Here is a 72,089-nt window from a genome sequence, read left to right as displayed (position 1 = left end):
TACATCCTGTAATTTTGTTGAAGTTAACTGTTTTAACTAGTTTTTTTTTCATTGTTGATTCTCTAGGGTTCTCCAAGTATACCATTATATCATCTGCAAACAGTGACAGTTTTGCTCCCTTGTTGCCTATTCTTATTTCTTCAATTTATTTTTCTTCTATTATTACTATAATTAGAATTTCTAGCACATTAATGATGACAATGGACATCCTTGACTCACTCCTCACTGCACTAGAAAGGCTTCTAGGTTATTCCGATTACAGGTAATACTTGCTTTTAGTTTTAGGTAGATGTTGTTCAGTTGTGTCTTAGTCTTTGTGACCCATGGACTTATCCATGGGGTTTTCTTGGCAAAGATACTGGAGTGGTTTGCCATTTCCTTCTACAGTAATGTCCTGATTTTACAGATAAGGAACTGAGCCAAATAGGAGTTAAGCAATTTGCCCAGGGTCACACAGCTAGTAAGTGTCTGAGGTCCCATTTGTATTCAGGAAGATGGGTCTTCCTGATTCAAGTCTAGCGCTCTATCCACTGCATGTGGTAGATACCACCTATAATTTTAAGAAAAGCTACACTTATTCTTATGCTTTCTGGTGTTTTTTTTTTAATAGAAATGGGTATTGTACTTGTCAAAAGCTTTTTCTGAATCTATTAATACAATCATATTGTTGTTTTTGTTACTGATATGGTCAATTATGCTGATGGTTTTCCTAATACTGAAACAGCCCTGAGTTCCCGGTACAAACCCGACGTGGTCACAGGGTACAATCTCTGTGATACACTGTAGTCTCCTAGCTAGTATTCTATTAAAAAAAAAGTTTTCATGAAAATTAAGGAAATTAGCCCATAGTTTTCTTTCTGCAGAGTTTTTGCTTTTTCTGGTTTAGGTTAGTAAAACCATTTTTGAGTCCATAAGGAATTTGGCAGCACTCTTTTCCATATGTTTTCATATAGTTCATATACAATGCTTTATAAACGTGGATGACAAAGACGACGACGACCCCAACGAGGAGGAAAAAGGGTACCCCCAGCTAGAGGGTGATCACGGCCCTCTTCTTTCCCCTGCCTGGCCCAGCCCCTCCGGCCTCCGCCACCTTCTCTCTGTAGGGCTGTCATACCCCTCCCCCATCCCACTGGTCACACTCGCCCTTCCTTAATCCCCTTAGTCTCACGGGTCGGCCCTGCCCCTCCAGGAGGTTATCACATAGGCCTGCGGCGGCTCCGCAGGAACCCACAGCTACTTACTTGCTCCGGACCTCTTCGGTTTTTGAAGACGTAGGCATTGCGCGCAACCTCACTCCTTTCCTCACACCCCTCTCCCCACTCCCGCCCCACGTTTCCCAGAATTCTCAGGGTGCCTCTTCAACCCGACCTTCTGCCTTTGTTTCTTACAGGTTCCGGAGGATGTGGCTTCCTCCAAAGTTCCTGATTGGTCAGGGCTCTGGTCTTCCAGACGGCGCACAACCGATGGGCCCAAACTCGGTTCTAGAACCAAGCCACCGAGGAGAGAGGGATCTCAGTGAGATGTCACCAAGGCCAATCAGAGGGCGCGCCATCCTCCCGCCAATCAGAGGGCACACTACCTCGCCAATCAGAGGGCGCGCTACTCTCCCACCAATCAGAGCGCACGCTTCCCTACACCAATCAACATCCTCTCTTCTCCCTCCATTTCCCCCTCTTCTGTTTCCGGTGTTGGTCTCAATGGAAGCCTCCTAAGTGTTTTCTCTCTCCCAGCGCCCAGATCTTTGACCTTGTCACTCCGAGCCTAGTCACTGAAACACACCCTGAACTTCGTTCTCCTCATCAGAAAAATGGGGAGATAAGACATCTGTCGTCGTTCAGTAGTTCAATCATGTCCGACTCGTCATGACGGTCCGTGGGGTTTTCCTGGCAAAGATACTGGAGTGGTTTGCCATTTCCTTCTCCCCTATGTCCCCAATTTTACGGATGAGGGACTTGAGGCAACTAGGGGTTAAGTGAGTTGACCAGGGTCACACAGCTAGTAAGTGTCTGAGCCTGGGTTTGAACTCAGATCTTCCTGACTCCAGGCCCAGTGCTCTATCACTGTGCCACCTTGCGGCTTCTTTATTAAATAATAAGCCATCTCATTAGTGATAATAGCTAACGTGTATGTGGCCGTTAGGGGGCGCCATGGTGCACAGAGCGCTGGGCTGGGGGTCAGGAAGGCTCAGGGGTTCAAACCTGGCCTCTACTCCGGCACTGATGCTGCTCCGGTTCTGGCGGGTGGGGTAGGGGGAGCATTGACGCCCCTCCACTGCTTGGTGTAGCGTGGAGGGGCCAGAGCCACACGGAGCTCTGGGAGTGGACGAGGACATCTGCAGGACACGACAACTGTCTGCTTCTGCACAGGATCTGAGCTCAAATTAGAAGCCAGCATGTCCCGCAACAAAGTAGGGGAGGGGCCCCAAAAGCGACAATGATATTTTTTTCAACTTATACCCCCTCCCCCCAAAAAGGAACGACAATGAAAACCCCAAGGGCCCATGAGAATATAGATTACAAGTACAAGACACAGGGAGAGGTGTGGGGCACGGAGGGGCATAGCCATTTGGGAAAAACGAAAAAGCTGGACTTTTAGTGGATTGTAATCTCAGTAGAACAGCAGCCAAAAACCAAACAAGCAACTGACTGGACCTTGGGCTGCCTGAAGAAGGGCATGGGGAAGTGATGGTCTCACTGTACTCTGCCCTTATTGGTCTCTTCTGGAGTACTGCATTGATTTCTAGCCACCAAAGTTGAAAGGTCATTTATAAGCATGGTGAAGACACTACAATCCATGTCATGTGAGGGCTGGCTGATGGGACTAGGGTTGTTTAGGCTGCAGAAAAGGAGACTTAGGGAGGAGGGAAGAGCTGTATTCAAGTATTTGAAAGGCTTGTCTCTCTGATGGAAGCAGGGAGGACAGAACCAGGAGCAGTAGTTGTAAGTTCTAAGGGGATAATTTTAAGCATTACTCCTTGAGACCAGTGCTTAATAAATGCTTACTGACTGAAGGGCTGACTGATAGCAGGAAGAGAGCATAAGGTAGCCACCCTCCTCCAGACCCCTGCTCCAACTTGCACCCCCCCCCCTTTGCTCTCTCTGGCTCCAGGGTGTGTTCTCCTCTACTACTGTAGCTCATATCCTCCCTTTGGCCCCCACCAATGTGCTCCCATTAACAAACATCCAGGAGGTTCCAGGAGATATTTATTGCAAAGACATTTATTGAGGTTCTGTTGTAAGGAAGGTCACTATAAAACATTCTGGTAGAAACTTGTGTTACACTGTCCTACAAATACATGCCCCCTGGAAGGGCCAGCTGAGTGGAGCAGTGGATGCAGTGCTGAGTCTGAGGAAGATCCGAGGTCAACTCCAACAGCAGGCACCAGCTAGCTGTGTCACTTATCCTCTATTTGTCTCAATTTCCTCAACTGTCGCAACAGCAGCTATCTAACAGGTTTGTGGTGAGGATGAAATGAGACAGTGTTTGTCAAATGCTGTAATGTAATGGCCCACTAATAGGCCTATCTCAGACCTGCTTTGAGCTCAGACACATATGATGGAGCATGAGTCACATGGAGCCCATGGTGGGAGGAGCTGGTTGAATGCTGTGGAGCAGGAAGAGAGAGAGCAAGGCAGAGCTGGGGCAGAGCAACTTGTGTGAGTGAGGGAGGAATTTTGCCTAGGGGAGGTTGTTTTTGTGGGGGCCTAACCAAGGGAAGGCTGTACTCCCTGGACTGGTGATGTGTATAAACTTCTTTGTTACCATGGTGGATTTGGCTTTCTGCTATATGAATAAATATCTTGGTTTCATCTTTGAAGAAGACAGTTTATTATATTTTGCAACTCAACCCTGGAAATACATCTGCATATTCATAGCAGCTGCTGTGGGTATCACATGGGCAATGTAAGTGCTTAGAACAGTTCCTGGTACACAAAAGTCATAAAAATGCTTATTTACGGCAATGCCATTTTACAACTTCTGGTACTGCTTGGCCTAGAAGTTCATTCTCTTTTGTTTTTAATTTAATTTAATTTTAGACTCAAGGGCTAGAACATGAATACAGAATAGAGAAAAGGAACAAAACATATCATAAACTTAAATATGAAGAAAGAAAAAAAAGCATGTCATGTGCCTAGCAGAACGAGAGGATTCAAAATATATAACAATGGATTTTCATTTCAAGAAAGCCTATATGATAAATAATACATGTTGTGTTGAGAATTATCCATCTTTCTTTGCTTCCTTGTGAGTTTTCTTTTGTTCTCTGCTGTGCACTTTTTAACTTTGTTCTTTTTTCCCCTCCCCCACCCTACCCCTAAAGGCTACAATAAAGTTTAGATATGTTTCTCTATAGCTATAGATATATACGTACATATACATATATACATACATATATGGACATATGGGACTTTCCCAAACATACTCTACTCCTGATCTTTGTTTTTATATTTGTGCATATCTCATTTCCTATCCCTCCTGATTCCTCTACTTTACTTCTACCCACTACCTTGCCCTCCTATTACTTGCCTACTCCATTCCAAGGATCCCTCCCCTATCCTCCCATTCCCATAAATCTAAACACCCTTCTATAGCCTCCTTTTACCTATTCCCTCATTCTCCCCTCTAAAAATCCCTCCCTTATCCTCTCCCCCCCCTCTATACCCTTCCCATTTTATTTTTTCTAAATTTAGAAGACTTTTATACTCTTCTAAATATATATTGTTCCCTCTTAAACCCATTCCTCATGAAAGTAGGTTACCAGAACCACCAGCCCTCCTCCCCCATCTAATTCCTCTGTATCCTTTCTTCCTCTTGCACCTCTTTTGTATAAAATAGTTACTCTTTGTAGCTGTTTCTAAATGGTTTTACTTTTTAAATTCATATCATAGTCAGGTTTACCCCACTCTTTCTTATGAGCTTGCCAATTATTAGTAAGAATCTTAGACATACATTTTACATTTTATGGTATGCAAATGGTAAACAGTCTGTTCTTATGAATCCCTTATAGTCAGTTTTTAGTGTGTACCTTATGCTTCTCTTGGTTCTTGTATGTCAAATCTCCTATTAAGTTCAGGATTTTTTTTGAACGAAGTCTTGAAAGTCTGAGAGTTTATCAAATGTCCAATTTTTTTCATTCAAGATACAACTTAAATTTGCAGGGTATGATATTTCAGGCCAGGACCCCAGGTCTTTTGCTCTTTGATATATCTGTGGTCCTTTAAGGTCTCTGCTGCTAGGTCTTGTGTAATTCTAATTGTGGCACCATCACATTTAAATTGTTTTAATCTTAATGCTTTTAATATTTTATCCTTGAGCTAGGGGGTTTTGGAATTTGACTATGATATTCCTATGAGTTTTCCTCATAGGATCTATTTTAAGTGGTGTTAGATGGATTTTTTCTATTTCTACTTCTCTGCCTTGTTCTAATGCTTCAGGACAATTTTCTTTAATTATTTCTTGTATTATTGTATCAAGATTCTTTTTTTGTGATCATAACTTTCAGTTAGTCTGATTGTTTTTATATTTTCTCTTCTTGATACTTCTCCAAATCTGTTGTTTCCTTATGTTTCACCTTTTCTTCTATTTTTTGATAATTCATGTTTTGTTTAATTATTTCTTGATCTCTTATAATTTCACTGGCTTCACTTTGCCCAATTCTAATTTTCAAGGTGTCATTTTCCATCATGAGATTCTGGATCTCTTTTTCTAATTGGTTGACTTTCCTTTCATAACCTTCTTGTTTTTCTTGGATTATTTTTATTTTTTTTAGTTTTTCCTCCATCTCTGTCATTTGATTTTTAAAGTCTTTTTTAATATCTTCCAAAAATTCTTTTTGGGCAGGTGACCATTTGATTTTACTCTTTGGTGGTTTCTTTACTTCAATATCCTCCTCTGAAGATGAACCCCAGTCATCTCTATCCCCATAATAGGTTTCTATGGTTGGATTCTTTCTCCTTTGCCTGTGCATTTTTTTGTGGTAATAGCTTGATTTTTGTAATCACCTCTAGCCATGGGGTATGGGATATGGTGCCTCTTGCCCCAGATCTTGCCCCAGATCTCCCCTCTAGTCTGGAACCAAAGCCAAACCTCCAACCTCCTGTAAGTGCCCTTACAGCCAGGGGTTTTCTGCCCCATTGCTTCTGCACTTACCAGGCATGTGCTGGCTCCTTCTTGCCCCCACCACTCTTTGCAGCACAGCTGGGTCTGGCAATCCTTATCAGCAGAAGTTCCCTCAATCTTCCTGGGCTCAAACACCCAAGTCCCCTCACTGTCCCTGAGTGAATGGCTGGGGCCTATGCAGCCTCTCAAACCAACTAACCCCAGGGCTTGCCACTGGTTGTTTAAGCAGCTTGCTCCTTAAAATGGAACCTAGCCTGGAGGTGTTTACTTCTGAGAGGGACCAAACCTCATCCTAGGATTTTTCTTTGATCTTCTCAAATTGTCCCAGGAAGATCCTGGTTGTGCTCCTATTCTTCTTTGTTTACCCGAAGGTGCTATTTTAACTCTTTTTGTGGGGGAAAATCTTGAGAGCTTGGAATTTTCTGCCCTACTCTGCCATCTTCCCCAGTCCATTCTATTTTCATAGGGAAAGGTGGTATAACAACAATGGGACTAGCAGCTGCTGTGGAGGCATAAGACCAATAACACCAGCACACAGGAGGGCAGCTAGCACAGATTTTTTGATCTGCTTTTCTAAGGAAAGCAATTTTAAGGAGTTTACAATCTCACTTTAATTAAACATACATACATCATTCACTCAGTTCAGGGGGAAAAGTCAGCACCTTGAACTTCAGAGAAAACACGAACAGAAATTACAAGCAGAAATTATATAAACAGAGCAAAATAATACAAACCAGGAGACAGGCTTCTAGCCATCTGATCAAGACATTATATACATAGTTACCAGACAGAGAAGCACCAACATCTGGGTTTTTCAAAGTCGGGGGGTGGGGGAAGGCGAAAGAGGCTCCAATGGCTACCCAGAGTCTCACCTGGCCAAATCACCAATACTCTTCCAATGAGTGTGCCCCCAAAGCAAAATGCCAACCTGATGGCATATATATACCCTGTTTAGGGCCCTGGGGCTTAGCATCTACTTAGCAAAAAGGTTTTGGGAAAGATCTTTAATCACTAGCACCACATCATATATACTGTTTCAATGACTCTTGATTCAAACAAAGGCAAGACTCATCAAAGGCACTTAATCGCCTTAGTGCTGAGAAGCACTCCAAAACAAAAGAGAACAAAAACTCCCACTTCACTTGTTTGATTCAAAGGCAAAACTGAAAAGCACTTGATTGCCTTAAGTGCTGAGAAGCACTCCCAAACAAAAGACAACAAAATTTCCACTTTACTTGCCATTACAGGAGGTTATTTGGGGATCCCAGAATCTACCCCCCTTCACACCCAGATTCTGGATTTTCAGGGACCACATTCCTTGAGGCTGCTTCCTTCCTCTGGTGACTATGTCTGTATCTGTGTCTCTCTGAAGCACATACCTCTGTTTCTCACTGAAGAAAAGAACTCCTTAATAAGTAAAATTGGCCAAATGGAAAAGGAAATACAAAAACTCACTGAAGAAAATAATTCCTAAAAAATTAGAATTGGGCAAGTGGAGGCTAATGACTTTATGAGACATCAAGAAACAATAAAACAAAACAAAAAATGCAAAAAGACAATGTGAAATATCTCACTGGAAAAACAACACTCCTGGAAAATAGATCCAGGATAGATAATTTAAAAATTATTGAACTACCTGAAAGCCATGATTTTAAAAAAGAGCTTGGACATCATCTTTCAAGAAATTATCAAGGAAAACTGCCTTGATATTCTGGAACCAGGGGGTAAAACAGAAATTGAAAGAATCCACTGCTCACCTCCTCAAAGAGATCCCTAGGAAGATTTTAGCCAAATTTCAGAGCTCCCAGGTCAAGGAGAAAATATTTCAAGCTGCCAAAAAGAAACATTTCAAATATCTTGGAGGCACAGTCAAGATAACACAAGATTTTGCAGCTTCCACATTAAAGAACTGGCAGGCTTGGAATCTGATATTCTGGGGGGCAAAGGAGCTAGGATAACAATCAAGAATCACCTGCCCAGCAAAACTGTGTATAATCCATCAGGGGGAAAATAAAGATTCACTGAAATGGAGGACTTTCAAGCATTCTTGATGAAAAGACCAGAGCTGAATAGAAAATTTGACTTTCAAATATAAGACTCAAGAGAAATATAAAAATGTAAACAGGAAAGGGAACTCATAAGGTACTTAATAAGGACAAACTGTTTACATTCCTACATGGGAAGATGATATTTGTAACTTGTAAGAACTTTTTCATTATTAGGGCAGTTAGGAAGAGTATATATAGACAGAAAGCATGAATGTGAGTTGATCATGATAGGATAATTATCTAAAAAATAAAATTAAGGTGTGAGAAAGAGGAGTGCATTGGGAGAAAGGGAGAGGTAGAATGGGATAAATGACCTCATATAAAAGAAGCAAGAAAAAGCTTTTACAGTGGAGAGGAAGATGAGAGAGATGGCAGGGAATACTTGAACATTACTCTCATCAAAATTAGGTCAAAGAGGGAATACACACTCAATTGGGTATAGAAATCTATCTTACCCTACAGGGAAGTAGTAGGGGAAGGGGTTAAGAGAAGGCGGGGATGGTGATAGAAGGGAGGGAAGATTGGGGAAGAGGACAGTCAGAAATAAATACTTTTGAGGAGGCACAGGGTGAAAGGAAACAGAAAAATAGAATAAATGGGGAAATAGGACAGAAGGAAATATGGTTAGCAATCATAACGGTGAAAAAATTTTTGAAGCAAGTTTCTCTGACAAAGACCTCAAATATATAGAGGACTGAGTCAAATTTATAAAAATAAGCACCATTCCACAATTGATAAATTATCAAAAGATATGAACAGTCAGCTTTCAGATGAAGTAATCAAAGCACCATATAGCCATATGAAAAAAAATGTTCTACATTGTTACTGATTGGAGAAATGCAAATTAAAATAATTCTCAGGTACTATCTCACACCTGTTGGATTGGCTAATAGGGCAGAAAAAGAAAATTATAAATGTTGGAGGGGATATGGGAAAATTGAGACATTAATGCACTGTTGGTGGAGTTGTGAAATGATTCAACCATTACGTATAGCAATTTGGAACTATGCCCAAAGGGCTACAAAACCATATATTCCCTGTGACCCAGAAATACCGCTACTAGGTCTCTAACCCAAAAGAGACAAAAAATAAAAATAAAAAGGTATATGATATAATATGATAAAAAGGTATATGGTATATGATTGTGACAGAATACTATTGTGCTATAAGAAATGATGAGCAGGCTGCTCTCAGAAAAACTTGGAAAGACTTATGTGAACTGATGCAAAGTGAAATTAATAGAACCAGGAGAACACTGTATACAGTAACAGCAATATCATAAAATGATTAGCTGTGAATGACATAGCTATTCTCAGCAACACAATGATCCAAGACAACTCTGAAAGATTTATGATGAAAAATACTATCCATCACCAGAGAAAGATCTGATGGAGTCTGACTACAAATTGAAGCATACTTTTTTTTACTTTATTTTTCTTGGGGTTTTTCAGTCTATGTTTTATTTTACATCATGACTAATAGAAATAATGTTTTGCATGACTACACATGTATAACCTATATCAATTTTCTTGCCTTCTCAAAGGAGAGGAGGTAAGGGAGGAAGAGGATTTGGAACTCAAATTACATGTAACTGGGGAAAAATAAAATATTAAATAAAAAAATGTTTCCCATGTGATATCATTTGCCTTCACCCAGGGGTCAAGGTCCGGTAAATTTAATTAAGAAATTGTTTAACTTTTATCTTAATCTTGTGATTACAATCTAGGGCTTTGGTGTCTACATCAGTTAACGTTGTGGGTGGTGGTGTCCAGAATTACATTCCTCCCCACCTTTTATTAAGTATCAGAGTTGTCTAAAAGTGGAATGGGCTTTCTGCAGAGGTAGTTGATTTGACCTTGATGGAGATTTTTTGAGAAGTGGCTGGATGGCCACTTGTCTATTATTCAGGTAATAGAGGGGATTCCTTTCATGTCTAGGTAGGATTAGTGGATATGTTTCTGTCTTTTTTTTTTTTTAAGCTCAAAGATTTTTTTCTCATTTTTTAGTTCCTATTTTAGTTCCTTGCCATCCCTCCTCACTCCCTCATTAAGAAGGCAAGGAAAACAAAACCCATTATAAATATGTATAGTCATGCAAAACAAATTCCACATTAGCCATGTCTCCCCCCACAAAAAAAATTACAAGAAAAAGAAAATATGCCATATGGAGGCAGATATCAGGTTTTACCATAAGTCCTTTGGAATTGCAGAGGGTCATTGGGCTGATCAGTCCAAGTTTTTCAAACTTTATTATGATTACAATATTACTGTTACTGTGCAGTGTTCTGGTCCTTCTAAATTTACTTTGCATCAGTTCATGTAGGTCTTCCCAGGTTTTTTTAAACCATCACCTTCATAGTTTCTTACAGCACAATAATATTCCATGACATTCATATATCATAACTTGTTCAGTCATTAAATCTTTGCCACCAAATATTTTTGTCCTTTCTTTCTTTGAGCCCTTTGGGATAATAACGGTCTTGCTGGGTCAAAGGGGATGAACAGTTTTAATAACTTTTGGGGCATAGTTCCAAATTTCTTTCCAGAATGCTTGGCTTAGTTTACAACTCCACCAACAGTGCATGTTGTACTGTTTTCCCACATTGCCTCCAGCACGTGTCATTTTCCTTTTTATCTCACCTGAGCCAATCCAATAGGTGTGAGGTGGTGCCTCAAAGTTGTCTTGATTTGCATTTCTCTTATTAGTCATTTAGATCAGTTTTAGATGATTATTGATAGCTTGGATTGCTTCCTCTAAAAATTGCCTATTCATACCCTCTGACCATTTATCAGCTGGAGAATGGCTATTATTAGAAATCTGACTCATTTGCCTATATATTTAGAATGAGAGAAACTTGCTAATATCTTCCCCTCCCCATTTTCTGCTTTTTTATTCTAATTTTAGATGTATTTGGTTTTGTTGTGCAAAAACAATTTTTCTGTAATCAAAATTATCCATTTTACCTTCTATGAACGTCTCTATTTCTTGTTCGGTCATAAACTCTTCACCTACCAAAAGATCTGACAAGCAATTTCTTCCCTACTCCCTAATGATACTTTTTTATTAGTGACATACTCTTTATGTCTAAATCATGCACCCATTTTGAGCTTATCTTGGTATATGGTGTGAGATGTTGGTCTAGTCTTAATTTCTGCTACTTTCTAGTTTTCCCAACAGTTTTTTGTCAAATAGTGAGTTCTTGCCCCAATAGCCAAGATCTTTAGGGTTAATTAAATACTAAGTTACTGTGCTCATTGCTTCTGTACAGAGGCTGGTGACCTTGCACAGCCCTCACTCACTCGAACCCAAGTCAACTGCAAGTCATGTCATCATTTCCCTGATGTCATGGTCCTCTTCGAGAATGTAGGACAAACACAACCTGTGAGTAGCCTCTCTCTCCTCTCCATGCTTCATTTTGATGGCTCAAGGCTGCTTCCTTAACTTCAGGTTTACTGGCTAGATTTCTTTCTCAAAAACCAAGTCGTAAACCCAATTCACTCTGGAGTTCATAGATTGGACAACAGGTCCCTGCCCTTCTAGCACAGAGTGAATGTAAATGCCAAATAGTAACTGTTCCTCTTTTGGCCAGGAACACTGAAGGTCTTCCCCTCCCAGTTTGATTTTTCTTTTTTTCAGTTTTGATTAAAGGGGTCATCCCTTGACTAACTTCTTAAAGAGGCCTATTCACTGAATGGATGCTACCTCACTCAAAGTGAGAACCTGAAAAGACCTTAGCCTGAAAGGGCCAATGCATCCTGGGCCATCTCCAGTCATCCTGGTGAATATCAGGATATGAATTAGAAATTGATGGTATACCTATCAATTAGGAATGGCTGAATAAGTTGTAGTATTTGATTGTGATGCAATATTACTGTATTGTAAGAAATTATGAGCAGATTGGATTCAGAAAACATGAAAAGACATATTAATGCAGGGTGAAATGAACAGAACAAAGAATATTGTATACAGTAATGACAATTATAAGAGAAACTGAATAATTAAGCTACTCTGAGCAATATGATCATTCAAATCAACCATGAAGGACTTATAAAGAAAAATACCATCTGGATCCAGAAAAAGAATATATGGAAATATGCATTGCATTGTTCCATACATACACACATACATACACATGTGTATGTATATACACATACATACATACGTAACTATATATGTATATAATCAAATGTCAGCATTCTCTAATGTGGTGTTAGAATGGAATGAGGGGGATAATTCAGAATTTGCAATGTGGCATAAAAATAAATTTTACAAAATGAAAAGGCCAAGGCAGCACAGAAAGTGAAACTCAGAGACTGTAGTCAAGAGAAATATAAAAAGGAAATAAAACTCTAAACTCACTGACTACAGGAGGAGGAACTTCTTATATTTTAATATGGGAAGATGATACATGTATCCCCTCTGAACACCATCATTAAGGATGATGAGAATAATTATACAAAAGTTCTTCAAAGTTGGTGAAAGTGACAAAAAAGAAACCATTAATATTTGATTATTTTTAATTTTGAAATTCACAAACATGAAATAGAATAAGCATTTTACATATCCCATAAAACAGAAAAAGAGGATGACACCGAACAAGTTCCAACATGAAGAGTTGGATTTTTGTTTTGAGAAATTAAAAAATTCAACATGGCACTTTCAAAACTATTCTCAATGCTTCTGGACTTCCTACTGTTATACTGCATATATTTTTAAAAATCCATGAATTTCCTTTCCTATTTTTTTGGAAATGGAGGAAGGGCAATCCTATTCCCAATCCTCACTGCCATCCTCTCCTACCCCAAATATCCATGACCCCAAAAAAGTATTTTATTCTACATCCTGTATCTATCACCTCTCATTCTGGTGGCAGGTGTGCTGCAGATATTGATAAATCCTCTGCAAAAGTGGTTGCTCATTATAATAGAGTTGTGACATCTTTCAAAATTATTGGCCTTTACAACATTATTTTTGTTATCAATTAGTCTCAATTCTACTAAATGCATGCTGCATTAGTTTCATATATTTCTTAACAGATTTTTACTGAAATTGTCTGTTTCTTGGCATATTTGTGTTCCATTCTGTTCATTCATCAGCCATTGCCTATTGTAGGACATCATACCTTAGTTTCTAGTTCTTTCTCATAACAGAGAGATGTTATATATTTCTGTACAGTTGAGTCCTTCACTTCTTTCTTTATGGGAAAATGTCTTCTAGTGGCATCACTGATTCAAAGGGTACGCAGTTCAATGATTTTTTTTCACCTTCACAGCTTCACCAATGGTAAATTTAGGCATGTGCCTATAATCCTAGTCTTTCCAATGATGGTTATTTTCTTATCATTTTTTTGTCAAATGCGTGGGTATGAGGTAGAATGTGAAGGTTGATATGATTGCATTTATCTTATTATTTATGATTTAGAGCTTTTTTCTTGTTCAATTTAAATTTTATTTTTAAACTAAATATTTTCTGTCCCTTGGACCTTCCCCCCAATAGGTGAAAAAGCAAAAAAATTACAATATTCTTATACCAAATACCCAATCAAGAAAAATAAATTCCCCCAGTATTTCTTATTTTCTTATCACCTTTAACAATCTAATAATTTTTCTAATTACTAGTGATTTGCATTAATGATTACAGCTGTGGAACTTACTGGTCACAGACCTGCTTATACTTTATATTTTTTTCCTCTGAAAACTGCCCATTCATATTTTTTTTACCTTATTCTATATCCATTCTTTATATACCTGAGTATAATCTATATCTGTTCTTTATATACCTTGGATGTGAAGCCTTTATCAGAGAAAATTTCTGCAAAGATTTTCCCCAGTTAATTGCCATATTTACATTTCAGATGCATTGGAGTATTTTTAATGTGATGAAGATGGCCCATTTTATTTTGTGATCCCCTATCCAAAATGGAAAAACATATCTGCTTCATGATTCCTCCAATATGTTTGAAGAGACTTATGTTTAAATTATGTATACTTTGGAGCTAACCTTGGTATAGTATGTTTGTCTATATATAGTTTCTGACAGACTACTTTCCATTTTTTCTAGCATTTTGTAGTGATTAGAAAATCCTGACCCTATAGTTGGGGTCTTTGGATTTATGGAATACATGGACATTATACATACATGTGTATATATGTATATTATGTACCTGATCTATACAAGTTCTAGAGCTAATTTTTAAGTAGTTGCTCCTTTCTCCAAAATACAGAGGTAGAGAACATTTGAGGCAGGATTTGAATCCATCTTTTTGATTCAAAACCTAGTGCCCTATCTGCTACAATTATTAAACTCCCCTACACCAGGCCTGCACAATATTTGGCCCATGGGCTGCTTACAGCCACGGCGGCTTATGGCCCGTGAAAGGATTTTGGATGGCCTGTGAAAAATGTAGAGGATGTAAAACAGGCCTGTACAACATACTGCCTGCTTGCCACTTTGATGGGCTGCAAATGGCCCACAGACTGTATGTTGTGTAGGCCTGCGCTACACTGATCTGAATATCGGTTTGAATTAAAAGAAAAATGACTAAACTGTCCATGTATTTTAGCCCCTAAGTCTACCATGAGACCTATAGCTCATGAAATAAATAATGATAGCTAGCTCTTCCATTGCGATTTAATATTTGCAAAGCTCTCTACTATTATTGCCTCATTTGTTCCTCATATCAATCCTAGGAGGTATTTGCTGTTAATATCCCAGTTCTACAGATAGGAAAATCAGGGAAAAAGAGGTTATGTGACTTGCCCAGGGTCACATAGTAAGTGTCATACAGGAAATTTGAATTCAGGTCTTGTGATTCCAGGCAGAGCACACTATCTCCTATGCAACCAGCTCTTTAAAGAAATCATTACAGAAATAAATGTCCAACAGATAGCAAAATATTTATACCAGGACACTTAGTATCACCAAAGAACAGGAATCAAAGTGAATTCTAAATCAATTATAGAATGACTGAACATATTTTGGTACATGAATGCTATAAAATATTACTGTGGAGTAATGACAAACATTGGGATTTTAATAGAAAAATCCATTATATTTATAGGGCTTTATGAACAAATGCCATTTGATATGTTTAGTGTAAGAGGCCTTACCTAATTATTTAAATCCATAAGTTTTATTTGCAGCATGATTTCTCCAATGGATAATCAAGTATGAGCTGTCAGTAAAGGCCTTGACACTGACAAAAGGCATTGCTTTGATAAGCCTTCTTTCCAGTATGAATATTCTCATGTCTAGTGATCTCCTTGTTCCAGAGAAAATCATGACTCCATTGAGCAAATTCATAAGGCTTCTCTTTACTATGAATCCTCTGATATAAAATAAGAGATGATCTTTGGTTGAAGGTCTTCTCCCTCCCCCCACCATTGTATCTATTTAGGGTGTTTAACCAAAATGAATTTTCAAATGTTGAACAAACTCTGTACTCATTTGAATGTCTTTCCTCATTCATTCATTACAGAGACAAAATTAATGTTTAATAGCAATTCTGTGGTGGGAAATAAGGAATAACTGTTACTTGAAGGCTTTAGTACATTAATCATATCCATAAGGTTTCTTTCAAGTGTGTATTTTTTGATTTACCAAGACAGGAGCTGGATCTGAAAGCCTATCTACATTGATTACATTCATAAGGTTTCTCTCCAGTGTGTTTCTCTTCAATGTGAATTCTCTTATGTTCAGTAAGACTCAATCTATTTTTGAAAGACTTTCCACAATGATTACAATCAAAAACTTTCCTTCCAGTGTGAATTCTTCGATGTACATAAAGATTGGATCTCATTCTGAAAGTCTTCCCACATTGATTACATTCATATGGTTTCTCTCTAGTGTTGATCATCTGTTGTCAAGGAAGAATGCTGTTTTGTGTGAAAGCCTTTCCACACTGATTACATTTGTAAGGTTTCTCTCCAGTGTGGATTCTCTTATGTGTCAAAAGTTTGGTGGTCTAAGTAAAAGCCTTTCCACACTGATAAAATTTATAAGTTTTCTCTCTGCTGTGGAATCTCTGATGTATAGCAAGACAGGACCTTTGTTTTTTTTTGTTTTGTTTTGTTTTTGGAGGGGGGAAGGCAAAGCAGTTGGGGTTAAGTGACTTGCCCAAGGTCACACTACTAGTGTCAAGTGTCTGAGGCTGGATTTGAACTCAGGCCCTCCTGACTCTAGGGCTGGTGCTCTATTCACGGTACCACCTAGCTGCCCCCAAGACAGGACCTTTTTGTGAAAGTCATTCCACAATGATTACATTCATAAGGTTTCTATATAGTGTGGATTTTCTGATGTGTAGAGAGACTGAAGCTCTGTCTGAAAATCTTTCCACAATGATTACGTTCAATAGGCTTCTCCTGTTTTTTGTTTGCTCATCTATTTATTTATTTATCTAGCAATCTATTTATTTATTTTTTATTTATTGTTTTTAGTTTTCAGCATTGATTTCCACAAGATTTTGAATTACAAATTTTTTCCCCATTTCTACCCTCTCCCCACTCCGAGACGTCATATATTCTGATTGCCCCGTTCCCCAGGCAGCCCTCCCTTCTGTCACCCCACTCACCCCCATCCCCTTTTCCTTTACTTTCTCTTAGGGCAGGATAGATTTCTATGCCCCAGTGCCTGTATATCTTATTTCCCAGTTGCATGCAAAAGCAACTTTTTTTTTTAACATCTGCTTCTAAAACTTTGAGTTCAAAATTCTCTTCCTTCTTCCCTCTCCACCCACCCTCCCTATGAAGGCAAGCAAATCAACAGAGGCCACACATGTATCATTATGTAAAACCCTTCCACAATACTCATATTGTGAAAGACTAACTATATTTTGCTCCCTCCTATCCAGTCCCCCTTTATTCAATTTTTTCCCTTGACCCTGTCTCTTTTCAAAAGTGTTTGCTTTTGATTGCCTCCTCCTCCTATCTGCCCTCCCTTGTATCATTCCCCCTTTTTTATCCCCTTCCTCCTTATTTCCTGTGGGGTAAGATACCCAATTGAGTGTGTATATTATTCCCTCCTCAAGTCAAATCCAAAGAGAACAAGTTTCACTCATTCCCCCTCACCTGCCCTGCTTCCATTCCAACAGAACCGCTTTTTCTTTTATGTGAGATAATTTACCCCATTCTATCTCTCCCTTTCTCCCTCCCTCAATATATTCCTCTCTTATCCCTTGATTTTATTTTATTTTTTTGGATATCATCCCTTCATTTTCAACTCACCCTGTGCCCTCTGTCTATATATATGTATATGTGTATACACACACACACACACACATACATATATATGTATGTGTGTGTGTGTGTGTGTGCATTCCCTTCAGCTACCCTAATACTGAGAAAGGTCTCATGAATTACACACATCATCTTTCCATGTAGGAATGTATACAAAACAGTTTGACTTTAGAAAGTCCCTTATGATTTCTCTTTCTTGTTTACCTTTTCATGCTTCTCTTGATTCTTGTGTCTGAAAGTCAAATTTTCTATGCAGCTCTGTTCTTTTCATTGAGAAAGCTTGAAAGTCCTCTATTTTACTGAAAATCCATAATTCGCCTTGGAGCATGATACTCAGTGTCGCTGGTTAGGTGATTCTTGGTTTTAATCCTAGCTCCTTTGACTTCCAGAATAGCATATTCCAAGCCCTTTGATCCCTTATTGTAGAATCTGCTAGATCTTGTGTTATTCTGATTGTGTTTCCACAATACTCAAATTGTTTCTTTCTGGCTGTTTGCAGTATTTCTCCTTGATCTGGGAGCTCTGGAATTTGGCAATAATGTTCCTAGGAGTTTTCTTTTTGGGATTTTTTTCAGGAGGTGATTGGTGGATTCTTTCAATTTCTATTTTACCCTCTGGCTCTAGCATATCAGGGCAGTTTTCCTTGATAATTTCTTGAAAGATGATATCTAGGCTCTCTTTTTGATCATGGCTTTCAGGTAGTCCAATAATTTTTAAATTATCTCTCCTGGATCTATTTTCCAGGTCAATGGTTTTTCCAATGAGATATTTCACACTGTCTTCCATTTTTCATTCCTTTGGTTCTGTTTTATAATATCTTGCTTTCTCATAAAATCACTAGCCCCCTTGCTCCAATCTAATTTTTAAGGTAGTATTTTCTTCAGTGGTCTTTTGGACCTCCTTTTCCATTTGGCTAATTCTGCCTTTCAAGGCATTCTTCTCCTCATTGGCTTTTTGGAGCTCTTTTGCCATTTGAGTTAGTCTATTTTTTAAGGTGTTATTTTCTTTGGTTTTTTTGGGGTCTCCTTTAGCAAGTCATTGACTTGTTTTTCATGGTTTTCTTGCATCACTCTCATTTCTCTTCCCAATTTTTCCCCTACTGCTCTTACTTGCTTTTCCAAATCCTTTTTGAACTCTTCCATGGCCTGAGACCAATTCATATTTTTCTTGGAGGCTTTTGATGTAGGCTCTTTGACTTTGCTGACTTCTTCTGACTATATGTTTTGGTCTTCTTTGTCACCAAAAAAAAGATTCCAAAGTCTGAGTCTGAATCTGAGAGTGTTTTCACTGCCTGTTCATGTTCCCAGCCAACGACTTGACCCTTGAGCTTTTTGTCAGGGTATGACTGCTTGTAGAGTAGAGTACTTTGTCCCAAGCTTGAGGGGCTGCGCTGCTATTTTTAGAGCTACTTCTACACAGCAAGATCTGCCACACCAGCGCTCCTCCTCCCCCAAGAACTGCCAACCAGGACTGAGAGTCAGATCCAAGCAGGCTCTGCAATCCCGCTCTGACCCACCACTTAATTCCTCCCACCAAGTGAGCCTGGGGCTGGAGGCAACTGCAGCTGTAGCTCTGGAAGCAGCCTCAGAGCTGCACCACCTCTGCCACCCCCAGGGCAGTGGCTGACTGGGAACCCCTTTCACTCTGTCCCAGCAGCTTTTCCCACTAACCTTCAATGTTGTCATTCGTGTTTGTTGGTTGAGAAGTCTGGTAACTGCCACAGCTCACTGATTCAGGGTGCTATGCCTGTTCTGCCTGGCTCTTGGTCTGGTTGGTTCTGGAGCAGCCCACACTGGGCTCTGCTCCACTCCACTCCCAGCTCCATGTGATAGACCCTTCCCAGCGACCATCCAGGCTGACCTGGGCTGGAGCCCTGCTTCCCTTTGCTATTTTATGGGTTCTGCAGCTCTAGAATATGTTCAGAGCCATTTTTATGGGTGTTTAGAGGGACCGGGCAGGAAGCTTAAGCAAGTCCCTGCTTTCCAGCTACCATCTTGGCTCTGCCCTCCAAGGCTTCTCTTATGTGTGGATTCTCAGATGGTTATCAAGTTTAGTCCTTTCTGAGAAAGTCTCTCCACAATGATTACAATCATAAATTTTCTTTCCAGCGTGGATTATGATGTATAGCAAGAGTGGACCTTTTTGTGAAAGGCTTTCCATATCAATTACATTAATGAAGTTTCTCAACAGTATAAATTTTATGAGGGTCAATGAGCTTTGAGTTCTGGCTGAAGCCCTTCCCACCTTCATTCCGTATATATAAACCATTTCTCTAGTATAACTTTTCTAATGTCCATTGGTGTCCGAACTCAAGCTCATGTCCATTTCCCATTGAATACCTTGATACATTTGCACTCAAGGAGGCTTCTCATAAGACTGAATAAACCCAATCTTTTCATTAATACACTCCCTATCTTCACTATACTAAAAAGTCATTCTCTAAGGTAATTTTCTTAAATAGAATTAGAAAAGTATATTGTCTGAAACACTTTATCAAGTTCACAGTGACTATTTTGTCTATCTTGATATCTGAGTCACAGCTCTCTTGAATGAAGTCAAAGGGACCATCACTCTTGAATCTTTGCTAGCAAGATTTTTCCACAGAAATGCTCAGCTTCAAAGGACTCTCATTGACTGTACACCTTGTCTCTGTATCTGAAGGAATATCTCTCTCTCCATATACACACACACACACACACACACATACACACACACACATATGTATAGTATGTACATATATATGTATATGTATACACAAATATAGTTTTTAAAAAATCCTTCCTTCCAGTAAAAGTAGGATGACACATTTCTATTCCCCAGGCTAACAGAATTTTCAAACTGGACAGAATCAATTGAAAATGCCAATAACTCACATCTATAGGATGATTTAATTTATGAAGAACTTCACAAAGAGTAATATTAGATGCTCACAACAAACCTGTGACACAGGTAGGATTCTCATTACACTTTAAAACTGAAGCACTGAGCTCAGAATAGCCAAGTGACACAACCAACATCCCTGCAGAAGACACTAGAACTCAAACCCTGGGACTGAATGTTTTTCTTTCCCTGGCACTAGATGGCCTTTCTCCATTTAACTTTCAATCCTTCATTCAACTGACTTTTGTTGATTATTCTTTGTAATTTGTTGCTCTCAAGAAAGCCTTCTGCTTTTCTATTTTGACCAGTTTTGACGTACTATCATTTGGTCACCCTCTGTAAATTTCATGTGCTAAGCAGAGAAACAGGTTTACATTTCTCACTTGTCATGTATTAGTTTTCAGTGTTATATTCAAATTTTTTATATTCTATTCAGATCCATTGATATTATGCCATTTGCTGCACATATGCTAAAAACTGATATTGTTTCATCATCTACCATAGTTCTGACAATTATGTAATTTTCCTTTTGATCCTTTTTAGTCTTATTTTTTTCAGTTGCCAGATCTGAGATCACACCTTAATTGATAAACCTTTTTTTTAATAATTCATCAGAGACCTAAGGTTCTGTTACAGCCCATGACTTTTTTCAAAAAGATAGTTATTATTCATTTATTTTAAAAAAATTTTCCCTAAATGCCCATGTTACCTAAATAAATTTTGAAAAAAGAAAAAAACAGCTTGTAATAAGCACAATACAAAAGTCCATGCATTTCCCACTTTCAGAAATACTGTCTCCTTCTGTATCTTCAGACCATCTTCCTTTTTTCAGGAAGTAGACAGCACACACTTCTCATTTAGTGGTTCATGAACATAATGTTGCTTCATGACTATGGTCTAAGGGATACGAGCTAAAAAAAATTTAGTGGCACATAAAGTAGTAAATAAATTCCCAATTTTGTTACAAATATATTTTCCCTCTGGGAAAATAAGCATTTGCATGTTTGAATAATAGGTTTCTTTCTGCAGCGATTCCAAAGTCATGATCAGGCATACAATGATTTTGGTATTCATGTAGTGATAAAATAAATCTCTAACACTTTTAAATATAATCTGTTTCTCAACCCATTATCAATTTTTTTTCCTAAACGGCCAGGAAGGTTGGACATTCAAGTGGAAGTCAGTTTCCAGTGGGCATACAAAGGTATGCACATACCCTCATTTGCTTTATGTAGTATACTGCACCAAAGTAGTTCCCTCTTTCCAGGGTTACCTTATAATTGCATCTCATCAGTGTTGTAATCATCAGATCAAAATGGTACAAATGTTTGTATCCTTACAGTGCAGATGGCAGCTCTCTGAAAAATACACTCACTAGGTATGGGCATTACAAGACATCTTGAAACCATCAGGGAACATTGCAACTTTTCTAAGAAAAAACACCTTATATTGCCACTGAATGCAGTGTTAAGGCTATTTTCTTTATTTGAACTTATCTTCTGCTTATGTTATTATTCTTCTATCAGACAGATTTTCAGAAGGTCTGGTTGTTAATACAGGTCAGCCATTCTTCAGAGTTTCTGTGAGAGTGTAGACAGTGTGCCAGTGGTAGAAAGAAGAAACATATATCTGCAGATTTCTTTTCTTAAAAATGTTGTTTTATATAAAAACACTTAAAAAAAGCAAAACAACATATGCATTTATCACTTAATACACTATTTGTCATTAGGAGACAGTAAAACAAATCTATATATTAACTAGTGATTTATTTTGATGACTGGTTTGTGGGCTTAAAAGAAAGAAAAAGAATTTTTATCCCTCAGCAAGAGAAGTTGTAAGATTCTCCTACATTTCCTACCCCATCCATGTGTGAGTAAGCATTTTCACTGTATTCTGGTTATAAATCAAAAAACAATGGAGATAGAGAGCTGGATCTAGAAGTCAAGAAGATGTGAGTTCAAATCCCACCTCAGACTCTTATTAACACTGTGACCCTGAGCAAGTCACCTTACCTTTTCTTGACTCAGTTTCCTCAGTTGTAAAATAGGAATAATAACAGCATTTACCTCATAGCATTGTGAGGATCAAATGAGATAATGCCTGTAAAGCACTTAGCTCAGCATCTAGCACATTGCAGGCACTACATAAATGCTATTTATTATCATTTTTGTTGTTTTTCTTCTCATTAAATCAATTGGATGCAGAACCACATTGAAGATTGAGTTTGGTAGCTCTTGAACCAAATACTTTGAACCTTCATTTAAGGGGAAAAAAATTAACTTTTAAATGAAATTCATATGTTACAATGTGTTTAACACCTTCCAAGTAATAATTTTTTGGTGAAAAATGCTATTCATATTCATAAAAATCTATAAATAAATTTAAATTGAAGTCTTACAGATAATGAGAAAGAAGTCCTAATTTTTATTTTTACTCAATATTTTATTTTTCCCCAGTTACCTTTAAAAACAATTTTCAACATCCATTTTTAAAATTCTGAGTTCCAAATTTTCCCCCTTTCCCCCACCCCCAACCCATCATTGAGAAGGCAAACAATTCAATATAGGTTATACATGTGTAGTCATGAGAAACATTTCTATCACAGTCATGTTGTGGAAAAAAAAAACATAAACCAAAAAAAAAAAACCAATAACCCTCTAGAAAAATAAGAAAAGTAAAAAAAAAACAACCATATGCTTCATTCTGCATTCAGACACCATTGGTTTTTTCCTCTGGGGATGGATGGCATTTTTCATCAGAAGTCTTTCAGAGTTGTCTCAGATAGTTGTATTGCTGAGAATAGCTAAGTCACTCACAGCTGATAATCTTACAATATTGCTGCTACTTTCTACACAGCACATTTCACTTTGTATCAGCAAATATAAGTCTTTCCAGGTTTTTTTGAGAGCATTCTGCTCATCATTTCTTATAGCACAGCAGTATTCCATCACGATCATGTACCACAATTTGTTCAGCCATTCCCCAATTGATGGGTATCCCTTCAACTTCCAATCCTTTACCATTAGAAAAGAGCCGCTATAAATATTTTTGTACATATAGTTCCTTTTCCTTTTTTTTTTTTTTAAAATCTCTTAGTCTAGTATTGCTAGGTCAAAAGGTATGCAGTTTTATAGCCCTTTGGGCATAGTTCCAAACTGCTCTACAGAATGGTTGAATCAGTTCACAAGTTTACCAACAGTACATTAATGTCTCGTTTTTCTCACATTCCCTCCAACATTTGTCATTTTCCTTTTCTGTCCTATTAGCTACTCCAGTAAGTATGAGAGTACCTCAGAATTATTTTAATTTGCATTTCTCCAATCAACAGTGATGTAGAGCATTTCTTCATATGGCTATAGATAGCTTTGATTACTTCATCTTATCATTTGATCACTTATCAATTGGAGAATGGCTCTTATTTTTATAAATTTGACTCAGTCCTCTATGTTTGAGAAGTGACGCCTTGATCAGAAAAACTTGCTTCAAAATTGTTTTCACAGTTATTACTGCTAACTGTACTTCTCTCCATCCTATTTTCCCCCATTTGGTCTATTCTTTTTACTTTCACCCTGTCCCTCCTCCCTTTTGCTTCTGACTATCTCAGCCCTCAATTTGCCCTTCCTTGTATCACTCCCCATTCTCTTATCCCCTTCCCCTCCAACTTTCCTGTGGGGTAAGATAGATCTCTGTACCCAGTAGAATGTGTGTTATTCCCTCTGAGCTGAATTCTGATGAGAGTAGGGTTAACTCACTCCCTTCACTTCCCCCTTCTTCCTTTCCATTGTAAAAGCTTTTTCTGGGCTCTTTTATTTGAGATAATTTGCCCCATTCTACTTATCCCTTTCCCTTTCTCTAAGTACATTCCTCTCTCATCCCTTAATTTTATTTTTTTAGATATCATCCCTTAATATTCAACTCACACCTGTGCCCTCTGTCTATATAGACTTCTTCTAACTGTCCTATTGATGAAAAAGTTCTTATGAGTTACAAATATTATCTTCTCATGTAGAAATTTAAACAGTTTAACCTTATTAAATCCCTTACAATTTTCCTTTCCTGTTTACCTTTTTATACTTCTTTTGAGTCTTGTATTTGAAAGTCAAATTTTCTATTCATCTCTGGTCTTTTCATCAAGAATGCTTGAAAGTCTTCTATTTCACTGAATATCCATTCTCCCTCCTCCCCGAAGGATTGTACTCAGTTTTGCTAGGTAGGTGATTCTAACCCCTCTGCCCTCCCGAATTTTCCATATTCTATGCCCTCTGATTAAATGTGGAAGCTGCTAAATCTTGTGTTATCCTGACTATGGCTTTGGAAACTTGAATTGTTTCTTTCTGGACACTTGCAACATTTTCTCCTATGCGATTTGGCTATAAGATTCTTGGGAGTTTTAAATTTTAGGACCTCTTTCAGGAGGTGATTGGTGGATTCTTTTAATTTCTATTTTACCCTCTGGTTCTAGAATATCAGGCCTTGATAATTTCTTGACAGATGATGTCTAGGCTCTTTTTCTGCTCATGACTTTCAGGTAGTCTAATAATTTTTAAATTCTCCTGGATCTATTTTCCAGATCAGTTGTTTTTCAAATGAGGTATTTCACACTACCTTCTATTTTTTTCATTCTTTTGGTTTTATTTTATTGTTTTTTAATTTCTTATAAAGTCATTAGCTTCCATTTGCTCAATTATAATTTTTAAGGAATTATTTTCTTCAGGGACCTTTTGTACCTCCTTTTTCATTTGGCCAATTCTGATTTTTAAGGTATATTTCTCCTCATTGGTTTTTTTGTACCTTTTTCACCATTTGATCTAGTCTGTTTTTTAAGGTGTTATTTTCTTCAGTATTTTTGTGCGTGTCTTCTTTACCAAATTGTTGACTTGTGTTTCATGATTTTATTGCATAACTCTCATTTTTCTTCCCAATTTTTCCTCTATCTCTCTTACTTGATTTCCAAAGTCTTTTTTAAGCTCTTCTTTGGCGTAAGACCAATTCATATTTTTCTTGGAGGTTTTGGATGTAGGAGCTTTGACTTTATTATCTTCTGAGTGTGTGTTTTGATCTTCCTTGTCATCATATTATCTTTCTATGGTCAGAATTTTTTTTTTTGTTGTTTGCTCATTTCCTCAGCCTATTACTTGACTTTTAGCTCTCTGTTAAAGTAGGACCCTGCTTCCAGGGTAGAGGTGCACTGTCCCAAACTTCAGGGGTTTTCTGCAGCTGTTTCCAGAGATACTTCTAGGGGCCTGTAAGTTTTCAGTTCTTCCAAGGTGATATGATCTAAGGGAAAGGTGTTTAATACCTTCCTGGCCTGTGCTCTGGTCTGTGAGTGACCACAAGCACTCTTTTTTGCCTTGGAACAATGAGGAAAGTGTATAAGCTCTGGTGTACTAACACTCGTCCTCGGCCTGGGAATGCCATGCAGGACTGGGACATAGATCCAAGTATGTATAAAGCCACAAAGTCCTGCCTCAGTGCTAGCAGAGACTTCTGTAATCTCCTTCTGACCACTTGTTTGACCCCCTTACAATCTGTGGGCTGAGAATCCTGGAAGCAGTTGCTGCCACTACTAATTCAGTGGCTCCAGCTCCTGATTTGTTGGGGCTGGCACTGTGCTAGCACAGCCTGTGCTCCACTCTCCCCCGGTACAACACACTTTTCCTGCTGACCTTCTAAGTTGTCTTTGGTGTCTGTGTGCTGAAAAGTCTAGAAACCGCCACTGCTGCCACTGATTCAGTCACCCTGAGGCCTGCTCCTAGTTTGCTGGGGCCTGGTCTGCAGCCACTGCTAAATATCTAGAGATGGCCACCTACAATTGATGTCTCCAATTCCTTTCATTTCACTCTCTTTGAAACTCTTTGCAGTTTGGCTTCCAACTTCCTTGTTCAACTAGAACAGTTCTCTGTGAAGTTATGACTCCTCTCCAAATGGCCAAATCCAATGGCCTTTTCTCAGTCCTCATCTTTCTTGACCTCTCTGCTACCTTTGATTGATTAATCACCCCCCTTTTCCTGGATGCTCTCTTCTCTAGGTTTTAGGGACACTAGTCTCTCCTGTCCAAAATGAAATTCCTTACCTTCTGACCCACCCTCCCATCTTCTTCTTTGACTACTGCTATCCAGTGCACCACACTGCCAATCATCCAGGCTCATAACCTAGGTAATCACCCACTCCTCATGCATACCCACACACTCACAACCCACAATTTAATTTTTTGGAAAGTCCTTTCGACACTACTTTTGTAGTGTCTCCTATACGCTCCATCTCTCCCAACACTGCCACTTTCCTGGTTCAGGCCTGTCTAACTAATACCTGTGGTACTGCAAGAGCTTTCTGCTTGGTCTCACTGTCTCAATTCTCTCTCCAGTCCACTCACTCCTCCACAGAGCTATCAAATCCATATTCCTAAATGAACCACACTTCTTACCATGGTACTACTTCCTCAATAAGCTCCAGGGACTCCCTATCATCAGGATCAAACACAAAATGCTCTGGCTGCTAACATCCTTCATCATCTTCCCCTCCTCTTCCTTGCCAGTCTTCTTTCACCTTACACCTTCTCCACATGTGATAATCCAGTGCTACAGGCCTTCCTTCTTTTCCTTAAACAAGATCCTCCATCTCTTGACTCCAAATGTTTTTCTTGGCTGCTCCTCATGACTGGAATGCTTCCTGGACTTCCCTGAAGTCTCACCTAAAACCCCATCTTCGGCAATGAGCGTTTTACAGTATTTCTTGACCTTTGTGACTTTCCTCTCTTGATTAATTCTAATTGATCCTGGATATGGCAGGTCTCCACATAATGATTTGCCTGTTGTCTTCTTTACTAGTTTGTGAATTCTCTGAGAACATATGTTGTCCCTTTCCTCTCTTTGTATCTATGGCGCTTAGCTCAACGTCTGACACATAGTAGGTGCTTAATACCTGCTTGTTGACTTGAAGAACATCTAGGAAAGAGCTCTTACAGGACAGTCTCAGTCCTTTTTGGATGCTTTGAGGAGATTTCCATGCACCAAATTTCTAAACAATGACTTCTTAAAGGATCACAGATATATCAGTAGAAGGGAAATAAAAGGCCATGGAAATAAAAGTCCAAACTCCTTGGGCCTATTTGACACAGGATACATAATGCTTCCCTTTCCTCAAAATGGAAGATCAAATCTTTCCTGAGAACTAGAATTCTTTAGCATGGGGAATAAGGAAGAAATGATGATGGAGAACAAATTCTACTTTACTCCACTTTATGGAAAGGGGACATGCAAGTGTTTCAAAGATCAGCTAGCAGCTACTGTGGCTGTGTAAAACCAACAACAACCAGCACACAGAACACTGCAAGCCCGGGTTCTTTCGATCTGCTTTACTAAGGAAAGCAATGTTAAGGGGTTAACAATCTTACTTTAATCCAACATACAAATATCATTCACTTAGTTCAGGGGAAATAGCCAGCACCCTCAACTTCAGAGCAAATACAAACAAATTACAAACACACATTTATGAACAGACCAAATACAATTCACAGTTACCAAAGAACCATCAACATCTTAGTTCAGCCAGGAGCTCGACAAGGCTGGCTTGGAGTCACATGCCACTCCTGCTGTGGCTCAGAGCTCCAAAAGAGAAAGCCAACCTCTGCGATTATATATCCTATTCAGGGCTAAAGATGAGTCACACATGAGAGTCACCCACGTGACCTAAAATCGTCACAAAAATGCAACTTATACCCATGTGGTTCAAAAGCCTCTGATGTCACAAACATGTCACTCAAACTCATGTAAACTAGGCTTTCTCTTGAGGCAAAGAGGTCATCAAGGAAATAAAGGCCAAACTCTTCAAAGGCACGTGGTTGAATAAGTGCTAAGAGCCCATCTTGATTCCCAATACAGCAAGCAAGGACCACAGGATGGTTCCCAGGACTCCTTCAGAATAGTTGAAATGGTATTTATTGTTTTGAGCTTGGGTGTGGGTAGATCATGCAGCCAATTTAGAACTAGAAAATTCTGTCTTTGTTTCCTTCCTAGAAAGATGGTCACATTCCATGGCTTCCATTATCTAGTTCAGTACTGAGATCCCTGCGTCTGGAGTCATGAAGAATTGAGTTCAAATCAGCCTTAGACAGTTACTAGTTGTGTCATTTAACCCATTTGCCTTAGTTTTCTCAATTGTCAGATGCAGAAAATAATAGCACCAAACTCACAGGGCCTTATCAAAACAGATGAGTTAATACTACAACAGTACTTAGCACAGTGCCTGGGACATAGTAGGCCTATATAAATGCTTATTCCTTTCCCACCATCTCTGCTGGAATTTGGGGGAAGAATGAAAGAAGAATAAAGACATACTTGCTATGCAAGGCAAGATTAAGATTAATGAGCTACAACTTTACAACCCACAGAGGAAGAATGTGTCTTGTTGGATAGGGGTTTCCCTTCACTGTCCATCTTCAAGGTAAATCTGTATGAACAGTTTTCAGAAATTTTGCAGACAAAATTTGTGTCTAGACAGGGGCTAGGCTAGATAATCTCTGAGATTAGTTCAAAGTCTGAAATTCTATAAGCCTTGTTAGTTTTGCAACCTGAAGCTACCTAAAATAGGAAAAAAAAATGGTTTCAGGAGCTGTCACAAAATGCAAAGACCTATTATCAGGGAAAACAGGGAACAGAAAGACCCTATTGAGAGAGCACCACTTTTGCAGATTCACAGTTACCCAGGAAGTTGTGCTGTCCTACGGAATGCAGGTTCTGGGAATTTTCTCACATGACAACCTTGTATAGTTCTTTCTGAGAATAGTCGAAGAGGCACTATTCCTCCTGGATAAAGTCCACAGCTACGTCCTTGAACATCAGTGACTCCTAACCATCAAAAATTCCTAAGACTTAGAGCTGAGACTTCAGAATTCATCTAGCAGAACCCTCATAAAAGTATAAGAGGAAACTGAAGCACAGAGAAGGGATTTCCTAAAGGTTATCTCATTTATGAAGTGTTGGATCCAACATTTAAAACTGTTATTATTTAATAGTTTTTAAGTTATTAAAACCAAATGAAATGAGAAAAGCATTTTATATTTTCAGTTGGAATAAGGTTGAATAATATCTTATCATGAAAGTATATGCTCTAGAAGGTATGTATTCTATCAATGAGGTATGAGAATCTATAGAGTGTAGTAGCAGTTTAGATTTGAAGATCTTTCCCCCCCCATTAGTAGACCATGTGACCTTGCTTATGTCACAGGAAGCCTAAGTCACATGTAGTGGGAGGAGCTTCCTGACAGGAAAAGGAAGTTACGTCACAGGAAATGCTGAGAGAGAGAGGGGAGAGAGCGCCAGCACAAGAGCTGTTATGGCTATTAATGACCATTGTGACTGTTAGAGCTGAGGTAATGAAAGTCAGCCTCTGATAGCTGAACAGACTGTAACACCTCTACTGTGAGTTTGTCTTTGGGAAGATCCCCAACAGGGGGTCTGAGAGGTTTTGAGATGGTGAGGCTCCATGTTGTGATACTATGTATCAGATACTTCACTGTTGTGATAGATTGAGTAGATGGCTTGTGGGATATGGTTCTCTGGTGTCTGGTTTTCTCTGGTTTACTTTTTCTACCTTCTACGTGGAGAGTCTCATATACTTTTGCGATACAGAACCACGTAGGCATTTTGACAATTATCATGTACATTGTTATTATTGCCTTACTGATACAAGGAGAAAGAGAGGTGATATGAAACTTTTTCCTCATCAGAACTCTCCTAGTGATACGTTAAGAAAATTCTATGAAGAGTTTGTAAAAAAACTGTCAGGTTTTGTGTATTCTAGGGGTAAAGACATTATCTGTGATCATGAAAAGAGAACAAAGAAAATGAAATAATCTAGTTAAATCTCCTAAAAGTCTAAGATAAAGTCTTATCTACAAGAAAACATAAAGAGATTCATAAGAGATAGTAATAAGAATCTGGACTGTACTTAGTAGTATGGGATTTTAATGAGTCAAGTGAAGAGTTAATTCTGGTTATATTGAGGGCTTGAGGTAACCATGGATAAGACTTATCAGAGGCAAAATATCTCACATCTCTGCTTTATGATTGCTTTCACTTGTTAATGGCATATATTAGTTAATTTTCACATTTCACAACCTGGAAAGACTTACATGAACTGATGCAAAGTGAAGTGAGCAGACCAGGAAAACATTGTACACAGTAACAGCAACATTGTGCAATGATCGACTATGAATAACTTAGCTCTTCTCAGCAATACAGTGATCCAAGATAATTCCAAAGGATTCACAGTGGAAAAAGCTATCCATATCCTGAGAAAGAACAGGTATAGTCTGAATGCAGACTGAAGCACACAATTTTTACTTTCTTTTTTGTGTGATGTTTTTCCTTTTGATCTGTTTCTTCTTTTACAACAAGACTAACATGGAAATATGTTTTATGTGATTACACATATACAACTTATACCAAGTTCCTTACCCTTTTAGGGAGGGGGAAGGGAAGGCAAAAGAGGGCGAAAATTCGGAACTCGAAAATTTTTTTAAAAATCAATGCTAAAAATTGTCTTTCTATGTAATTGGCAAAAATAAAATAATATTTAAAATAAACTATTAATAAAAATCTATTTTTAAAAATTTTCATAATCTAGAAATAAGAGTAACTATGATGAGGAAAGGAGGGTTCCTTGATTCATTAAAAATGTAATATTTCATTACCTGGGGTTGGAGACTGACATTGCCAGTTTATAAGAAGTTATCTAAAAATATCCCTAAAACTCTAGGACACTGGAGAGCAAAAGTCAGGATAATGAGTTATAAGGTAGATTGAGTGATGAACTACAAGAGATTAGACAGATGTGGAAATGCCTTGATACTTGAGAAGGGTGAACTATTTTTCCAAACCTCCTACATGAAGAACATGTGTTTGGCCAATGCCTTCTTATTTGATGTTCTCGCATTTCATTATCTGTCATTTCCATAGTGTTATAATTTACTTTTTCAGATCTTCTATTACTTAGGAACAACTCTCAGTCATGTGAATAATATTGTCTTTTCACTTTCATTCTGATTTCTACTTTAACACACCTGATTTTTTGAAATCTATATTTCTCCTTTAACTTCCTTTTATTTCTTAATTATTTAACTTCTGAGCAATTAAGGCATTTATTAATCTTTTCCCACTTTTGAGATTCCCAGGAATTTACAAACCTTTCCTTTTCACTAGGATCTCTTGACTCACAATTCTTCATTGCATGGCATCTATTCATAGTATGAGTCTTACTAGAGGAAGGTAGTACCTTTGTTGATTGATAATTCTTGTCCAATTGATTCTTTAACTCACAAAAGAAGCTATTGCAAATCTCTTCTTTCTCAAACCTCTCACCTGCATCCATCACTTCCATGAACTCCAAACTCTATTTAAAGAGAAAGTTTAGCTCACATACCTTAATTCTCATTTGATTCCATTACCTTTGGACTTCTTTGAATGCCATCTGCATTACTCCCCAGGAAACTTATTGTTGGGACATCTTCCTGGAACATCTTATCACCTTTAGTACTCTACCTCATCTCTACCTTCTGCCTCTCTGATTAGAGGGTAGGGCATGAACTCCAAATGTACATTTAAGGAGAAGGGTGAATTCTGACATTTTATTTCTCACTTGGTTGCACTACTTTGGGACTTCTAACTTCTCTACTGTAGCCCTGTGTTCTCCCATTTTCCCAGTGAGCTTCTTTTTGCATGTTGTCTTCCCCCTTGAAATTCTAAGTTCCATTAGGTCAGAGACTGTCTTTTTTGGTATTTGAATCTTCAGCTCTCAGCATACTGTAAACAACTTTTATTGACTATTAACCAACAGTCTCATCTGAATATCTTGCCTCTTATTTTAATTTAAAAACTGAGGCCATTCAACATGAGTCACCTCGGATCACAGTTATCTTTCAGACACCTCAGAATGGATGTTCTGTAGATATCTTAAATTCAACATGCCCATAATAGAACTCATCACTTTGCCCCTAAAGTTTCCCTCACCCTCCTGCCTTCCCTATTACTGTTACAGGCAAGAACGACCTTCAAGTCCCTGGAGTTCAAAACTTCAGTGTCGCTCTCGACTCCTATTTCTTATCCTCTTTATCCAGTCTTTTGCCAGTATCTCATTTTCTTTTTGCAACATTTCTCAAATAAAGTACTTTCTCTGATGCAGCAATGATCTTGATGTAGAACCAAATCTCTGGACACTACCAATAGCTTCCTGGTGGATTGGCCTTCCTCAAGATCGATCCCCCCCCCCCCCCATCCAATGCAGCCTCTTTTAAGCCAACAAAGCGATTTTCCTACACCAAAGGTCCAACCACATCATTTCCCTACTCAATAAACTGTAGTGTAGGTGGGAGAGGAAGGATCTAGCAGTTTCAGGGACCAGGAAAAGCTCTTTTAGAAGGTGAGATTTGAGCTGAGACTCAAAGGAAGCCAGGAGGTGGAGGTGAAGGGGAAAACATTCCAAGCATGAGAGATGGCCATTGAAAAGGCACAGACTTAGGGCATGGAAGGTCTTAACCGAGTATCAGTAATGTCAGTAGATCAGAGTGGTAGTGGGGGAGGGGGGGGTAAGTTGTAAACAGAATACAAATTTAGTTGGAACTAGTTACGTGGCACCTTCTGTATTACAAGTGCATTATAAGTAATATCTGTTACAAGAATTTTCAGGATGCTTGCTAGCCACAGTCAGATAAGTCAGCACAGGTACACTACTATAGCTTTTTATGGACACAGTTGCTTACGTGGTATCTCCTACATTAGACTACAAACTCCTTAAAGGCAGGGACTGATTTTGCCTTCCTTTTATCCACACACCACGGTGCCCAGCACAAAGTAGCCACTTTCTAAATGCTTTCTGACTTGAACTAAGAAATGGCAAATGAGAGGGATTCAGAAACACCTAGGTAGCCTTGTGTGAAGTAAGGTAGAGTAAATGGACCAGGGGGACAATTTTTGCTGACTACAATATTGGAAAGGAAAACAGCTGGGGAAAACTTCAGAGCTTGGCTCAAGTCTTGTCCAGACAGGAGGCATGTATGAAGTGCTTTTCCTTCACTTTCAGTTGTTATAAGGGAGAGCTTTCAAAAAAAGAAACAGAAGAAGGGGGAAGAAGGGGTGTGTGCATGCAAGCAATGCAAAAAGATAGCAAAGAAATGACCTCTCTGTTAATAGAGACTATTGACTGAAGTCAGTTTAATGAGGGAGGACTTAAAAATCAAAAACAGAAGGGCAGCAAATTGGAGTGAAGTTATTGCTAGAGATGAAAAAGAGCTAATCAAACAGAAGAGGACAGGGCACTGTTAACTCTGTTTCTTTTTTTTCCTCCCTTTTTAAAGAAACAATAGGTAAGAGGGATTGGCAGCTTCATAGACAATCTTCTGTATCTATGGAAACAACCATGTTTGCTGATGGAAATTTGCATATGGAAATCTGTTTTGTGTGAGTGCACATATAAAATCTATATCAAGTTGCTTACCCTTTTAGGGAGGGGGAAGGTGAAGGAAGGAGGGAGAAAATTTGGAACTCATTTTTTTTAAATCAATATTAAAATTATCTTCCTATGTAATTGGGGAAAATAAAATATTAAAAATTTAAAAATAAACTCAAAAATCTATTTTTAAAAAGTTTCATATTTTATTATAAGAGTATTTATTTATATTTATTCATATTTATTATAAGAGTAACTATGATGGGGAAAGGAGGGTTCCTTCATTTATTAAAAATGCTGGAAAAGTCAACCTTCGCCGACGCTGGTCAAGCCCGAGGCTACACTGCACTCACCTGCTAGAGGGGTCTCTGGGGTCCAGGGGACATTCCCTCGGGCTCCCTGCTCGGGCCAGGTCTTGGTCCTCTTCAGGCTGAGCAGGGGACGGGAGCCGTCTTTCCCCTCACTCCCGGGGCAGGGGGCTGGCCTACAAGGATTCAGAGGGTGAGACCCCTGGGGGGGTCACAGAGCCCCTGGCACTGCCTTGGGGGAGGAGTACAGCGGGGTGGACACGGCGACCACTTCCCACCCTCTTACTCCTTGTCTTTCGTCCTATCCCGTCCCGCACCGGCCCACGAACCCCCAAGAGGCAGGAAGGGGCTTCCCACGGCAGGCGGCTCCGGATCCCGGGCTCTTCCTGCCCGGGAGGTTCCGGGCCGGGTCTGGGGGTCGGGCTATGGGACCCCCCCCGGGAGCCGGGCCTGGGAAATAAGCGCGCTCCTAGTGGGACACTCACCGACAGCTCTGAGGCCCAGACAGGGGAAGCCAGGGTCAGGGAGGGTCCGCTCTGGGCGGCTCCTCCCAGCCCCAGGGCCCGGCTCCGCCCCGCCCCTCAGGTCCCGGAGCCTTGCAAGCCTCCAATAGCGCTCAGGGTCACAACCCGAGGACCCTGTCCGCCTCCTGGCCAGAAACCCCGCCCTCCATCCCTGGCCTTAGCAGACACCCAAGCTCCACCCCCTCTGGAGATTCCCGGGAGAGCAGAGGAAAATAAGCCCTCTGATTGGTGGAGGATAGCGTGCCCTCTGATTGGCAGTAACTATCACATTCTCTGATTGGTGGGAGGGTAACATGTTCTCTTATTGACGGGAAGGTATCGCGCCTTCTGATTGGCAATGATGAGGTCGCTATGAGCTTCTGCTCTGCCCTTCCTGGCCAAGTGCTAGAAAAGAGTTAAGCCGTTCTCGGTGCAGACAGCCTTTGCCCCTCCTTGTAGCCTTCTTATGTCCAATCAAGAACTCTGGGGGAGCCCACGTTTGCCCTAACTTGTGATTAAATGAGGGCATAAAGTGAAGGAGTGGGGCGAGTTTCAAGAAGCTTCATGAGAATTCTGGGAAATGTATGTCTGGGCGCATGCGTCGTCGCTTGGCCTGGGGGCGGAGTGGAGCTCCCCGGTCTTCAGAGCTGGAAGAGGTTTCTGAGCCGCTGAGTTCGTGCGTGTTCGTGAGGTACCGCCCACACCCCGTGTGATCAGGTCGGGGGGAGCAGCCCCTGCCAGCGTAGGAGGGTAGATGGGGGGGAACAGGTGTGCGAGGTAGAATGGGGGTGGTGACAGCGCCCCGGGGAGCGTGGATCTCCTTGGTAGTTTAACTGAAGGATGGGAAGGGGGTTAAAGCAGGAGGGGCGGAGGGGATGCTGCGGTCTTTGGGGAAGGGCGTGAGCCCTGTCAAAGAGGTGTTGGGAAGCAGCCTTTTAAAAAAATATATACTTCATTAAATACTTACAATTACATGTAAAAATTTTTTAACAATTTAAAAAAAATTTTTTTAAGTTCCAAATTCTCTCCTTCCCTCCCACTCCTTTCTTCTTAAGAAAGCAAGCAATTTGACATGGGTTATAAAAATGAAATCATGCAAAACGTATGTCCCTATTAGACACATTGCAAAAGAAAACAAAATAAAACAATAAAAAGGAAGTTTGTTTTGTTTTTTTTTTAAAGAAAAAGTATGCTTCAAGTCGCATTCTAGTTCCCAAGTTCTCTCTGGACGGGGATAACATTTTTCATCTTGAGTCCTTGGGAATTGTCTTGGATCATTGCCTTGATCAGAGCAGCTAAGTCTTTCACAATCACCCTTACAATATTGCTTTTACTGTGTACAGTGTTCTCCTGGTTTTGCTCATGCATGATTTCATATGTCTTCCCAGATTTTTCTCAAATCATCCTGCTTGTCATTTCTTATACCACGAGAGTATATCATTGCAATCATATATCACCACTTATTCAGCCATTCCCCAATTAATGAGCATCCCCTGAATTTCCAGTTCTTTGCCACAAGAAAAAGAGTTTCCATAAATATTTTTGAATAAATAGGTCTGTCACTTCTGCTCCCTTCCCCCCCCTTTTTTTATTTCTTTGGGTTAAAGACATAGTAGTAGTATTGCTGGGTCAAAGCATATACACAGGTTTATAGGCTTTGGGGCATAGTTTCAAATGATTCTTCAGAATGGTTGGATTAGTTCACACTTCATCAACAGTGTTTTACAGTTCCAATTTTTCCACATCCCCTCCAGCATTTACCATTTTCCTTTTCTATCATATTAGCCAGGTAGCCAGGTGGTATCTCAGAGCTATATTCATTTGCTTTTCTCTAATCAGTAGTGATTTAGGGCAGTTTTTCATATGACTGTTGATAGCTTTGAATTGTTCTTCTGAAAACTACCTGTTCACATCCTTTGCTCATTTATCAATTGAGGGCTGTTATTTTTATAAATTTGGATCAGTTGTATATATAATTGAGAAATGAGGCCTTTATCAGAAAAACTTATCGTAAAATTCCCCCTTCCTCAATTTCCTGTTTTCCTTCTAATTTTGGCTGCATTGGTTTTGTTTCTGTGAAAGCCTTTTAATTGCATGTATTCAAAATCCATTTTACTTCCTCTAATCCTCTCTATCTCTAGTTTAGTCATAAACTCTTCCCTTATCCATAAATCTGAGAGGTACATTTTCCATGTTCCCCTAATTTACTTATGACATCACCTTTATCCATTTTGACTGTATCTTGGTGTATGGTGTAAGATGTTGGTCTATGTCTAGTTTCTGCCAAACTGCTTACAATTTTCTCAGCAATTTTTGTCAAATGTTGAGTTTTTACTTGAAAAGCTTGGTTTTTGATTTATCAAACACTAGATGACTATAGTTATTTACTACTGTGTATTGTTTTCCTAATCTATTCCACTTATCCACTACTTTATTTCTTAGCCAGTACCAGATTGTTCTGATGATTATTGCTTTGTAATATAGTTTGAAATCTGAAAATCCTAGGCTGCTATTCTTCATATTTTTTTCCTTATTCTCTTGATATTTTTGTTTCTCCAGATAAATTTTGTTACTATTTTTTCTAACTTTATAGAATAATTTTTTGCTAATTTGATTGTTATGGCACTGAATAAGTAAATTCACTTAGGTAGAAATGTCATTATTATTATATTGGCTTGGCCTACCCATGAGCAATTAATATTTCTCCAATTGTTTAGATCTGTCTTCATTTTTGTCAAAAGTATTTTGTAGTTGTGTTCATATGATCCCTGGTTTATCTTGGCGGAAAGATTCCCAAGTAATTTATATTGTCTACAATTATTTTTAGTGAAATTTCTCTTTCTATCTCTTGCTGCTGGATTTTGTTGGTAGAAATGCCAGTGATCTGTATGGGTTTATTTTATATCCTACAACTTTGCTAAAGTTGTTAATTGTTTCACGTAGTTTTTTTTTTTTTTAATTCTTTAGGGTTCTCTAAGTATACCACCATATCATCTGCAAAGAGTAATAGTTTTGATTCCTCCTTGCCCATTTTTCTTCCTTCAGTTTCTTTTTCTTGTCTTATTGCTATAGCTAGCATTTCTAATACAACATTGAATAATAGTGGTGATAATGGACACCCTTGCTTCAGTTCCAATCTTATTGGGAAGGCTTCACATTTATCGCCATTACAGTTAATGCTCTAGGTTTTAAATAAACAGTACGTATCATTTAAGAAAGGTTCCATTGATTCTTATGCTTTTTAGTGTTTTTGATAGGAATGCGTGGTGTATGTTGTCAGAGCCTTTTTTTGCATCTAATGATATAATTATATGATTTTTATTATTGATATGGTAAATTAGGCTAATAGCTTTCCTAATATTGAGGTAGTCCTGCATTCCTGTTATAAATCCCACCTGGTCATATTGTTCCAAGTGCAATTTAACAAAGGGCAGAGTAAAGCAATTCTCTGAACAAGATATCCTTTATTAACAGCAGAATGCAGCCTGGTAACAAAGGGGTCTTACTGCCAGGCTCCATTTGTGCCAAAGACTTGGAGGGGGGGCCCATATCACCTTTTAAACGTACGTGTATCTTCCTTCTGATTGGCTTGACAGCATATGATTTGGATATCTTCCCCCAGCAAACATAAGGCAAACCTGATTGATGAACATTTTAATAAGGCAGTGAGTTAATTATTCTCAACTCCTCCCTATTACTTTATTGTTAGGGGGCAGGACTAATCCTCAGGATTAGTCTATAGCTAGGGAAAGTGGGCTGGTTTTCAGATGTGGTTGATAGTGCCCCTAAAACTCAAGGAATGCTAGTTGCCCCATGGACCCAGTTGCCTCTAATATTCTTAGCTTGCTTTCACTGAGGATAAACACAGCGTCAAGGTCAGCTACCACACTGATGGTAAATTCTTCAATTTGAAAAGATTACAAACCAAGACCAAGTAGAGGGAGTATTGGTACATGATTTTCTGTTTGCCGATGGTTGTGCCCTCAATGCAGCCTCTGAAGCTGAGATGCAACAAAGTATGATCTGCTGCTTGTGCTAATATTGGCCTAACAATTAAGACCAAGAAAATACAGGTGCTCCATCGGCCACCACCACACCGTCCATACGTGGAAACATCAGTTACAGTAAATGGAGAAGTTTTGAATGCTGTGGATAAGTTCACTTACCTTGGTGTAGTGTACTTTCCAGGGATGTACACATTGATAATGAGGTTGACCCATGCATTGCCAGATCTAGCTCAGTGTTTGGGAGGCTCTGAAGGAAAGTATGGGAGAGAAGAGGTATTAGACTGACTACCAAACTGAAGGTCTACAGAGCTGTGGTGTTGACCTCGTTGTTGTATGCCTGTGAAACCTAGACAGTCTACCAGCGCCATGCCAGGAAACTGAATTGCTTCTATTTGAATTGTCTTAGGAAGATTCTGAAGATCACCTGGCAGGATAAGGTGCCAGACACTGAGATCCTTACTCGAACTAAACTGCCAAGCATTTAAACTCTGCTTCAGAGAGTGCAGCTCTGATGCGTTGGCCCTGTTGTTTAAGTGCAAAATGGATGCTTGCCAAAAAGACTATTTTATGATGAACTCACACAGGGCGGGCATTCACATGGTGGTCAGAAGAAGCAATACAAAGACATTATCAAGTTTTCTCTCAAGAGCTTTGGAACTGATTGTGTGACATGGGAGACGTTGGCACAGGACCGCTCTGCATGGTGTGCCCACATCAGAGAAGGTGCTATGCTCTATGAACAAAGCAGAATTGAAACAGCTCAGAGGAAATGCAGGCTGCGCAAGTTTGGAGTATCCACCCTAAATGTTCACACAGACTACTTGTGTCTGACCTGTGGTAGAGCATTCTGAGTTCATTGGCTTGATCAAGCACAATTGGACACACTGAATCTTGACTCAAGCCTAGTGATGCCATTTGGTCTTTTTTGAGAATGAAGAACAACAACCACCATTACCATTAGTAATCTTGGCTAGAAAAAACATAAGCCATCTCAATCAGGTTTTCACTAGCTTAGTCTCTCTATTGGAGACCAAGTCACTCTAAACATTGATTAGAAGACACTAGAATCATCCCCTGGAGGTGGGCCTTAGCTCAAACTGGCTTCTGTGTGTGGGGTTAACAGATGCAAGAGTCCTTGCCCAGGTAGTAATTACCTTGTTCAGTTAAGCCCTTCAGAAACTGCCTGACCTTCATAAGTTGGGTCTGAGGAAATGGATAGATTCACAGATGGTTGTTAAATAATATTATCCCATATTAATTTTCCTTTGTAGTGAATGATTTTTGTGCTATATTACAGCAATCTCCTTACTAGTATTTTATTTAAAATTTTTGCATTGATAGTTATTAAGTTTTCTTTCTCCATTTTTGCTCTCCCCGGATTAGGTATCTAAATTTTATTTGCATAATGAAAGGAATCTGGTAGAACCCTTCTTTACCTATTTTTTCCAAATTGTTTATATAGGTATTGGTATTAATTGTTCCTTAAATATTTGGTGGAGCTCTGAGCTCCGGTTTGACCTACAGCAACCACAGGAGAAGATGGCGGTGCCCAGTGTGTCTGGGATGCTCCAGCAGGTATGCCACTTCACCATTTCAGTGGGCAGACCATTTGCTAAACTCGTCAGGCCTCCAATTCAAGTGTATGGTCTAAAAGGTTGGTATGCCACTGCTCTTTATTCTGCTGCGTCTAAGCAGAATAAACTGGACATGGTAGACAAGGAGTTTCTCAGAGTAACAAAACTTTTGAAGGATCCCAAAATGATTGACTCTATTATGAATCCCCATATAAAGCATTCTATTAAAATAAAAACCTTAAGTGACATCATAGCAAAAGAGAAGTTTTTCCTTATCGCAACCAACCTCATGAAATTTTTTGCTGAAAATGGTTGCTTAAACAATACCCCAGGAGTCATTTCAGCATTTTCTACCACGATGAGTGTGTATCGTGGAGAAGTACAGTGCTCAGTTACTACTGCATCTACTTTAGATGATGCAACTCTTTCAGAATCAAAAACAGTCCTGAACAGCTTCCTAAGGAAAGGCCAAGTCCTGAAACTGGAGGTTAAGACTGGCCTTTCAATCATGGGAGAAATGATTGTATAGGAGAGAAATATGTTGATATGTCCGCAAGAACCAAGATCCAGAAGCTAAGCAGGATTATGAAGGCAGCTGTTTGAAAGAAACATTTTTCCACAGCTCATCAATGGAACTTGCAAAAATTGTGGAAAAAATGAAGTACTTGGAAAATTAAAAAAAAAAAAACATTTGGTGGAAATTACTTGTGAATCTATCTGGTCCTGGGTTTTTTTTATTTTTTTTGTTTTTTTTTTTTGTTTTTTTTAGGGAGCTCATTGATGGCTTGTTTTATTTCCTTTTCTAAGATAAGGTTATTTAAATATTCTATTTCCTCTTCTGTTAATATGACTAGTTTATATTTTTGTATATTTTTGTCCATTTCACTTAGATTGTCAGTTTTACTGGTATATAATTGGGCAAAATAACTCCTAATAATTGCTATAATTTCATCTTCATTGGTGGCGCATTCACCCTTTTCATTTTTCATTCTAGTAATTTGGTTTTCTTTTTTTTATTTAAAATTTTCATTTATTGACAAATTCTGTGCAGTAGGGTTTCAGGACAGAAAATGCTTTACAGTTCTGGAGCATGCTTATTATAGCATGAATGAATGGCAACAGCTGATCTAAGCCTCATTGTGGATGACCTGCCTGCTGAAAGTCTTGTGTGTTATTTGAAGTAAATTCAGAATTTTGTTGCCATGATTTGGAAATTTGTTATAGAGGCACCAAAGGAACTAATAAAGTTCAGCTACCCATAATATGTCTATTGCTGTGTATTGTTTCCCCTAGCAACAAAGATTTTCTTCTTTTTTAAAACCAAATTAACCAATGGTTTATCTATTTTATTGTGGTTTTTTTGTGACTTTGTTTATTAGTTCAGTGGATTTTTTTTTTTTTACTATTAGTTTTATTACTCTCTCCTTTGATTTTAAGGATTTCCATTTTGGGTGTTTAATTTGTTCTTTTCTAGTTCTTTTTAGTTGCATGCTGAATTCTTTGATCTGTTCTTTCTCTCTTTTATTGATGTAGGCATGTAGGGATATAAATTTTCCCCTAAGCATTGCTTTGGTTTCATCCTGCAAATTTTGGAGTGTTGTCTCATTGTTATTATTCTCTTTAGTGAAATTATAGATTGATAGAAATATCATTTGTTCTTCAATCCACTCATTTTTACGATTAAATTATTTAGTTTCCAATGAGCACATTTTCATAGCCCTTTGAGCATAGTTCCAAATTGTTCTCCAGAATGGATGGATCAGTTCACAACTCCACCAACAATGTAACAATAGTCCAATTTTCCCACATTCTCTCCAGCATTTATCATTTTCCTGTTTTGTCATGTTAGCCAATCTGACAGGAGAGATATGGTACCTAAGAGTTGTTTTGATTCCCATTTCTCCAATCAGTAGTGATTTAGAACATTTTTTCATATGTCTGTAGATATTTTTAATTTCTTCCTCTGAAAACTGCCTGTTCGTATCCTTTGACCATTTCTCAATTGGGGAGTGACTTGTGCTCCTATAAATTTGGCTCAGTTCCCTGTGTATTTTAGATATGAGGCCCTAAAGTAACATTTTTATGAAGACCTGGAGACCCTAATCATCCATGTGTCAAAAGAGGACAAGCTTATAATTCTGGGTGACTTTAATGCTAGAGTAGGCTCAGACTATCAGACATGGCAGGGAGTTCATGGGAGGAATGGAGCTAGAAACAGCAACAACAGTGGTCACTTACTACGGAGGACTTGTGCATCTCATGACCTTCTCATCACCAATACTCTTTTCTATTTACCTAAATGCAAAAAAAAACTTCACGGATGTACCCTTGCAGCAAATATTGGCCTTTAATAGACAATGTAGTTATAAGGCAAAGAGATGGGCAAGATGTGAGAGTGATGAAGTCAGTGTTTGGTGCAGAGTGCTGGACTGATCATAGACTTATCCTTTTCAAGCTAAATATTTGCATTCAAAAAAAGCGGTGGCCCCCAAGGCAAAATGATTACCAGAAGAATTAATGTCAACAAATTAGAGAGCTTCTCTGAGCAGTAACAGGTTGTTGCTAACTTGAGGGAAAGGGGAGCCGACACACAGTTGGCAACAATAGGGGAGAAAAGGAGTGGGCAGCTTTAAGAGATTTGGTGTACAGCACTGCATTTGTTCATCTGGATCAAAACACTTGGAAACATCAAGACTGGTTTGACAGAAATGATGGGGAAATTCAGATTCTGCTAAATGAAAAATGAGAACTCCACAGGGTTTACCAGCAGGATGGGTCATCCCCCTCTAAGAAGACAACATTTATTCCCATCAAAAGTAAAGTACAAGCAAGCTTAGAGAAATGTAGGATTCTTGGCTGAATAAGAAAGCAGATGAAATTCAGTTTTGTGCTGATAGTAATAATCCAAAGTGCTTTTATGATGCCCTGAAGGCTATTTATGGGCCAAAAACTTGTGGTATATCTCAACTATTCAGTGCTGATGGAGCTGGAGAAATGGGCTGAACACTTCCATCGTGTTCTCAACAGACCATCACCAATCGATGCTGAAGCAATTGACTGTTTACGTCAGGTTGAAATCAATGCCCTCTCTAGACAGATTTCCAACTGAAGAAGAGGTATTGAATGCCATTAAGCTTCTTTTGTGTGTCAAAGCACCTGGTGCTGATTCTGTTCCAGCTGAGATTTACAAGGTGGGGGGCCCATTGCTCATACAAAAACTGACTGAAATTTTCTGGGTTATATGGCAAGAGGAGGTTATCCCTCGGGGAGTTCAAGGACACCTCTGTTGTCCAACTCTATAAAGAAAAAAAGAAATACATTGTCCTGTGACAGACTACATGGGATTGGGATGCGGGGGTGGGGGGTTGTCACTGTTTTAGTCATTACCAGCATGAGTCTTGCCAAAGTCCTCCTTAATAGACTGATCCTTCACCTGGAATATGGTCGTCTGCCTGAGATGACTTCCATTTAGATGGCTGAAGGCTGCCTCCTTTACTTTGGGTTTGCTGGCTAGATTTCTTTCTCAAAAACCAAGCCTTAAACCCACCTCAGTCTGGAGCTCATAGATTGAACAATAGGTCCCCTGCCCTCCTAGCACAGAGTGAATGTGAATACTAAATTGTAACTATTTCTCTTTTGGCCAGGAACCCTAAGTCTTCCCCTCCCAGTTTGATTTTTTTTTTGAGTTTTTGATTAAAGAGGCCATCCCTTGATTAACTTCTTAAAGAGGCCTATTCACTGAATGAGTATTACCTCACTCAAAGTGAGAATCTGAAAAGACTTAGCTTGAAAGGGCCAGGGTCTCCCAGTGCATCCTGGGCCATCTCCAGTCATCCTGGTGAATATCAGGCCATTTGACCCAGATTGCTCTGGAGGAGAAAGTGAGGCTGGTGACCTTGCACGGCCCTCCCTCACTCAAATCAAAGTCAACTGCAAGTCATGTCATCATTTCCCTGATATCATGGTCCTCTTCAAGAACATAGGACAAACACACAACAACAACAATAACCAGTGTGGCTTCAGAAATGACCAAAGAACAGTTCATATGGTGTTTGCTGCCTGACAAGTCCAGGAGAAATGCAAGGGGCAGAACAGAGGTCTGTACACAATATGTGTAGATCTGACCAAGGCCTTTGATACTGTCAGTTATGAAGGTTTATGTAAAATTATATTAAAATTTGGTTGCCGAGAGAAATTCATCAATATCATATGTCAATCTCACGATGGCATGCTTGCCTGGGTTCTAGATAATGCCCTATGTTCTCGTGCTGTTCCAGTCACCAGTGGGAAACAAGGCTTCGTGCTTGTTCCCATGCTTTTTAGCATGATATTTTCAGCCACGTTGTCAAACACCTTCAATGAGGATGAACACGGCAGCAAGGTCAGCTGTCTGATGGTAAAATTCTTCAACTTGAAAAGGCTACAAGCCAAGACCAAAGTGGAGGGAGTGCTGGTGCATGATTTTCTGTTTGCAGATGATTGTGTACTCAATTCAGCCTCTGAAGCTGAGATGCAACAAAGTATGGATCAATCCTCTGCCGCTTGTGCTAATTTTGGCCTAACAATTAACAGCAAGAAAACACAGGTGTTTATCAGCCACCACCATGCCATCCATATGTGGAACCATCAGTTACAGCAAATGGAGAAGTTTTGAATGCTATGGATAAGTTCACTTACCTTGGCAGTGTACTTTCCAGGGTTATATATATAGATAATGAGGTTGACACATGCATTACCAGAGATAGCTCAGTGTTTGGGAGTTTGTGAAAGAAAGTGTGGGAGAGATGAGGTATTAGGCTGCCTACGAAACTGAAGGTCTACAAGAGCTGTTGGGCTGACCTCATTATTGTATGTCAGGGAAACCTGGACAGTCTGCCAGTGCCATGCCAGGAAACTGAATCGCTTTCATTTGAATTGTCTTAAGAAGATTCTGAAGATCAACTGGCAGAACAAGATACCAGACACTAAGGTGCTTTCTCTAACTAAACTGCAAAGCATTCAAACTCCATTGTAGAAAACACAACTCCGATGGTCTGGGCACCTTTGAATGCAAAAGGTATGCTTGCTAAAAAGACTGTTTTATGGAGTGCTCACACAGGGCAAGTGCTCACATGGTGGTTAGAAAAAGCGATACAAGGACATTCTCAAGGTCTCTCTTAAGAACTGGAATTGATTGTGTGACATGGGAGACACTGGCACAAGACCACCCAGCATGGTGTGCCCTTCTTTTCAAGAAGGTGCTTTGCAGTATGAGCAAAGCAGAATTGAAACAACTCAAAAGAAACGCAAGATGTGCAAATTTAGAGAATCCAACCTCAAATTGGTCATATGAACTATTTATGCCTGATCTGTGGTAGAGCATTCTGAGCTCATGTTGGTCTCATCAGCCACAGTCTGACACATTGTAACTTGACTCTAACATAGTGAAGTCATTTGAGTCCTCTTCAAGAATGGGCATATAATATAGTATATAGCATATGTGTGTCCATATATATCCGTATAATAGATATCATAGCAACTGATGATTTCACCTATGATCAATGCTATTTCTTTTCTACTATGTCTATGGAAATGTTTTTCTTTTTGGTGGTATTCATTAAATTCATCATAAATTTTAAAAATAAAGAATTCTTGGATTCTTTTGAGACTTAGCTCAAAAGACGCCTTTTCAGGGAGCTTTTCTGATCCTTTATTTACTGTAAGATTGTTGTTGAATCACTTCAGTTCTGTCCAACTCTTTGTGACCTCATTCGCAAAGATACTGGAGTGGTTTGCCATTCCCTTCTCTAGCTCATTTTGCAGACGAGGGACTGAGGCAAACAGGGTTATGAATATGAATCTTTTTTTACTTCAGGCCTGGCCTTCTATCCACTGTGCCAACTAGCTAACTCTCCTCTGTGAGATCCCCTTCTCTCTACTCTTTAGGTCTCTTTATGGTAGCCCAGTGGATAGAGAGCCAGGTCTGCAGTAATTGAGATCTGAGTTCAGATGCTGCCTCAAACCCTTACTAGGTGTATGACTGTGGGCAAGTCATTTAACCTCTTCCCCAGTTTCCTTATCTATAAGAATGGGGATGATGATAGTATCACCATCTCTTAAAGTTGTTTTGAGGATGTCAGTCAATGGAGGGGCAGCTAGGTAGTGCCCTGGAAAGAATGGGGAGCCTGGAGTCAGGAAAGCTTAAGTTCAAATGTGACTTCAGACACTTACTAGCTGTGTTATCCAGGGCAAGTCACTTAAACCTATTTGCCTCAGTTTCCTAGATGAGAAATGAGCTAGAGAAGGAGATGATAAAACATACTAGTATCTTTGTCAAGAAAATCCCGTAAGTTGGACTTGACTGAAATAACTCAACTACAAAAATTAATAAACATTTACTGAGGGCAGGTTACCAGCTACTGTGCTGAGCCCTGGGGATAAAAAAAAAAAAGACAAAAGACAGTTCCTGCCCTCAGGGAGCTTACAGTCTAATGGGGTTGACAACATGTAAACAAATCAGTACAAAGTAAGGAATAAATTCAAGTTTAAAAATACAAGCTTAAGAAAAAAAATTCTCCAAAATACTAACAATTAGGCAAATTAGATGTCTTACCAGTCTTCCTATATCCTGAGCAAATGCAAAAGTTGCTAGAGGAAACTTGACTACCTCCTTGGCTCCTCCCAGGTACTCCTGGACCAAAGCTGTTCTGTGAGCTGAGGGAGGGAAGGAACCCAGCTGTACAGCCTGGGGTGCTTTGCTGGGAGGGGGAGGGCACTCTCCCTGGGAAGCTCTCCTTAGCACTGGTTCTGCTCCCAGGACTGCTGAATCTCTTAAAAGGGGCTGGAGACATGGGGCACGTGGAACTGACCATGCTGGGGTGCTGGCCAGCTGGCCTGAGGGACTCAAGTGCCAGCAACCTCTCCCTTGGTTTTCAGAGGGTGTGCAAGGTGTAGAGGCTTACAACATTCTCATGCTGCCATCTGACACAGTGGAAGGTAAAATTCCCATTAAAAAGTGTTTGCTTTAGGGACAGCGAGGTGGCACACTAAGTAGAGCACTGACCCTGGAGTCAGGAGGACCTGAATTCAAATTTGGCCTTAGACAGTTGACACACTTACTAGCTGTGTGACCTTGGACAAGTCACTTAACCCTAATTGCCCTGCCTTCCCCCGTCAAAAAAAATAAAAGAGAAAAAAAGCTGTCAAGACCCATTGCCTCCAGTTGTTCTCCTCTTACTCACTCTTCAACGAACCTTTACAGTCTGACTTCTATTCTCATCACTCAACTGAAATTGCTCTCCCTAAAGTTGCTAATGTTAATGACTTTTTCTTATTCTTCACCCTGCCTGAACTTTCTGCGGCATTTGACACTGTATGGCTACTTTGTCTTCCTGGATGTGTTCCTTTCTTTGGGTCACTGTGATATACTCTTTTCTCATTCCCCTCTTGTCTGACTACTCCTTTCCAATCTCATTCATCATTCATGTCCCACCTTCTAATTGCGAGTGTTCCCAAGGCTCTGTCTTGTACTGTCTTCTTCCCTCACTCTATATTTTCATTTGGTGACATCAACTTCCACCTTCCATGGATTCAGCTATCGCATCTATGAAGGTGACAGCCTGACATTCCAAAATATTTTTTTTAGATTGAGATGATAGCACAAAAGTTTACACAATTCTAAGGAATTACGAGGGAGAAACAATGTTTTGCATGTGACCAATTTTATTTTGGGTACTGAATTTTATGGGTTATTTCATGATTAGTGGTTTAGGAAAAGTGTGGATTATCATAATTAATATTTTGTTATCAAGAATTGTATGCAGACAGGTTTATTTTCAGCAATCTCTAGAAAGATTATAGTTTTTAGTGGTTACAGGAACCTAACCTCCTATTTCCCATAAGGTCAGCATTCTTGTTTTTTTACTTTTATGTTGTTTCTAGGAATGGTACCCTATCAAAATTGAGAATTGACAGTTGGTCTGAGTCAGGACCCCAACTGGTACCCTGCTTCTGCTGGATGCCCTTTCTATTTCACCTCATCCTTCCCTTCTGACCTCTTGGTGAGTATCTTACAGAGATACGAGGATCATGATTCTCTCCCAGGCCTGGCTCCTGAGCTGGCTTCCAGCCACTTCTTCTGGTTCAGGTACCCCATCATATCCCCAGTGCCCTGGGGTGCCATCTCCTGCTTTACCAGTAGGTTATATAGCCCAACCTTCAAATCTAACCCAGAGCATCAGTGGGAGGGAGAGTCTAATTCAGGAGTCATGGAGACTGACTAGTTTCCTCCATCTGGGATATGAAACTCCTTCCTGCCTCTTGGATCTCTATGGGAAGATGGGGGAGGGGAGGTGGACAGAAGAGAAGGAATGAGAGAGGGTGGGAAGTGGTCACCACATCCACACTGCTGCCCTCCTCTTCTAATTGGACTTTCTCCCCCAAGGGCAGTGCCAGGGGCTTTGTAACCCATGAGTCCCACCCTTGTAGGCCAGCCCCCTGCCTAGAGAGTGAAAGGAAAAAACGTCTTCCCCTCTGGGATCCTTCTCTCTCCACTGCTCAGCCCGAAGAGGACCAAGACCTGGCCCAGACAGGGAGCCTGAGGGAATGGCCCCTGGACCCCAGAGACCCCCCTGGCAGGTGAGTGCGGTGCAGCCACGGGCTTGACCAGTATTGGCAAACATGGGCATTTCCACTGATATGGAGGATTGTCTGTTACACTGCCAATGCCTCTTACTGATGGTTTTTTTTTCAGAATATATGTGCCCGATGTATATGAAACGGGAGACAGTAGTGACAATGCTGCCTTGCCCTCTTCTGTGTTGTCAGCTGTTTGATTAGCTCTGTTTCATCTCTAGCAGTAACTTCCCCCAGCTTGCTGCCCTCATGGTTTTGATTTTTAAGTTTCCCCTGATCACTACTGACCTTCCAAGAAAACCACTTCATTCACTAATCTCTTTAACATATGCATCATCTCTTTTTGTATTTCACATACACACACTCCCTCTTCCTCTGTTTCTTTTCTCAAAGCTCGCTCTTGTACCAACTGAAGGTCCAGGAAAAGCCCTTCCCACCTGCCTCCTGTCTGGACAGAGCAGAGCCCTGATGTCTTCCCCAGCCATTTTCCTTTGCAATGTTGCAGTCAGAGCAGAAATAGACCCCCTGGTCCACTTACTCTGCCTCAGTTCACACAAGTCTTCCAGGTGTCTCTGAATCCTCCCGTTTGTCATTTCTTGGGTCAGGTCAATAAGCATTTAGAAAGTGGCTCCTCTGTGCCAGGCGCTGTTCAGACCTCGTGTAGGAAGGAGAAATCCATCCCTACCTTCAAGGAGCTCACAGTCTAATGTGGGAGACAACATGTAAGCAGCTGTGTCAGTAACAGCTATAGACAGTGTAGGGTTGAGGGGAAGGAGCTAGCAGTTTCAGGGACCAGATGTGGTGATTAAAAAGGTTCGAGAGACATAGTTTCTGGATAATTTAATCTTTTTAATTACATTTATTACTGAAAGGATGGTCCTTTGTCTCTTAGACCAAAGACAGTCATGGCATTGTGCTTAGTGTCGTGGCTACAAAAAATGAATGGGTGAGACAGCAAGCAGACAAATATGTGCAGGCAGGCCACAGTGAGGATAAATAGGATATAATTAAGAAAAGGATGGCATTAGAATTAAGAAGGGTTGGGAAAGATTCCTGTAGAAGGAAGGACTCTGTTATTGTTCCTTCTCCTTTGTTCTTGAAGAGGACCAATGACACCAGCAGGGTGGTGTCTTGATTTGCAAGTGAATTGGATTTAAGTGAGGCAAAGCTGGGGAGTCACTGTCCTCTAGAGGCATCTGAGTTCAGTGGCAAGACCTATGTCAAGATAACTGGCAATGGTACCAGATGCAGTGGCAGACCTTGATCTTTTTTTTTTTTTTTTACGTTGGTCTTTATAACCTAAGGCCTTTCCCAGGTCTCACTTTGTCAGAGGCAATGCCCATTCAGTTGTTAAAGGCTGGTGCGATTTTAGTTGGGACCTGAAATAAACCAGGAGGCCGAAATGAAGAGGTAGAGAATTCTAGCCATTTAGAGCAGCCAAAGAAAATGCTTGTAGCCTGGAGATGGAGTGTCTTTATGGAATACCAAGGAGACCAGACATTGGATCATAGAGTAGGTGACGGATAATAAGGAACAATTAGACTGTAAAGCCAGGTGGTTTTTAGGTCATAAAGGGCTTTGAATGCAAGGAGGTTACATTTGTATTTGATCCTGGGGAGCCACTGGAGTTTATTGAGTAGGGGAATGACATGGTTGAACTTGCAATATAGGAAAATCACTTTATTGGCCAAATGAAGGAGACATTGGGGTGGGGGGAGTCGTGAGGCAGGCCAATTTAGCAGCAAGCTATTGCTGTACTCCAAGGATGAGGTGACGAGCATCTGTATCAGGGTGTTTGGAAAATGAGAGGAGAGAAGGTGGTTTATTTTGGAAATGTTACAAAACTAAAATGAATAGGTATTGGCAACAGACTGGATATTGTGCAATGAGATGGGAGTTGAGGATGACACCTAAACTTAGCTCCAAGGATTGGGAGGTTGCTGTTGCCCTTAACAGTAACAGGGAAGGTAAGAGGGTAGGGGAACCTTAAGGGAACAAGAGAATAAATTCCATTTTGATTATGTTGAATTTAAGATACTTACTGGATATCCAGTTTGAGATGTCTGAAAGGAAGTTGTGATCAGAGGTGACTCATATTGAATAGTCTCAATTTTTAAATTAAAATAAGAGGAAAGATATTCAGATGAGACTGTTTGGGTGGTCAATAGTCAGTAAACATTTATTGTGTTTACGATGTGCCAGGCATTGTGCTGAGGGCTGAGGATTCAAATACCAAAAAAGAAAAACAGTCCCTAACACGGGACAATACAGCAGACACTGGGGCATGATGGAGAAGTCAGAAGTCCCATAGTAGTGCAGCCAGGTGAGAAAAGAAATGTCTGAGCTCAGCCCTCTCCTCCAGTGGAAGTTTGGTGTTCATGGCCCCACCCTCTAATCAGAGAGGCAGAAGGTAGTGATGAGGTGCAGTACTGAAGCTGCTAAGATGTCACAGGACAATGCTGTCACAACAGTAAGCTTCCTGGAGAATGGTGGAGATGGCCTTCAGAGAAGTCGAAAGGTAGTGGCATCAGATGAGAATCAAGAGATGTGTGAGCTGAGCTCTTTCCTTAAAAGGAAGCTTAGAGTTCATGACCTCACCCCATGGTGGTGAAGAATGTGTGTGGGAGGTTTGAGAAGGAAGAGGTTTGCAATAGCTTCGATGATGAGTGAGAGAATCAATTAGACATTAACTATCAATCAATAAAAGTACTGCCTTCCTCTAGCAAGAGCCCATATAATAAAGAAATACCACACAATGAAGAATTGTGACTCAAGAGACCCTTGTGAAAAGGAAAGGTTTGTAAATTCTTAGGAATCTCAAAAACCGTGGAAAGACCCCAAAATGCCTTAATTACTCAGTGTATCAGCAAGGCAGTAATCACAATATAGATGATAATTGTCAAAATGCCTATGTGATTCTGTATTGCAAAATATACGAGACTCTCCACATAGAAGGGAGAAGTAAACCATTTATTCAGTCACCGGAGAACCAGATCCCACAAGCCATCTGCCCAGCCCATCACAGCAACAAAGAATTCAGTATACGATATCACAGCATGTAGCCTTGCCATCCCAAAACCATCTGCCCCCTGCTGGGGCCTTCCCTAAAACTTACAGCACAGCTATCACAGTCAGCTCTCTTTCCCTCAGCTCTAACTGTTGTAACTGCTCTCTCAGCATTTCCTGTGACACAATTTCCTTTTCCTTTCAGCAAGCTCCTCCCACCACATGTGACTTAGGCTTCATGTGACATAAGCGGTCACATGGCCTATTAATGGGTGTGAAAGATCTTGAAATCCAAACAGCTATTACACTCAGAAGTTAAATAATTTAGAAATAAAGGAAGTTAAAGGAGAAATATAGATTTCAAAAATCATAAATCAGATGTGTTAGCAAGTGATCAAGATGATGAAAGATGAAAAGACAATTTTATATACATGATCAACAATTGTTCCTAAGTAATTTGTTGTTCATTTGTTTTAGTCATGTCTGATTCTTCATGACCTCATTTGGGATTCTCTTGACAGAGCCACTGGGGTGGTTTGCCATTTCCTTCTCTAGTTTGTTTTACAGATGAGTAAACTGAGGCAAACAGGGTTAAATGACTTGCTTTGGGTCACACAGCTAGTAAGTGACCAAACCAGATTTGAACTCAGGTCTTCCTGACTCCATGCCCAGTGATCTATGTACTGCACCACCTCATTACCCATAAATAACAGAACCTCTAAATAAATCTATCATAACACTAATGGAAGTGTCAGATAATGAAATGAGAGAGGGTCAGATAAGAAGGCATTGGCCACACATGTGTTCTACATGTATGTAGCAGGTTGGAAAAATAGATGACCCTTCTCAAGTATCAAGGCATTTTCACATTTGGCCACTCTCTTGTAAGAATTTCATCCATCAGTCTGACTCTTAACCCAATTTCCTGACTCTTGTTGTCCAGTGGTCTCGTTTTAGGGGTATATTTAGATAACTTGCTTCTCATAAACTGGCAATATCTTTCTCATGAATTAACCCAATCTCCAACCCCAAGTAAGGAAATATTATGTTTTGTATAAATAAAGGAAACCTTTCCCCACCATAATTACTCTCATTCTATATAACTCAATATGAGTATTAATGAATCTATGCCATTAACAAGTGAAAGCAACCATAAAGCAAAGACATAAGATATTTTACAGAACAGATATCTTCTGCATGATTCTTTAGGAATAAACATTCTATAATAAGATATTTGTCAACTTTTTTCCAACTGCAAATATGAAATCCTTTTCTCTCAGTATTCCATTGGGCTCTTAATGACTATGGTTTTAAGTGTTGCTGGCTGTTTCAACAATCCGGCTAGCAGCTTCTGTGGGGATGTAAGATCCATCCACAGCCAGCACCTGGAAAGCTGCCAACAGCACAGGTTCTTTTGATCTGCTTTAATAAGGAAAGCAAGGTTAAAGGGGTTGACAAGTTTACTTTAATTCAGCACACAAATATCATTCACTTAGTTCAGGGGAAAAAGCCAGCACACTGAACTTCAGAGCAAAATACAAACAAATTACAAACATCAACAGACAGACCAAATACAGATTCATAGTTACCAACATCTAGGTTCAGCCTGGGAGCTCAGAACAAGGGCTGGCCCAGAGTCACACACACCACCACTGCTGCGGGGAAGAGCTCCAAGGAAGAGGAGGCCAACCCCTGGTTTTATATCTTTTTCAGCATCAGGGGGTGAGTCACACATGTGACTCACCCACGTGACCTAGAATCGTCACAAAGAGGCAGACTTAAACCCACGTGGTCTAAAAGCCTCTGCTCTCCCAGACATGTAAACTAGGCCCTCCCTGGAGTTAGCGCCACCTTGGTCCCCACCTTAGTTGCCAATCCACACCCACTAAGGTTTTACACCTAATAGGGGTTTGGGCCTGGGGCTTAACACTTAGTAAGACTCAATGAAATACGCTGAATTACTCAAAAGAAACAAAGCCAAACTCTTCAAGGGCACTTGTTGAACTAAGTGCTAAGGAACCCATTTTGCTTACCAAACACATAAATAAATCATATGATGTTTAGGAAATCTCTTCTCTGTGCTTCAGTTTCCTCCTGTACTTTGATGAGGGTTGTACTGGATGAATTCTTCAGTCTCTTTCAGCTCTAAGTCTTGTGAATTTTGATGGTTAGGAGTCACTGACATTCAAGGATGTGGCTGTGGTCTTCACCCAGGAGGAGTGGTGCCTCTTGGACCATTCTCGGAAAGAGCTGTACAAGGAGGTGATGCTGGAAAACTCCCAGAACCTGCTCTCTCTGGGTAAGCACTTCCCCAGGCAACTCTGAATTTGCTTCCCCTGGGATCTCTGAATTTGCTTTTCCTTCCCTAGTGTACAGGGTTTGAGTATTTATCACTTATGAGAAAGGGGAAAGTGTTGGTCTCTCTGCAGGGTCCTCCTGCTGCCTGATAAAGGTCTTTGCATTTTGTGATAGGAAACTGGGATTTTCCTTTGTTACTCCTGAAGCTGTCTCTTTTGTATTTTAAGTAACTTTGGGTTACAAAACTAACTAGGGTGATAGACTCAGAATCTAGCTTAGGCCCTGCCTGTAAAATGAATTTTTTTTCTGCAAAATCTCTGAAAACTACCCATGTGCCTTTTCCTTGAAGGGCAGTGAAGGGAACCCGCTACTGAACAAGGCCACCCCTTCCTCCTTGGCATGGGTCTGGTCATAAAGCTGTTCTTGTTAACAAGCATAAATTTATAGCTAATTACTCCTAGCCCTGCTTTGTCTATCTTTGTGCTTCCTTCATTCTTCCCCCAAATTTTCACCCAGATGGTAGAAAAGGAAGGGAAAGGAACAAACATTTATATAGACCTACTATACGCCAGGCATTGTGCTAAGTACTTTATAAGTTTTATCTCATCTGATCCTCACAATACCCTCTGAGTTTGGTGTGGTTATTATCCCCATCTTACAGTTGAGGAAACTAAGGCAAACAGGTTAATTGACTTGCCCAGGGGCACATGGCTACTAAGGATCTAAGGCTCAGTTTGAACTCAAGTCTCCCTGACTCCATGCCCAGGTCTCTTACTGCTGAACTAGTAGTGGACTCTATTTTCTAGATAACCTATGGAATGTGACCACCTCCAGGCTCCCCACAATAAACACAATGTCAGCCATCCTTGAGGAGTCCTGGGCACCCTCCTGGGGTCCTTTCTTGCATGTCCCCTTTCCCTAAAGAGGAGTAAAGTATAAATTTCCATCCTCATACCTTCCTTATTCCCCACACCAAGGAATTCCAGTTCTCAGAGAAGATTTGATCTCCCATTTTGAGGAAAAGGAAGCATCATGGATCCTGGATCAAATCGACCTGAGGAACTCCTGTCCAGGTGAGTGAGATGAAAGCAGGCATATGAGGGCTGTTATCACAAGAAGCATCTGTGTCACAGTGAAGGGAATGGTAGGCTTGGGGATAAGAAGACTTGACTTGGAGTTCTTTTCTAGGTGCTTTTGAGCAGTATGAGCTTCAGTTTTTCCCCTCTGAAATTAGGACTTTGGACACCATAGCCTTTTATTTCCCTTCTACTGATAAATCTGTGATCCTTTAAGAAGTCATTGTTTAGAAATTTAGGGCATGGAAATCTCCTCAAAGCATCCCGAAAGGACTGAGACTGTCCTGTAAGAGCTCTTTCCTAGATGTTCTTCAAGTCAACAAGCAGGTATTAATTAAGCACCTACTATATGCCAGACACTGTGCTAAGTGCCATAGATACAGAGAGAGGCAAGGGAAAACATTATGTTCTCAGAGAATTCACAAACTAGTAGAGAAGACAACAGGCAAATCATTATGTGGAGACCTGCCATATCCAGGATCAATTAGAATTAATCAAGAGAGGAAAGACACAAAGGTCAAGGAACACTGCAAAAGGCTCATTGCAGAAGATGGGGTTTTAGGTGAGACTTCAGGGAAGTCCAGGAAGCATTCCAGTCATGAGGAGCAGCCAAGAAAAACATTTGGAGTCAGGAGATGGTTTAAGGAAAAGAAGGGAGGCCTGTAGCACTGGATTATTACCTGTGGAGAAGGAGTAAGGTGAAAGAAGACTGGCAAGGAAGAGGAGGGGAAGATGATGAAGGATGTTAGCAGCCAGAGCATTTTGTGTTTGATCCTGATGTTAGGGAGCCCCTGGAGCTTATTGAGGAAGTAGTACCATGGTAAGAAGTGTGCTTTATTTAGGAATATGGATTTGATAGCTCTGTGGAGGAGTGAGTGGACTGGAGAGAGAATTGAGACAGTGAGACCAAGCAGAAAGCTCTTGCAGTACCACAGGTATTAGTTAGAAAGGCCTGAACCAAGAAAGTGGCAGTGTTGGGAGAGACAGAGTGTATAGGAGACACTACAAAAGCAGTGTCAAAAGGACTTGCCAAAAAATTAAATTGTGAGTTGTGATTGTGTGGGTATGCATGAGGAGTGGTTATGAGCCTGGATGATTGGCAGTGTGGTGCACTGGATAGCAGTAGTCAAAGAAGAAGATGGGAGGGTGGGTCACTAAGGTAAGGAATTTCATTTTGGACAGGAGAGACTAGTGTCCCTCAAACCTAGAGAAGAGAGCATCCAGGAAAAGGGGGGTGATTAATCAATCAAAGGTAGCAGAGAGGTCAAGAAAGATGAGGATTGAGAAAAGGCCATTGGATTTGGCCATTTGGAGAGGATTCATAGCTTCACAGAGAACTGTTCTAGTTGAACAAGGAAGTTGGAAGCCAAACTGCAAAGAGTTTCAAAGAGAGTGAAATAAAAGGAGTTGGAGACACCAATCATAGATGGCCATCTCTAGTATTTAGCAGTGAAGGGAGAGAAAGATATAGGACAGTATTTAGTGGGGGTGAATGGACCAAGTAAGGCTTTTCTGAGTATCCAAGAGACCTGGTTTTATTTGTGGCAATAGGGAAGGAGCCAATAGAGAGGGAGAGATTAGTGGGAAAAAATGGATGTGAAAGAGGAGGGAATATTCGGAGGTAAAAGACCCAATCCAGCAACACAATCTTATAAACATTTTTAAGCACCTACTATGTGCAGGCATTGTGCCAAGTGCCAGGGATACAATTAATTAAAAAAAACAGCCCCTGCCCTTAAGGAGCTTACAATCTAACACAAAAGGAAGCAAAAAAGAATGGGAGAGGGAGAAGAAAATCAGGGCATTACCTGGTGTGGAGGTATCTTGTTCTCTGTAGTTGAAACTAGGCAAAGTGGTAGATGCAGAGTAGAGTGAGCTAAAAATCCAGTTACTGCCCTCTCTAAAAGAATGCATTGGGAGAAGTTTGGCACTCCATTCTCCAACTCACCAGTCACAGAGTAGAACAAATTTAGGGATACGGGGTCAGTCAATGCTTTTTTAAAACAATTCTTATTTAGTATTTTGTTTTTCCCCAGTTACGTGTAAAAACAATTTTTAACATTCATTTTTAAAAGTTTGAGCTCCAGATTCTCTCACTGAGAAAGCAAGCAATTCAGTACAGGTTATACATGTATAGTCATGCAAAACACTTCCATAATAGTCATGTTGTGAAAGAAAACACAAAAAGAAATCCTCAAGAAAAATAAATTAAAATAAGTATGCTTCAATCTGTATTCAGACAGCATCAGTTTTTTCTCTAGGGATGGATAGCATTTTTCATCAGAAGTCCTTCAGAGTTGTGTTGGATTGTTGTATCACTAAAAATAGCTAATTTGTTCACAAATGATCATCCTACAGTATGCTGTTACTTTGTATGTAGTACATTTCACTTTACATCAGCTCATATATGTCTTTCCAGATTTCTCTGAGAGCATCCTGCCCATCATTTCCCATAGTTTAATAGTTTTCCATCATAATGATGTACCACAACTTGTTCGGTCATTCCCCAATTGATGAGCATCCCCTCAATTTCTAATTCTTTGCCCCCAGAAAAGAAATGCTATAAATATTTTTGTACATATAGGTCCTTTTCCTTGTTATTTTTTTTAATCTCTTTTGGGATATAGACCAGTAGTGGTATTGCTCAATCAAAGGATATGCATGGTTTTATAGACCTTTGTGCATATTTCCAAATTGCTTTCCAGAATGGTTAAATCAGTTCACAACTCCACCAACAGTGCATTAAAGTCTCATTTTTGCCACCTCCTCTCCACCATTTGTCATTTACCTTTTCTGTCCTATTAGCCAATCTAATAGGTATGAGGTAGTGCCTCAGAATTGTTTTAATTTGCATTTCTCTAATCAATGGTGAGTTAGAGTATTTTTTCCATATTGCTATAGATAACCTTGATTATGTCATCTTTTGATTATTTATCAATTAGGGAGTGCTCTCATTTTTATAAATTTGACTCAGTTCTCTCTATGTTTGAGAAATGAGGCCTTTATCAGAGAAACTTGCTTCAAAATGTTTTTCACAGTTACTATCCTCTCCCCCCCACTCCCCCTTTTATTCTATTCTCTCCTTTCACCCTGTCCCTCCTCAAAAGTGTTTTGCTTCTGACTACCCCAGTCAATGCTTTAGTTACCAGCATGATGATGAGATAAGTAATGAGCTTAACCTGGGAGGGTTTAAATGGTTTGCATTGGGTTCATTTATCCAAGTAAAAGGGTTTGCTTTGGCAAGCAGAAGGGCCACCTCTTAATGGGATACTGGGGCAAAGGGGGAAAAAGAGAGCTTTTTGCAAATGTCTAATTTTTCAATGAAGCATGAGGTTAAGTTCTCAGCTGAGAGGTTGTAGGGGGAGTGCACCAAAAAGGAGGGTTGGGAATGGATGAAATGATTTGGAAAAGACATTGTGATGAGTGGAATAGTGAATCAGGGAGATGTAGAAAGATTACGTGCTGCACTGCACAGTTAACAGAATTTATGGAACCTAAACTTGAACTGATCCCAGCCAAGTTGTTTTCATGATTTCCATTGAGCAGCATGTGAGTAGGAAGGAAGGCCATTGCCTTACTTGGAAGTAATTATCCAAGGCTAAGGCTTGAAAAGTCATCAACCTAAGGCCCTTTCCTGATCTCTCTGATCTATTTGTCTCTATTTTTAGAAAAACCTTCCTTGAGGTGATCACCTCCTTAAAACTAGGGAGATGAAAGTTAGAGAGTCCTGGGCATCCCATAGTACCCGACTGTCCAGCAACTTAGAAACCTTTGTGATCTTCTGTATTTGATCTGCTCAGGTTCCACTCAGCTTTGAACCAGACAAAGGTAACCCCTTGTAGGTGATAAGATGCAAGAAATGGACAGAAATGGGGCTAAGACCAGAACCTGCATTTGATAATTAAGCAAGAGATCAGAATCCAGGGAACAAGGAAGAGGATGGATCCTGGTATCAGCCCTGGGCCCAGTCAGTCAATAAACACTGATTAAATACCTATTATATTCCAGGTAATGCTAAGCCATGGGGATACAAAGAAAGGAAAAGACATTCCCTGCTGTCAAGGAGCTCACGATCTGGCATACAGACATAGAGGTGGTTTCAGAAGAAACAGTTGATCAGGAACCTCATTCTTAGCTGATCTGAGCAAAGGAGGGTGTTTTGCTATGGAAATATATTTAGTCAACAGGGAAATAAGTGAATAGAAGATGAGAGAACAAAAGCAATTTAAAGAGAGCAGAGTTAGTGAGGAAATAATCAAAATCAAAATACTGATAATAAAAGGTAGACCCTAGTATGTGTCAAGTGATGTACAAATATCTCATTTGATCCTTACAACATGCCTGGGAAGTCGGTGTCATTATTATCCCCTTTTTACACATAAGAAATTGAGGCAAACAGAGGTACTGTGACTTGCCCAGTGTCACACAGGTAGCAAGTGTTGGAGTCTGTATTTGAACTCCAGTCTTCTTGACCCCAAGCCCACTGCTCTGTTCTCTATGCCACCCAGCTGCTTCAGGATGGGAATTGTTTGCACCATAGAAGATGCATTATTTAGGGGAGATTAAAAAGATAGGAGACTTTTAGGTAGTGTTACAGCCAGTCATCTAGAACTGTAATGGATGGATTTCTATTCTGAATTTCTATTCTAAATAACTAGTGTTGATCCCATTCCCTTTCCCCATCTATTTTTTGTTTTTAATGATTGAGGCACAGGAAAAGAGGATAAAAGCATGTGATGGAGAAAACTTAATTGTCATAACTGAATGTGCATGGGATGACTTCACCCATAATAATGAAGGAGGGTAGCAGAGTGCACTAGGAAGCAGAATCCTACTACATGTTGTGTATAGAAAATACCCTTGAAACAAAGATTCACCCAGCATTAAAATGAAGAGATTTCATTGTGTAATACAGTTCTGAATTCTGCCCCCACATTAATTTTCCTGGACCTATTAACTAAAGGGATTAAAGAGAAAAGATATGACACAAATTTGTAGCTGCAATTTTTTATTGTTGCAAAGAACTGGAGACAAAGAAGGTACCCATATATTAGTAAGTGACTGAATAAATGCTGGTCTAAGAATATAATGGAAGATTGTTGAGCCTTAAGAAATGATAAAAGGCACAGTTTTAGAGAAACCTGGGAAGAGTTACCTGAACAGATGTAGAGATAAGTGAACAGAACCAGTGGAATAGTTTATACTGTAGCAGCATTGATCAGTGCAATGGACAACCAACTCTAGAGCTGGGTTCCCAAAAACTTTTGTTCTTAGAACCTCTTTTACCAGTAGCAAGAAGTATGTTATGAAACTCCCCAGTCATTTAAATTACTATTCATTTAATTCATATTAGTTTTGCATTTAATTCCTATAGTAGTGACCTGGAAAACTTTTGTCTCTCAATGCTCCAAATCTATGATTTCACTACAACGTATTGTCATAAAATGTAAAATCTTATTCTACTTAAATTATGAAAACAAAATATAATTGGTAATATTGTAAGAACAAAATAATTATGAAAATTTAATATAGGGCTTTCTGTAAGAATTTTTTAGAAATACAGTAAGATTTCTTGCTAATTACCTGTAAGACTTCAATTTAAATTTCTTTATTTTATAGATTTTGTTGAATCTGAATAGCATTTTTTCATCATATAAGTTATAACTTGGAAGTTGTTAAACATAATGTAACATATAAAATTCATTTCACAGTTGGACTTTTTCCTCTGAACAAAAATTTGCACTATTTGTTTCAACAGCTGCCAAACTCAGTCTTTAATGTGGTTCTGCTTCTAGTCTATTTAATAAGAAAAACCACAACAAAAATCATATTAATAAATGGCATTTACATAGTATCTGTGATGTGCCAGACACTGGGCTAAGTGATTTAGAGACATGATCTCATTTGATCCTCAGAATGCTGTGAGCTAGATGATGTCATTATCCCCATTTTACAGTTGAGGAAATAGGCAGGAAGAGGCTAAGTGACCTGCCCATGGTCATAGGGCTAATAAGTGTCTAAGGTGGGATTTGAACTCGGGTCTTCTTGACTGCTAGACCCACATCTCTGTTCCATTTGAATTTTGGTGTGTAACTCAGAATACAGTGAAAATGTTTCCTCATGCATGGACGACATGGAAAATGGTAGGAGAATTTTACAATCTCTCTTGCTGAGGGATGGAAATTCATTTTTTTTATTTTTAGCCCACAAACCAGTCACCAAAATGAATCTCTAGTTAATATATAAAAGATTTATTTTTCTATTTGCAATGACAAGTAGTATAGTAAATGATAAATTGCCTTAAAATTTATTTGCCTATCTTGCTTTGCTTTTTTTAAACAATGCTTCAATATAAAACAACATTTGTAAGGAAAGGACTCTTCAGACAGAAATTTCTTCTTTCTACCATTGGCATATTGTCTACACTCTCAGAAACTCTGCCAGATGGCTGACCTATGTTGCCAACCAGATCCTTCAAGAATCTGTGCTATAGAAAAAAAGTTCAAAGTTTAAAAATAGCCTTAACTCTACAATGAGAGGCAGTATTAGGTGTTTTTTTTGTAGAATGGTTGCAATGTTCCCTGATGGTTTCAAGATGTCTTGTAATGCCCATGCCTAGTGAGCATGTTTTTCAAAGAGCTTCCATCTGCACTGAAGAACACAAACATTTTTGTACCATCTTGATCGATGATTATAGCACTGATGAGATGCAGCTCCAAGGTAACCCTGGAATGAGGGAACTACTCTGGTGCACTATACTCTAGATACTGAATGAGGGTATGTACGTATGTGTGATCCTCCAATGGGCATTGATTTGTGTTTGAATGTCAAACCTTTCTGGCAGTTGAGAAACAATTTGATGACAGGTTGAGAAATAGAATATGTTTTACTATTCAAAAGGAGTCAAAGTTTGATGTAATCACTATGTAAACCCCAAAATCATTGTATGCCTGACTATGACTCTTTGGAATCTCTAAACCTTTTATGTTTCAAACATGCACATACTTATTGTCCCACAGGAAAAATATATGTGTAACAGAATTTGGCTATTATTTACTGCTCAATGTGCCACTAAAGAATTTTTAGCTCAGCAATCTTAGAATATAATCATTAGCCTCCACTGTGTTCATGAACCACTAATGACGTGAAAAAGGATCTCTAGAAACATTACATTCTCAAAGATATGATAATGAAATGATATCAGTTTTTAGTATATGTGCAGCAAATAGCATATCTATGCATCTGAATAGAATATAAGAAGAATTGAATATAACATTGAAATTTACTATGACAGGAAAAAATGTTAAACCTATCTCTTAGCTTAACAGGAAATTTACAAAGGATGAGAAAATGATAATGCATTAAAGCTGATCAATATGGAAGAACAGAAAGCTTTCCTGAATATAACAAAATTAAAAGAAAAACCAGCAAAAGGCATTTCAGTGAAGGATTGCAAGTGGAGTGGAGTAAGGTAGTCTAGTTCTGGGGATCGAGCATGGTCAGTCCTAGGGTTTGAGTTCTAGCCTCACCTGCAGGGATGTTGGTCATGTCAATTGGCTATTCTGAGCTCATGGCTTCAGTTGTAAAGTGTGATGAGAATCCCACCCTGCCTGTGTCACGATTTGTTGTGAGGATCCAGTGTTACCATTTGTGAAGTTCTTCGTAAATTAGGTCATCTTGTAGATGTGAGCTGATAACATTTTCAGTTGATTGATTTTGCCCATTTAATTTGAAAACTCTTCTTTTTGACTGGGGGCAGGATAGAATATAAGCCAGTTTACTTTCTTCCCATGGAGGGAAGAGGATTTATTTATATGTATATGTGTCTACAAATATGTTTGTTTCCTTTAGATGCACAGACAAGGGCTGAAGTGAATGGGACTACTACAAAGCTAAGCTTTTCCATGGAAGAATTTCATCAGCAAAGATTCATGAGTGATAGTCCCTGTGACTTGAATTTGAGAGAAATCTGTGACTTGGATATCAAGATAGAGAAAGATCTAAACAATCACTGTGAATTTGATAAAGAGAGAAAAGGTTTCGAACAATATTCGGTCCTAATTAAGTGTAAGAAAATGACCTCAGGAAATGAGTGTTTCCAGTATCGTGAAGATAGGGAATGCTTTACAGAAAAGGTGGGGCTTATGCAATCTTTTGGGAAGCATCCTGAAATGCAAATGCATCAAAGTAATCAACGGGAAATGCCTTTTAGCTTGAGTTCAGACATCATTAGACATCAGAAAAGTTATACTGGAAAAATGGTTTATATATTTAATGAAGATGGGAAGACCTTCAGCCAAAACTCAAAGCTCATTGGCCAACATAAAATTCACACTGCAGGGAAACCTTATGAATGTAATCAGTGTGGAAAGGCTTTCACAAATAGGTCCAGTCTTGCTATACATGAGAGAATCCACACTGGAGAGAAACCTTATGAATGTACTCAATGTGGAAAGACTTTCAGAACAAGATCCAGTCTTAGTGAACATCAGAGAATCCACACTGGAGAAAAACCTTACAAATGCAGTCAATGTGGAAAAACTTTCAGACAGAGTTCAAGTCTTTATCTTCATCAAAGAATCCACACAGGAGAGAAAACTTATGAATGTAATCAGTGTGGAAAGACTTTCACAAAAAGGTCCACTCTTGCTAACCATCTGAGAATCCACACTGGAGAGAAACCTTATGAATGTACTCAATGTGGAAAGACTTTCAGAACGAGATCGAGCCTTAGTGAACATCAGAGAATCCACACTGGAGAAAAACCTTATAAATGTAATCAGTGTGGAAAGACTTTTAGACAGAGCTCCAGTCTTTATCTTCATCAAAGAATCCACACTGGAGAAAAAATTTATGAATGTAATCAATGTGGAAAAACTTTCACAAAAAGGTCCACTCTTGCTATACATCAGAGAATCCATTCTGGAGAGAAAATTTATGATTGTAATCAGTGTGGAAAGGCTTTCCCAGATAGGGCCAATCTTGCTAACCATGTAAGAATCCACACAGGAGAAAAACCTTATGAATGTAATCAATGTGGAAAGGCTTTCACACAGAACTCCAATCTTGCTAACCATCTGAGAATCCACACTGGAGAGAAACCTTATGAATGTAATCAGTGTGGAAAGGCTTTCACACAGAACTCCAGTCTTGCTGTGCATCAGAGAATCCACACTGGAGAGAAACCTTATGAATGTAGTCAGTGTGGAAAGACTTTCAGACAGAACTCCAGTCTTGCTGTACATCAGAGAAGTCACACTGGAGAGAAACCTTATGAATGTAATCAGTGTGGAAAGACTTTCAGACAGAGGGCCTCACTTGCTCAGCATCAGAAAATCCACACTGGAGAGAAATTATAGGAATATAGTCACTGTGGGAAGGCTTTCAAACATAGTTCTAGTTTTCCTCTTCATTAGGGAATCCACACTGGAGAGAAACCTTATGAGTATAACCAATGTGGCAAAGCCTTCAAGTAACGGTTATCCCTAATTTCCCATTAGCAAATTCCTGTAAGATAGAAATTTTGTCACCATAATGAATGAGGAAAGATACTCAAATGGAGTATAGAGCTTGTTCAGCATCAGAAAATTAATTTTGGAAGGATGCCCTATATGGACTAAATGGGGGAAGTCTTACTTTACATCAGAGCATTCATAGTGGAGAAAAATATGAATTTGCTCAGTGGGGACATGATTTTCTCTAGAAGAAAAAGATCACTAGACATGAGAATATTTACACTGGAAAGAAGGCTTATAAAAGCAATGCCTTTTGCCAATGTCAAGGCCTTTACATAGAGCTCATGCTTGATTATAAATTGGAGAAATACTGGAGATAAAACTTATGGATCTAGATAATGAGGTGAGGCCTTTTGCTGTCATACAGACTTTTTTAGACATCCCAAATTTCATAGTGTTCATAAAGCCCTATAAATAGAAATTTTTCCTTGAAATCCTAATGTTTGGCTTTACTCTTCAGTAATATTCCATAGCATTCATATACCAAAGTTTCTTAGGCCATTCCCTAATTAGTTAGTACTTACTTTGTTTCCTCTTCTTTGGTTGCACAAAAAATCCTGGTATAAATATTTTTGTATCTATTGGACATTTATTTCTGTAATGATTTCATTAAGCACAAGGTGGCACAATGAACAGTGTGCTGGGCCTGGAACTGCAAGACCTGAGTTCAAATTCAGTCTCTAACACTTCTAGTTTTGTGACCCTGGGCAAGTCACAACCTATTCATGCCTGATTTTCCCCATCTGTAGAATGGGGATAATACTAGCAACTACCTCCTAGGGTTGATATGAGGAACAAATGAGACAGTATTATCAAAGAGCTTTGCAAATATTAAATCGCAATGGAAACGTTAGCTCTTGTTATTTATTTCATGGGCTGTAAGTCTCATAGTAGGATTAATAGGCTAAAATGTGTAGACAGTTTAGTCTCTTTTAATTCAAATTGATGTTCAGGGTAGAGGAAGACACTAATTGTAGCAGTTAGGACACTGCATTTTGAATCGGGAAACCAGGTTCCAATCATGCCACAAATGCTCTCTAGCTCTACGTTTCTGGGAAAAGAACAATGACTAATGGATAATAATGAGTTTTGTGAAGAGCGGTCAGTTTGAAAGATGTCACCATTCTGCTTGTTGTAATGACCAGCCTCTATTGCAGAGGATTCATCAAGGTCTTCATTTCCTGTCCTGTATGAGAGGTGATGGATGTAAGATGTAGATCAAAGTACATTTTGGGACATGGACAGGGTAGGGATTTATTTCGGTTGGCTGCTTTCCTGACAATTTTCTTTTCCATTTTTTGGTAGAAGAAGATTGCATTAAGGGAGATTAGGAATAGGATTGCCTTTTCCCCACTTTAAAAAGAAAGGGGAATGGATGGGTTTTTGTGTTTTGGGGATTTTTGTGAGGCAATCAGGGTTAAATGACTTTCCCAGGGTCCCACTAGCTAGTAAGTGTGAAGCATCTGAAGCTGAATTTGAACTCAGGTCCTTCTAACTCCAGGGCCAATACCATGCCACCTAATTTCCCCTGATGGGTTTTTTTTTTTAATACATGCAGTAGAGTAGGAAGAAGTCCAGAAGGGATGAAGATAACTTTGAAAGTACCATGTTAAATTTTTTAATTACTCATTTTTTTAAACTTTTTTTTTTTGAATATGTGCCGGATCTGGAGTAGAGTAATCTGAGCTCATAATGGTCTGATCAGCCGAAGTCGGACACACTGAAACTTGATGTTAGCATAGTGATGTCATTTTGGTCCTCTTTGAGAACGCGAGACAACAACCGACCAACAATTACTCAAAAAGAAAATCCCGCTCTATGTATTGTTTCATGTGTTTCACTCTTTTTCTGTTTTATGGTATGTATAAAGTGCTCCAGTTTAATGTTTGTGAATTTCAAAATTAAAAACAATCAAATATTAATGATTTCCTTGTCATTTTCACCAATTTTGAAGGCATGACGGGAAATTGCAAAATAATTTTAATATGACTTTCTCTTAATATTGGTGCTTTGGGATGTGTTTTCATGTGGTTATTTCATCGTTCTCAGTACTTTTGAAAACTTTATATCCTTTCAACACACATCTATTAGCACTGGCTCTTGGTATGTACAATGGTGTCAGTTGTCTATATGTTTTAGTTATAAATGAATTTTATTGGTCATTTTGATGTAACATTTGATATATTCTCCAGTCTATAACTTTTTTCTTATTTGATCTTCATTTATTTTATTCAAACCTTTTAAATTTTGTTAGAATTATCTATTTTTTAAAACAAAATCTATATCTTATATTAAAAATTCAAGTCACAATTGTAAATGGTACCTGGATATGTTTTCCTCTGTTTTTTTAATAATTTCATCAGCAAGAATTCTACCTCCCTCTTCCACCCCACTCAAATGAGCAAGCAAGGAAAACAGACCCCGTCCTAGAAACAGGTATAATCAAGGACGATATTCCTGCATTGTCCATGTCCAAAAAAAATAGCTCCGATTCTGTACTCTGAGTCCTGCATCTCTATCAGGAGGTGCATAGCATATTTTGTCATTGGTCCTCTGGTGTTATAGTTTGTAATTGTATAATGGTATTGATCAGAGTTCCTTAGTTTTTCAGTGTTCTTTTTTCCTTACAGCATTTTTGTTACTGTATCAATTTTTCTGCTGGCTCTGTTCACTGAACTTTCCTTCAGTTCATAAATATCTTCTCAGGTTTCATATTTTCTTACAACACAATTGTATGTGTAAGATTCATATGCCATCTCTTGTTCAGCCATTCTCCAATTAATGGACATCCCCTCAGTTTCTAATTTTTCATCACTGCGGAAAGAGATAAGCAATTTTCTACATCCTTTAATTTGTTGTCATTAATATTAATCCTTCCTTTATCTACCTTCCCTCTTTGCCCTTCTGCCTATCCCTTTTCCTGTTTCCCTGTTTAGTAAAATGTTTTTATGTACCCAAATCTGGGTGTGTGTTTGAGTTCTTTCTTACTTTGTTCAGTTGAGATAAGAGTGAGGTTTAAATATCAGCTCCTCCCCCAACTCAGTCTTCCTTTGTGGTATAGACTTCTGCCTTTTTGTCTAGATTAGGTGAATGATTTTCCCTAACTCTCCTCTTCCTTACCCCTTCTCTGCCCAGTGGATGCCTCTGCCCTTCCCATTCTTTAAGGTCATCAAGACATAATACACCCATTCCCAGGTCTTCTAATTCCTCTCATCATCCCTGACGATGCTTGAATTCAGAGGGGACACATGTATCGTCTCTCCATATTAGAATATAAGAATTTTCTCCTTGATTAGTGGATTATTTTTGATTTGTATTTTCTTTTTATGTTTCCCAACTCCAGTCCTTGATCTTCAAAGTTTCTATTCTGCCTTGACTTTTCATTAGCAATGGTCAGAAGCCCTCTTTCATTAAAGAGATATTTTTCTCCTTTGTTAGATTATACTTCTTTCTTGTGGGTAAGTTATTCTTGGTTGTAAGCCTTTGTCTTCTGAAAGTGGTTGCTAAATCATCTTAACTAAATCATCATGTGAATCTTAACTATGGCTCCTCAGTGTTTGAATTTGTTCTTTCTGGATACTTGCAGTATTTTTTCTTTGACCATAAAGTCCTGGATGTGTGATGATCCTATGAGTTTTCATTGTGGAATGAATGTCTTTCCATTGGTGACTGGTGAATTCTGTTTCTACTTTGACTTTAGGTTCTAAAGAGAATTGTTACTTTTTTTTAATAGGCTATCTAGGCTCTTATTCTGTTCCTGACTTTAAGATATAATAGCTAAACTTCATATAGCACTTACTTTGTGCCTAGTGCTGTGCTAAAGTGATCGACAGTTATCTCACTTGATCCTCCCAACAACTATCCTATTGCAAGAATTTTCAGAGTCCTTTTAACAATAGCATGAATAAGGCAACTCAGGATGTAGAAAGATGAGTGCACTGAAGTTTATTTATCCACTCAAGATTGTGACCTACACGATCAGCAGGTGATAGACGTGTGTTCTTTAATACCCAGAAGGCATATACGTACGTGCACACACACATATAATGAATTATGTATATACAGTTACTTAGTTGTATCAGACTCTGTGACCCCTTTTGAGGTTTTCTTGGTAAAGATGCTGGAGTGGTTTGCCATTTCCTTTTCTAGCTCTGCTCATTTTACAGATGGGGAAATTGAGGCAAACAGGGTGAAGTGACTTGCCCAGGGTCACATAGCTAGAAAGTGTCTGAAGCCAGATTTGAGCTCAGGAAGATGAGGCTTCCTGACTTCAGACCTGGCACTCTTATCGGCTATGCCACATAGCTGCCCACACAATTGTATCATTGGAAAAGTACCTCCTTTTTTGATAGAGATACTTGTCATTATTGTTAAAAAAAACTCTCAAATAGTTAATTGGGTATATTTTGCTTTAAAATGAATAATAGTAATTACTGTTTGGGAAAGTATCCCAGACTTTGTAAATGTCTATTAATTTCTTTAGAGGTTTGGCAGATTTTCAGTCTCCTGGATCTTCAGCTTGATGAAATGATAAAATTTTATCAACCCTGTGTGAGAAGTTTTTGAAAGAATGATGAGAAGTTCTAAAATAATGAGGTTATTTAATGAGAAACTAGGACCTCACAGCTGAAGTAAAAGGGGCCTGCAAGTTTCTTTTTTAATAGTGATTTTGATTGTGTGGTTATTGCTTATGAAAATTGTGGAAGTCTACGTGCATAGTATGTATTGAAGTTACTTCTTTAAGCCAGGTTTGCATTAACAGATCTCAGACTTAAAGATTTTATTTTTGCTTTAGGGGTTAACTTACAACTGAGTTGTCATAAAGCTGATAATCCACCATTTGAGGGAAATGTCATATGCTGCTCCAAGGCAGTATGATCTGAGAACAGGCAGATGTCTGTGCCTGAGAAAAGTGAAGGAATGACCTCATAAATAGGATGGAAGTGACACAAATTAATTTTGATGCTATATCATTTGATTATTAGTATTAATATGTAAAGTTCCCTTTTCTGTCAAAACCTCCACCTTTCAGTTTAACTCAAATAGAAAAATCTTTGGCTAAGGAATACAATCATGTTGCAGCCCCTCCCAAAGCCCAGTCTGGGCCTCTTTAATTGCCCCATGAGCACAGTAGCCAGCCTGAGCTCATCCACACTACCAAGGGTAACTCATGTATCCTTGATTTCTAATCATAGTTGGGGGTGACCAGGTCTGCAAAGGGGAAACTAAGCCAGGAGATACTGAGTAGGGTGGTATTTTCTAGCCCAGATTGCTAGCAACAGCTGAATCTCATGACCAGGCCACCAATCCCCACAATGATAAAACAACAGAAGCAATTAGAATTTCGTCACTGCTTCTGCTCCAAGTTCTTGCTCCCTTGCCTGAACTACCCATGTTTTTGAATGGACTCCCCCAACCCCTGAGTTCATTATTTCCTTTAAAAATCTCAGAGCTTCTCAGGTTAACATGGGTAGCAATATGGAGGACTACAAATTATTTCTGATCCTCATGTCCTCTGAAAACTCTCTAAAAAAGAAATGTACCAAGAATAAAGAAATATCAGCAGTCTCCTGCCACCAGCAGCTGTGGCACTGAATGGCCAGAGATGGCCAAATGCTGCAGAGAGTGAAAAGAGTACACAGGCCAGGTGGGAAAGTACAGCACAGCTCCGTTTATTAAACTGAAGAAAAGGGCTTATATACCTTTTTAGGCAAGCAGATCAACAAGTTCATGTGTGAGACATTTGTTACATTGCATGGCTGCCTAGTGCTTTGTTCCCTTTTTGTTATAACAATGTTGTGTTGATCAGCTCGAAGGTGGTGTTCAGCACGTGTGTGCCGTGGGGGTTTTGGAGAGGGCACGTGTGTGCCGAGGTGGGGTTTGGAGAGCCCACATGCTGGGTTATCAGCTCAAGGGCAAGAACAGGTTTCAGAGAAAACCTGGCCTGTGTCTTATCCCAGAATGCACTTTCTCAGAGCTGACCCTCTACATTCTCCATATCTGGATCATCAAACACTCCAAATAAAATCTCAGGCAGCCAATATTTAACTCATGCTCACTTAGCTCCCACTCTCCCATCATCCACCATGCTTCTGACAGTAAGGATATGCAAGCCAACTCAACTCATGGGCTTGCAAAAGAATGAAACCTTGCATCCTGACCCTTCTCCCTTTCTAGTGCCATGGAAATCCAAACTCCAAACTGCAGAACTTTGCTGTGGCCAGGATAGCCAGCATAGTACAAGTGTTATGTCCTGCAGAGAGTACAGGGCAAGTTATGTGTCTAGGTTTGTCACAGAGCTCAGCTCCACACTGATCCCCTCCCTCCCCGCCTCCCCCATCTTCCCATTTTCACAGAGATCCAAACTGCAGAGGACAGAAATTAGCCCAGGCTGTGATAGGAGTAGGGCGGCAATGTTCTGTGCTGCTCTGCCAGAGAAAGGAGAGGAAGCAGGGCAGGACATCTTATGAGGGGTATATTTGCTTCTCAAAAAGTTAATTTAACAGAAATGCAGGAGAGCAAAACCAATGTTAACGGACAAGGAGAGCAACAGAGTGATGGCAGAGAGACCAGTAGGAAACTTCTTTCTAAATGTACCCAAGGAGACTGGTGAAGGTGGAAGACAAGTGGAAGTCACAGTGGGGATGTGGTCCTGGGGCATTGTGTAAGGAACTTTGGGCACACCCCCTCAGGTGAATCAAAGTTTTTGTGGGACTAACTTACAAAATGAGAGGTAGAATAGAAGGGGAGAGGGGAGTCTGATGTGCCCTGATCAAGCCGAGAGCTGGCAATGTGGGGAGAGGGATTCCTGTGGTTACCCAAGAAGTGCAAAACTACAAGGGGGGTCAGAGAGGAGGCAGGGTAGGGACTGGGAAGATCATGAGAAGGAGGCTCTGTTTAGATAGTGGGAAGGGATGCCAATGATGAATGTTCCTAGGAGTAAAGAGCTGTTCTGTGAAGAGAAACAGGAGCTTTTTACCGGTCGTTGTTGATGGGGATTTGCTGACTGGAGAGAATATTTGTACTACTTCAGGATGGAGGCAGTTGGAACTTCTGGGGGCAGTCAACACCTGGCAGAGGATGATGGAATGAAGCTGGGGTGGGGTGGGAGGGGAGCCTTTGAGGCAGTTGGATAAGGAAAGTGAAAAAGAGAAGGGAAAAAGCTCAGTAGTGTGCTGCATAATCAGGGACATAGTAGGGGTCCTTTTGTGGGTCACTGTACTCTACCACCTGGAAGAATTGGTATATCTATGGAAGTAAAGCAGAATGGGAAAGAGCCATGGAGGGGGCAAAATCTACAGATCAATGAAAGGAACTTCTTCAAGGAGAGTACCCACAGTGGGCACATAGCTGCCTCTCCCAACTTGAGGCATTTTCTCTGGATGTTCACCATGCATAGAATTGTTTCCTTTCTCCTCTCAGCCTTCTAGCTTTCCTGAATTCCTTCAAGTTACAGCTAATA

General features: G+C 39.5%; 2 protein-coding genes across 2 annotated transcripts; both read left to right on the top strand.

Annotated features, from left to right (window-relative positions):
• Window positions 1-35,119: 35,119 nt before the first annotated feature.
• Window positions 35,120-65,027, top strand: LOC118838255 (zinc finger protein 883-like). The gene is made up of 6 exons (XM_036745499.1): window positions 35,120-35,229; window positions 48,040-48,158; window positions 48,659-48,735; window positions 53,911-54,037; window positions 55,014-55,109; window positions 62,964-65,027. Exons 3-6 carry the CDS (start codon window positions 48,703-48,705, stop codon window positions 64,469-64,471), a joined length of 1,764 nt encoding a protein of 587 aa, XP_036601394.1. The 5' UTR covers window positions 35,120-35,229; window positions 48,040-48,158; window positions 48,659-48,702; the 3' UTR covers window positions 64,472-65,027.
• LOC118838256 (ATP synthase subunit O, mitochondrial-like) lies at window positions 40,085-40,648 on the top strand. Its single transcript, XM_036745500.1, has one exon. It carries the CDS (start codon window positions 40,085-40,087, stop codon window positions 40,646-40,648), a length of 564 nt encoding a protein of 187 aa, XP_036601395.1.
• Window positions 65,028-72,089: the final 7,062 nt, after the last annotated feature.

The sequence above is a fragment of the Trichosurus vulpecula genome, chromosome 2, assembly GCF_011100635.1.
Source record: "Trichosurus vulpecula isolate mTriVul1 chromosome 2, mTriVul1.pri, whole genome shotgun sequence".
Taxonomy (NCBI): Eukaryota; Metazoa; Chordata; class Mammalia; order Diprotodontia; family Phalangeridae; genus Trichosurus; species Trichosurus vulpecula.
Note: the sequence above shows the minus strand (reverse complement) of the source record. Positions and strands in the feature narration are given on the sequence as shown.

Excerpts from the sequence above, each read along its gene's own strand:
- LOC118838255 (XM_036745499.1), top strand. The coding sequence starts at position 48,703 with ATGGCCCCTGGACCCCAGAGACCCCCCTGGCAG. Across the intron at positions 48,736-53,910 it reads CCCAGAGACCCCCCTGGCAG|GAGTCACTGACATTCAAGGA; the intron begins GTGAGTGCGGTG and ends TTTGATGGTTAG. Across the intron at positions 55,110-62,963 it reads CCTGAGGAACTCCTGTCCAG|ATGCACAGACAAGGGCTGAA; the intron begins GTGAGTGAGATG and ends TGTTTCCTTTAG.
- LOC118838256 (XM_036745500.1), top strand. The coding sequence starts at position 40,085 with ATGGCGGTGCCCAGTGTGTCTGGGATGCTCCAGCAGGTATGCCACTTC.